Source organism: Microtus oregoni, unplaced genomic scaffold (genome assembly GCF_018167655.1).
Source record: "Microtus oregoni isolate MIOR12 unplaced genomic scaffold, Mior012 000000F_ref0000247, whole genome shotgun sequence".
Classification (NCBI taxonomy): Eukaryota; Metazoa; Chordata; class Mammalia; order Rodentia; family Cricetidae; genus Microtus; species Microtus oregoni.
Window position 1 is genome coordinate 91,755,201 of NW_024543059.1, and position 54,286 is coordinate 91,809,486.

General features: G+C 40.5%; 1 protein-coding gene and 1 pseudogene across 1 annotated transcript; both read right to left on the minus strand.

Moving 5' to 3' along the window:
* Window positions 1-524: 524 nt before the first annotated feature.
* LOC121448720 (calcium-binding mitochondrial carrier protein SCaMC-1-like) lies at window positions 525-39,773 on the minus strand. The gene is made up of 10 exons (XM_041652901.1): window positions 39,591-39,773; window positions 29,657-29,783; window positions 22,654-22,741; window positions 15,484-15,595; window positions 10,639-10,797; window positions 6,441-6,593; window positions 4,403-4,510; window positions 3,391-3,558; window positions 1,936-2,083; window positions 525-738 (listed from the first exon to the last, which is right to left on the minus strand). Exons 1-10 carry the CDS (start codon window positions 39,771-39,773, stop codon window positions 563-565), a joined length of 1,422 nt encoding a protein of 473 aa, XP_041508835.1. The 3' UTR covers window positions 525-562.
* LOC121452364 lies at window positions 36,511-39,278 on the minus strand (annotated as a pseudogene).
* Window positions 39,774-54,286: the final 14,513 nt, after the last annotated feature.

Genomic DNA, 54,286 nt, shown 5'->3' on the forward strand with positions numbered 1-54,286 from the left:
TACAAAGATGTCTAGAAGGATAAAACCATCTCCAGGGGGGTGAGTGGGATGGGATGTGCAGAAGCTGAAGGGACAAAGGGCTAGCAAGGGAAACAACAAATCGACAACAATCTAGAAGGAATTATGAAGTGGATTATCCATTCTGCTGAGGGGATTAACTCTAATGTCAAATTTAAATGCACTGATTTTTGCTTTACTGTGTAAAACATGTTCGAGCTTAACTTAAAAAGAGAATGCTAGTGAAAATTCTCATAGCTTACCAAATGTTTCCTATGTGACCGTATGATATATTAGCACCCATTCAAAACCTGGTTTTAGAATTAAGGAGAATGTAACAGGAAGTATAAAATAAGAATTCTGTGGATAATAAAGGAGTTTAAGTTATTAAAGAACTCTATCAAAGTTATTATTTAATTTGTATATTTTATAATAAATAAAGACAAAGTAATTTTACAATTAGTTAATATTTCTTTCCTTTCAGGAAAAAGTAAGGTCACCTTATAGCCCAGGATTATCTTATACCGTAGTGCTTACAGCACGGCAGCAGCTTGACCTTGCACTTCTAGGTTAGTCCAAAGAACAGTTTCACCAGTTCATTAGCCACGCAGCCGATGCCCACTGCAGGAAGCAGCTTGATGAAGTTAGGGGTGAGACCACGGAAAAATCCCCTCTTTCCTTCTTTAGTGTATATTTCTTGAATGAGCTGAAACATAGGTATTTTTTCCTTTTCCATGATAGCTATAAATTTTAAAGCACAGTATAATTCAATATTTAATATTTACATAGTAATCTAGCCCAAAGGTAATGGGAATTTATAGAAATTGCGATCATTTCAGAGGATACTCATATATAGAATGATCCAATGTTGCTCAATAGGGTAGTAACTACACATGTGGCTATTTAAGTAAACTTAAATTTCTGCTCAGTCATATTAGTACATTTCCCATGTCTGGTAGTCACTATATCTGGGCAGTAGAGATGTAGATGATTTCATCACTACAGAAGGTCCCTACAACAACTTGCAAATCTTTTATGAGACATTTCACAGATTCAATTGGAAAGGGGACTGAAGGGCAGTTTAATAGAAAAAGGCATGAGTGATACTGGACAGAGAAATTCTCCATCTCAATTGCAATATAAGTTGTACCCAAAGCCTCACTGAGAAAGATGGGGAGAAGGAAAAAGTCAAAGCATATTACCCACTGCGAGACCCCTTAATACACTCAAGAAGGTAATAGCATTGTGCTGCCTTTTCATCTTCAAAAAGTGATTTTTATTTGTTAAAATCTAAATCTCTAACATTTCACCAAGAAAAAGAAAACACACTGTGCTTAATATCAACTCCCTGAGCAGACTGAAGTACAGAGTTCAAAACCAACTTACAGCAGTGGTAGCAAACCAAGGAGAGAGACTGCCTCTGTGGACTGGACTCTGGTTTGACGTGAACAAAGAAACCTTTTCCATTGTTCCACAGGGCACTTCCTAAGTAAAGTCTTAAAGAGACCATCAGTAACTGGAGCAGATGTGGAGGGCCCCAGACAGAACTTCGAAGGGAAAAAAATAACTGAAACTTACAAAAGGTTCCAAGAGAGATGGCTCTTTCAGAGAACCCAGGTTCAGTGCCCAGGACCCACATGGCTGCACACAGCTACAACTCCAGCTCCTAGAGCTCTATTGCCCTCTTCTGGCTGCTTCAGCCACTGCACTTACGTAGTATATGTAGATACATGTAAGCAACACACTCATACACATAAAATAAAACAAATAAATCTTTAAAATAATAATAAATTCAGATCTAATCTTTTAAATAGGTTAGCTTTTCCTCTATTCGTCAATTCTATGGGTTTTCTGCCTTTAAAATCATCAACTCAAACTTATTTCAAACATATCTCTTACCTTAGTGACTTCACTAATCTAAAACAATAGAAAACTCACCTGCCTGCATGCGAGTCCTAAGAAGGTTCAGGGGGAAACTGGCTAGCTGGCCACAAGTGTGCGACAGTGTGCTGCAGCCCAGCACGATGGCTATGCCAGGGTTCACAGACTTTTCTGAGCAGTGTTCCAGCCAGTAATTCTTCAGAAGCTGGTGAAGGAGAGAGGACCTTTGACCTTGCAGCTCTGAGTAGAATAAAGTTTAGCAGCTGAGCTTGCTCTGCATTTGGATGGCTATGTTTCTTATGCGGTTTTGCCTGGCTTTGCTTTTGTTTTCCTTTGATTGTTTTGGTTTTAAAGACCAGAGCAAAAATTCTGAATATTCTCACAGGAACTAACACAATACTGTTTTTATGCCAGTGTCAGATCTGTCCTGAGACAGATGCATGGGCTTGACCATGAAATGCCCGTGACCCTGCCTGGTAATACTGTACCAGGGTCAAGGTTTCATTTCTAGGCTGGCTCTCATGTTTAACCCATGTTTATTTTCTTCCTTGATTCTAATCTTTACAACCATGCAAGAAAAGTTCTGTTTTCTCAACCTTACCTGTGCATCAGATTCTTCTGGGCAGTTAGGAAATCCAAATCCCAGGCTATTATGGATTATCTGTTTAACTATGCAAAGATGTGGTGCATTTGTTTAGCTATGGAAAGATGTGTTACATTTGTTTAAGCTGTGGAGTATTTGTTTAGTGATGTCAAGAAGATGTGTTGCGCTTGTTTAATTATGGAAAGATGTGTTGCTGTTCTACCTGCCTGCCTAAGGCACCTGATTGGTTTAATAAAAAGCTGAATAGCCAATAGCAAGGAAGGAACTATAGGTGGGACTTACAGGCAAGGAGAGTAAGTAGGAGAAGGAATTTAGGCTTGGGAAGGAAGAAAGAAAAATAGATGCCAGGGAGATGCCTAGGGCCAGACAGACAGACATGGAGCAAGCAGAAGAGCAGGGTATACAGAATGAAAGGTTAAAAAAAAAATCTCTGAGGAAAAATATAAATAAATGTAGTTAAACTAATTAAATCAACAGGTTAAATTAAGTTAAAAGATCTAGTGAGACAAGCCTAAGTTAAGGCCCAGCATTCACAATTAATAAGTCTCCATATCTTTATTTGTGAGCTGGTTGGTGGCCCAAAGTAAATTCCAACTACACCAGGCCTTCTTGCGATAATTAAATCAGAATACCTCAGGATGTGACCAAGGGGGTCTATTCTTTTAATGATCTACAAGTAAGTGATTCTGATACACACCCAAGGCTTAAAACTACCATTTTATTGGAAATAAAAAAAAGCAAAAATGACTAGATTACCAGATGTCTAAGAGAAAGGCAAATAAAAACACTCAATTTGATTCTTAATCAGAAGCTATTTCATTCAACACCATATCTATATTTCAGAATAAAAATCTTGTGTAACATTGTCAAATACAATGCATAATGACATATGTCAAAAATGAACTCACCTCAAAGATGGCAAGATCTAAGCCTGCATATGGTATGATACCTATCAGGTTGGGAACATAGCCTTTGCCAAAGGCCTGAATGCCCTCTGTCTTCAGAAGCTTCCTGCAACAATCAACAACCCCAGAATATTCGCCAGTTTTACCTAAAATCAGCCTGGTCTTTATCACCTGGGTGGGAAAGAATATAATAAAGGCGTATTGATTAGATTCGCTGGACTTGTGTAGCAATCTTGTGAGGTCTGTTATATCACACAAATTTTACAGAAATCATAGAATCCCTGGTGGCTTATGCCTGTAATCTCAACACTCAGGAGACAAGGACAAGGGAATTGCCATAAACTCCATGTTAGCCTGGGCTGAATAGTGATGTCCAGGACAATTTGGGCTATAGAGTGAGATACTGTATCAAATAACCAAACACAAACAACAATGATAAAAACACTCCAAACAAATGAACAGTCTAAGGCTAAGTGTCTGTTTATTAAAACTTCCTTTCCTTTGTTAAATGGGTTACTTTCTTCCTAACCTCATGTTCAAAGCCGATGCTGTGGTCACACTTTCTCTTCATGTCTCTCATGGAATTCTTAACTAGAAATAAATAAATTCTCCCCTTTGAGTTCCCATAGCACTATATAATGAGCTGTCTTCTACAACTTTTTTCAATTTGGATCATTGATATGAATTTATATGTTTAATTTTCCCTTATATATCATGGAATACATGATCAAAATCCCCACCTGATTCTCCCTTGGATCCTACATGGCACACAGCAGAATATCACAAGTTTAGCATGCATACAATTCATATTTACCTACCAAGTGATAAACAGATAAATGTATTTTCTTGGTCTATCTATAATACCATTTGTCTTAAAGAAAGCAAAGTATATTGAGACTGATACTTTATACAGGATTCAAATCTTACAAAGTTATTATAATGAACTGGAAGTCATTTCTGATTGTTAGTTGCAATAAAAGCATGATTTTTATTAAAATGTTATAATAATACATACCTCTATGGGATAAATACAGGTTTGGGAAGTTGCACCAGCCATGGAGCCAGCTATAAATCTTTGAAGAACTCCTAAATTAGCATCATCAAAACTAAGAAGTTTCTTATACTGTATAAATAAAAATGTTGAAATATATAGTATTACTGAAATATATGCCTTTCAAGTTTTATAACAGTATTTAAAAGTATAAAATTACATTAAAATATACATCAGGTGCTGAATATTAACACAACCTAGTACAATACTAAATTTTAGTTCCTGTTTAATAGATAAGTTAAAGCCCTCTATTCAGCTCTCTTATTTTTTCCTATGGAATAGTTCAATAGCTACATTAAATTACCTAAGTCTATTCCTGAATGTGTTATATCATAAGGAGCATGCAAATAACATAAACAGAAGTTGTGTTTCTATTTCTTTTTAGCACTCTGCTTTATACACAGAAGACAGTGTGTTTGCTGACTAGATAATTAGAACAACATAATAGGCCATTTTGTTACAAGGAGTGTAGTAAGGAAGACTAGGACAGGAAAGCTTATAAGGACTCTTGGGAGTTAGCCTACAGACCACCCGTGTTAACCAGATATAAGAATTAGGGTGGAAGTGGAGAGATGGTTCAGTGGTTAAGAGCACTTGCTGTTCTTGCAGAGGACCTGGGTTCAGTTCCCAGGAACCACTTGGGTGCTTAAGACCATTCTTAACTCTACTTCCAAGCCTTTCCTCCCCCTTTTAACCAAAGAAACTGAAGCATTGAGAAGAAAGTTACGAGAAACCCGCGTATAGTTGGACCTGCTCAGCTGTGCTTCTCCCGGGACTGCGGTTGAAGGGTCTGGCAACTCCAAGTCTTCCTGAGCACCAGCTCCAGTCTCTTACCACAGTTCTGCTCCTTCTGAGGACAATCACTTCGCATACCCGCTCTGGGCTCTGTAGTGTCCTCCTCACTGGGTCACTTTAGAAGCACCGGCTTTTTCCAGTGATAGGAACCCCCCTCTTTGGGCTCATTATCCCTCTGGTTCCCACTCCATTCCCCTTCTACTTTTCATGGCCAAACTCCTTGAAAGAGTTCCCAGCCTTGCTCCTCTATTTTCCTAGTAACCACTGATAACACCTGACGTACCATTCATTCATTCATTGTTGTTGTTTTTAAATCCACAAAGATAGATGGAATCCTTTGTGTTAGTTTTTGTTTGTTACATTTCTATCACCTAGAAAAGGTCTTTAACAGATGAGGTGTACACTAGCTGATTAAAAACAGTATCATCGGATGGATCAGCAAATCCCCACTCTAGGAAGAGCTGTGTGTTCTAACGACAAGCATCAAACCAGTCCAGTGTCCTTCTCATGTATTGCTTGCTCTTCAGCCATCCGCCCTAAGAAAGGACAGCACCAATCTTTCGTGTTTTCACACAACATTAAGGCTCTAGGACCATGAAGAAAAGGCCCTACAAAAGAAGCACTTTCATCCTATAGCTAAACATTTACTTAAAAGAGGAGAGAATTATTCTAAAATTTACAATAAAGAAAAAAAGCTTGAGAGGCATAGAAAGCATCCTTAGACTCTTATGAAACCCAAGTAAACTTCAATATCTGAAAACTGATATTGTCCTGTCTCAAAGTAAATTATTTAATGAAAAGCAAAAGTCTAAATAAGATTAAAAAATTTTGAAATTCAGTGCATGTTTCTCAACTTTGTCTTCACTAAATAGGAAGATTAATTTTTGATTCATTAACAAATGAACTGAAATCTCTGAAAAACATTCAAATTGTTCTAAGAAAAAAATTATGAGCCTCTTATGCTGTGACAATTAACTTGAAAGAACTAGTCACAGGCCTGCTAAAATAACACAATGTAGCCTACAGAGGCACTCTGATAGTAATCAGAAAGCACAAAGGTGACCAAATGGAAATAAAAATCAGTAATATTTGCACCAACAACTATTGCTTACATACACTTGTGTTCTCTTTCACAAAAGTCTAAACTTTTCAAAAACCAAATTTCAAGCATGATCATTTAAAAACCCCATAGTCAATAACACCTCACCTGTTCATAGGCCCCGATCTTGAGTGCTGTCTCCGGTGCAATTTTAAAGACGTTCACACCGTTTCCTCGCCACAGAGAGAAAAGGCCGCCTTCCTTTATCATCTGCTTGAACTCATTCACCAATCCCATTTTACTGACTTTTGAATGACGAACCTAGAAATAAGTGGCAAGGTTATTTACATTTATTTTGCTGCTAATATAAAATTACTTCATTGCTGGTGAAATAACTAAATCTACAGAATTCGTAACTTTCAAGAGCAGTTTAATTTTTCTGCAGTCACATAAAAGCAATGTTACTGTTTTTCTTGCCTCCAATCACACATCCACTGTTTTGCATCCTATGTTTTGAAGAAAGCAAAATCACAGAAACAAACATTTCACGTGTTTTAAATTGCAGGCTGCTCAGCATAGATGATGAAATCACCCACAATTTAACTCCACCTTGCCTTGCAGATACACCTGTGTGCAGTGCATCCATGGGGTATATTCGAACTAGCCAATAATCAGTTAGGAGCTATCTCCGTTATCAGACTACAGCTACAGTATTACCATAGTGCATATATTCAAGTATCCCTTACTTCACTCCATTAAGGCTCCAACTCTCAGCAGTAGTGATGCTTGCAATGTGCATATGCCAGAGGCAGCACAAAGGGCTTTCTTCAGTGAGAGGATGAAAGTCCCATAACTTGCATTAGGGTATAGTATTATGATTGTCACACTTTAGTATTGATGTTGGTAATCTCTTCTTATGCTTAATTTATAAATTAAACTTTATTATGTGTATATATGTATAGGATAACATACAGCATTCAAGGGTTTAGTGTTATCTACAGTGTAAGGTAACCGATGGGAAAACTTCCCCCAGAGACAGGAACTACTGTAATCTAAAACATCGAAGAAAAATAAAGACAATTTATGGAAGACAGAATTCTAATTCAATTATCAGAGACCCTTAGCATGAGCAAAGTATGTGCCTGTTACCAAAAATACCCTGAGATTATTACAGAGCACACTGAAATGTGCATTGAAAACAGAATTGGATGAAAAATACATCAAACTTCCAGTGATGAATACATGGAGGCTTCCGGGCATTGTGGATTGGATTGTAGCTCTCAAATATGTTGACGCCCTAACTCCTATTCCTTCAAGTTCTGGTCCTACTTGGAGGGGGCCTTTGCAGATTAATCAGGCTGATCTAATAAGACCTTTATCCTTATAAAAGGAAAATTTGGACATAGAGACATAGCACACCAAGAAGGAAGGCAATATGAAGTGACGGGGAAGATGGCCTAATCCAAGTCAAGGAGAGGCACCAGGAGCACTTCCTGAGCACCCTCCTCCAGAACTACAACAATACGTTTCTGATTTCATGCCAGGTCGTGGCACTTTGTTACTTAATTCCTAACAAAGGGAGTGGTGGAAATTACAGGTCAGAAATTGTATGTCTACCTTCAATGTTCCTGTCATTTTATGGATTAAAAAATATGTGTGCATGAGAGAGACAGAGAGTTGGAAAGACAGGGTCTGGCCTGAACTTTGCTATGTAACTGAGGGTGACCTTAGACTCCTGCCTCTCCTGCCTCCACTTCCTAAGCGCTGAGACTACAGGCACGTGTCATCACACCTGGCTTTAATTCACTTCTTACCTACTCTCCCTCCATAGTCTCTATTCTTCCTTTTTCACATCCTTTTCCTACTCTCGGCTTTATTTCTTCCCTTTTTTTATTCTTTCCATTATCCCACATTTGATCTATATTTTTAATCCGAGATTTCTTTGTTTGATAATAATGCATGCATAATGTGTCCTGATCATTTCAGCCCCTTCTCCTCCTCCCCATCCCCTGGATTACCTTCCCTCTCAACTTCCTGTGATTTCTAATCCACCATGTCCACTTGATGCTGCATGTGTGCCCATGGGTCTAGGACCACCTCCTCTCAGGGGCTCCTTCCTTGGAGAAAGCTGACTGTTCTTCTCACAGCAGCCATCAATTGCCAACGACTCCTCAGAGGTAGGAGCCTGCCCTGCCCATGCTATGGTTTTGGCTGGCTTGATCTTAGGCAGGTCTTGTGCAGCAGCCCATCATGTCCAGCAAACACTTTCACTGCAAATGCGGCTGCATGCTTTTCCACCCTCCTAACCCAATGAGCCTTAGAGATCTAATCACCCCTCCCTGGGTGTACCTACAATATTCTTTCCCATGGTGTATGAAGCAAAACCTCTCAAGTGACAACTGCTATTTTCAATATCTTATCATCACAGAGTTATAGGTCTGTAATGTTCAGAAAATAAGAACTATGCTCTTTCATCTTTGCATTTCTAGCACCTAACATGTAATAAGCACACAAGACCATTTTCTTCTTAATTTTCCCCCTTGGCCCTATTCCCATCTCTGTCACAGATCGACATGTCTCTTCTGTGTTGCACTGTGCATGTCCATATTTTTTCCTTTACACGTAATTTTTAAAATTTTCTTTCAAACCCAGGTACTGGAGAAACTGGGTTTTCTACTTTAATGTGTAACAGAACATTTTCAATTCTGTCTTTCCTAACAATTGTCCAAACTTAGCTTCCTGGCCATGGAATCAAGGATGCAGAAGGATAATGGGTTACTTGTCCTATTAACACGTACTAAACTATATTCCCCATACTTAGATGATTAAACTAAAGCCTTTATTTCTATTGGATAAATTAACCAAGATATTGTTTTAGATCTATATGAGAAATGTAGCACAAATAATAAAAACCCAGAGACAGATATTGGTGTTCCTAAGATCAGAGAAGCAAAGCAGCCAAGCCAGTAGAGAGCTCTTACCTCTATGGAATCTTCAGACTGAAAGAGAGCGAGTTCCTGTCTCATCCTGCGGTGTGCACCCCACCACCTGACCTCTAGGGTGGCTGCTGGGATTAAAGATATGTGTCACCACTGCCTGATTTGTACAGCTGAACTAGTGTGGCTGCTTTGCGTTCTGGTCTTTAGGCAAGGTTTATTTATTAAAATACAAATAAAATCTCACTACAGAGAAATAATAAGGAAAAATAAAATAGTATCTATTCCCCCTTGGTATTCCTATAGTACTAGTGTGTTTTCTGTGTTGTTATATAACGGCATTTCAGCATTTATTATCTAATTAAATATTTCCCTGATGTATTGTAATTCCTCTAATGTTAAAAAGTGTATCTAACTGTGTACAGTACTTAATGCCCATTAAAGACCCAATACATAACATAGTCTGCCTAATAGGTATGGGATGAATAAATAAAGCTCCCATAATCCAAAATAATATCCTCCTAACACATTGTACTTTCTAAAAATGGCATATAAATTTAACATTGAAGCACAGTAGTGGATTTTAAAAAATTAAAGAATAAGTTGCAAAGTTATTAATTAGATAACATTACAATTTTATGTGATTATCATAATATACTATAATAACTATCTACAACTCATCACCAAAGGTTACTAATATCACCAAAACAACAAGGGGCAATAAAATACCCAGATATATCATTTTAATTACAAATTTAAATTCACTATATTGTTTCTTGATTTTTATATTCTTATAGCAAAGAATTCAGCAAGTATTGAATTATAATTATGAATTTTAATTACTAGAGAATAGATTAGTTATACTTCTGAAAAACAGTCTAATAGGGTGGATCTATTGTTACTTTAAGTTAAAATTAATTCAAGTATTGTATTAGGTAGCGTTTTCCCATTATGAGCAAGCAGCCACACACACAGAAAGACATCTTCAGAGGTTTCATTCATGGCAGCAAAGCAGTGGAATTCCCATTCTGTGGCAGGGAGCAGAGAGAGGGAATGTCTGCTTGGCCAGCTACTCCCTTTTTCCTTCTCTTCCTCAGAGGCCCAGCCTATGCCCTGGTGCTGCCCACCATCAGGTGACTCCTCTTCCTCAGTTAATCCTGTGCAAATGCCCTGAGAGACCACCTGGGTGAGTGCTCTGCTAATCTGCTAGGCTCAGCTTAATCCAAAACTGACATTCAAGATTAATCTTTCCAAACACCATAGGAGCCTCTTGAACAAAATGAAGAGATATTTTAACAGTAAAGAGAAAATAATTTAAATTGTCAAGAAAGCATAAAATTCAATGAGAGATACCATGAAATCTGACAGACATTTAAAATTAGCATCTTAGTCATCCAGGGTTCCATGTCCCTTCAAGGCACAAGAAGTACCTGCATCAAGACCTTCAAGCGGTCCAGAGGTGCCGTGCATGTCCGTGTTATCGCACTTGCTATTCCGGCTGCCACTAGCCGCTTCCACCATACTCCAGACCTCTTCTCTTGCTCTGTGAATTCATCTGGAATACTTATACTCTCTCCCATGTCAATTATCTGATAAGTAAAAGAATTAGACAGTGAACTGTAAACACTTGAGAAATAAAAGTTTAATTTTCTACAAAGATCAAGAAAAACTTTTCATGCAGACCAAAAACTTCAACTTTGGTTTTTTAAATCAGCTCCTATACTGAAGATTGATAATTTGCTTACCACTTAATGCTTAGACTCAGATGATTTTGAATAAAATAAAATTTTATTTTAAAATAAAATTTTCATTAAATTAGCTATTAATTTAAAATAATTCTCAAACCATTTGAATAATCCCTTCCATGAAAACAATGTAAATCTGCGAGCAGGGAATGAGCCACTTACCCAGCGTCTGCCACACACTAGGTGAGGAATAAATACTGAATAGATTTGAATAAATAAGTCAGGAGACAGGACTAACATCTTACATGCTCTGATTTACTTTTCTCAGTGATCTTTTGTGGATCAATTTTCTCTTTAAATATGTGTATTACAATGAATTTATATTTAATAATTTTATCTTTAGCAACATAATTTATTTTCTGAAGACTGTTAAGTGTTAAAGCACCATGTTTCAGTGAAGAATGCCAACTAAACTTAGATTCTATCCTGTTGGTGTGACAGAGAAGATACTGTTCTTCTTAGCCTCCCCACTTGGATTTATTCATTCTATTAATGCTCTTTCAGGAACCTTCTCAAATTATCTTCCTCTGCCCCCAAAGAGTTCTTCTTTACTCAATAGCTTCCTGTCTAATACAGCACGATCTTGATTGATTAGCTTATTTCTGTTTATTACTTGGCTACTCTTTTACAAAGTAATCCAAATAAAGTCAACAATCTGGTCTCTCTTGTGTACTGCTGGAAACCTAGATCTTAGCTCCTGAAGATAAGTGTGCTCAATAAACATTGCTGAAGTAAGTGTCAACAAGCCAGGCCCTGGGCTTTGTGTTAGTGACAGTCATGGAGAAGTTGGTTTCTGCCTCTAGCATTTACGGAGCTCTGTTATTTTTATTTCTAGAATAAGAGAGATAGGAAAAGATACAATCAAGGACAATACAGAGCAATAACTACAACAACAATGGCGACAAATAAAAGTGTCCTAAGGAAATCCTGCAGAAACACTGGAGGCGCAAATTGGACTTGATCAGTTAAGAAAGCAGAGACAGAGGTGGGTGGTTAAGGAAAGCAGAGTGGGCAGAAGAGTTCAGTGAGGGGGAAATACGATCACTACACATTGCATAAAGTATCAAAGAACTAATAAAAGTTAAAAAGCATTTTAAAAATTAAAAACTATAAATTTAAGATGAAAGAAAAGAATTCCTTATAGTCAGAGTAACTAGAAGCCCCAAAGCACCAGTTTGAATCCAGGAATCCTGATCTCGGAGGCAATCACATTATACTATCTTTCTATAGATCTCAGAGGGATTCATATTATACTATCTTTCTATTTAAGAAAGGATTACCCAAAGGGATGTTGGTATGCTTGAAGATATTACTTATTCTAAGAACCAGAAGATTATAAGTAGGCATGGAAAGAGATGTTTAAAAAAAATAAAATAACTAAAAGAAAACAAAAAATAAAATTAATTAATTAAAATAAAATAAAGGGGTGACGGTCAGTGAAATGGCTCTACAGATAAAGATGATGGCCACCAAGCCTGACGATCTGAGTTCATTTTCCAGAACCTATCCAGTACAAAGAGAAAACTGTGTGAGCACACATACTTACACTAGATCTGATATCTTTTTAAAGGGTTTAGATAATTACTGATTAGAAAGCAGAAAATTATGATGGGTTCGAGAGTTTGAAATACCCATCATTTCTTAGTGAGATATACAGAAGTAAGAAAAGGAAAAATCCCAGAGGCAAAAGGTATACTGGATAATTTAAGAAAAGCTGGTTAGAAACAAGTCAAGCTATGATGCAGGATTCCCTTTTGTATGCTGTGAATACCATTGGTGAATAAAGAAACTGCCTTGATAGGACAGAACTTAGCTAGGTGGGGAAAACTAAACTGAATGCTGGGAGAAAGGATGCGGAGTCAGGGAGAAGCCATGGAGCCACTGTCAGAGACAGACGCACTGAAACTTTGCTGGTAGGCCATGACCTCGTGGTGATGCACAGATTAATGGAGATGGGTTAAATTAAGAGCAAATAAGAAGCTAGAGCTAATGGGTCAAGCAGTGATTTAAATGATATAGTTTCTGTGTGATTATTTTGGGTCTGAGCCGCCGGGCAGCCAGGAAACAAACAAGCTACCTCCTACAACAAAGCTAAGGCCAGGCACTTATAAGAAAGAATAAGACTCCGTGTGCATGTGTGATTTATTTGGGAGCTGGGTGGCAGGTCCCCCCAAAAAGCCAAAAGAATAAAAGAGTAAAATCCAACAACATTTTGGCATTCCAACATGGGGCTAGAGGAAACAACAACAATAGACTTCAAAACAAATCAGGAAATATAGGGAAGGACACCACATATTCAAAGGCTAAGTACACCAAGAGAACATTGCAATTCTTAACATCTATGCATGAAACACAAGGACACCCAAGTTCATAAAAGAAATGCTACTACAGTTTAAATCACATACTGACCCTCACATAGTGGTAGTGGGTGGATTTGATACTCCACTCTCACCAGCAGACAAGTCGTCCAGACAAAAACTAAACAGAGAAATTCTGGACTAGATGACATCATAAACCTCAAATGACTGAAAGACACTTAAGGAAATGTTCAACATCCTTAGCCATCAGGGAAATGCAAATCAAAATGACTCTGAGATACCATCTTGCACCAGTCAGAATGGCTAAGATCAAAAACACCAGTGTTAGCATATGCTGGAGAGAATGCGGAGTAAGGAGAACACTCCACCATTGCTTGTGGGAATGCAAACTTGTACACACACTCTAGAAATTAGTATGGAGGCTTCTCTGAAAACTGGGAATCAACCTACCTCAGGACCCAGCAATACCACTCTTGGGCAAATACCCAAAGGATGTTCAATCATACTACAAGGGCATTTGTTCAACTATGTTGTTCATAGTAGCATTATTTGTAATAGCTAGAACCTGAAAACAACCTAGATGCCCCTCAATGAAAGAATGGATAAAGAAAATGCGGTACATTTACACACTGTAGTACTACTCAGCAGGGGAAAACAATGACATCTTGAAATCTGCATGCAAATGGATGAAATTAGAAAAAACATCCTGAGTGAGTTAACCCAGACCCAGAGAGATGAGCATGGTATGTACTTACTCCTAAGTGGATACTAGCTGTAAAGTAAAGGATAACAAGCCAATAGTCCATGATCCTAGAGAAGCTAAGTAACAAGGTGAACCCTAAGAAAAACATATATAAATCCACCTGGAAAGGGGAAATAGACAAGATTGCCTGACAAAATTGGGAGCATGGGGTTGAGGGGAGAAGAGAGATTGGAAGGGTAAGAAGAGGGGAGAAGGGAAGAGGGTAGGAGAACTTGAGAGAATAGGATAGTCGAGATGGAGAAAGAACAGAGATGAGAGCAACTAAAGAGATATTTTGACTGAGGAGCCATTGTGGGGCTAACAAGAAACCTGACACTAAAGAAATTTCCAGGAATCCACAAGGATGATCCCAGCTAAGACCCTCAGCAATAGAAAAGAGGATGCCCAAACTGCCCTTGCCCTATAATCAGATTGATGACTATCTTAAATGTCACCATAGAACCTTTGTCCAGCAACTGATGGAAACAGAGGCAGAAACCCACAGTGGAGCACTGGGCTGAGCTCCCAAGGTCCAGTTGAAGAGTGGGAAGAGTAAGAATATGAGCAAAGAGATCAAGACCATGAAGGGATCATCCACTGGAACAGTTTGCCTGAGCTAATGGGAGCTCACCAGCTCCAGCCGGACAGGGAAGGAACCAGCATAGGACCAAGCTAGTCCCTCTGAATGTGGGTGACAGTTGTAGAGCTGGGCAGACTGTAGGACCACTAGCAGCAGCAATAGGATTTATCCCTACTGCTTGTACTTGGCTTTTTGGGAACCCATTCTCTTTGGATGGATACCTTGCTCAGCCTAGATATAGTAGGGAAGGCCTTGGACCTTCCCCAAAACAATGTGCCTTACACTCTCTGAGGAGTGGATGGGGTGGATTGGGGAGGTGGAGGGAATGGGAGGAGGGGGAGGGAGGGGGAACTGGGATTGGTATGTAAAATGAAAAAAAGATAGTTTGTTTTCTTTAAAAAAATAATTAATTAATTAAAAGAGAAGACAGTTTGTATATTTGTTCCTTTTTTATTCTAAATTCTGAAATCTTAATATGTAATTTTATATTGCCTATGCCGAATGACCCACTTGAGCATATGAATAATAGGAGAGCATAGGGATGGGGATACAGAGAGCGGTCTATATTATCCTCTCAATTCCTCTTAAAGTCGGACATTGCTCTAAAAGGCAGTCTATTTCTGTGTAAAAAAGAAAGGAAAACAGATATTTTTCCCTTTTCTAGGATGAAGCAACTACACGTATTAACACTATTGTTAACACAAGCAAATCATGGCTTCTGTGTTTGCACATAAAATATTAACATCCCTTACTAAATGAGTAGAATACCATTAAAAGTAAATAACACATCTTTAGTCATTGAGACTAAAACTATCATGGGGATTATGTAATGATATTTACAACTACAACATTTAAATGACAGTAAAAACAATAAAACAGAGTAACCTTACAGTGGAACGCTTCCAGAAACGAATGATCTCGCTGATATTTTTTGCAGGGTGGAGGAAGAAGAAGTCTCTCCATTCATCCCAGTCTATTGTCATTGACCCGTCGCTGTCCATGCTGAAACACAATTTTAAATGGGTTTAGAGGGCTTACAGCAGCACGGCTCCTCAGTACCCAAATGCTCCTGGGGTGTTTGTTATTGAAGTCATTCCTTGGGGTTCTATCAATGTCAACGTGTTTTCCTTTTCCCTTTTTAAGGAACAGACTGCCTTTTAGAGCAATGTCCGGCTTTAAGAGAAATTGAGAAGATAATCCCCACCCCTATGCTCTCCTATTAGTTACACTTACACGATTGTAGTTTATTTTAACTCATGACTAATGCCTGGCACAATATTTATAACTACATTTTATACTTCATTCAGATGCCCTTCATTTTAAACTAGTGTTCTTCTAGCCTCAGTATCACACTGAGATATAACACTCTATCAAGTTATCATTCCTCCGTAAGCTCCTCTTGATTATAGCAGTTTTCAGACTTTTCTTATTTTTGACAATTGTCTATTCCCAAAGAGCACTGATAATCAGGGGCTAGAGAGCCATCCCAGCATATAAAATGATTGCCTTGCAACCACAAGAGCTAAAGTCAGTCCCCAGAACCCATGCAAAAACAAGCCAGGTGTGCCAGCCTTGCATACCCAGAATGTTCTAGCCACTGGGAGACTCCCATCTCAACAAAAAAGTAAACAAAAACAAAAGACAAGCAAACAAACAAAAAGGTGGATGGAACTTGTGAAACATTGTGGAACAGCACCTGGCTGGCTTCCACATGCACATATACACACAAGCAGGAGAGCACACACACACACACACACACACACACGCGCGTGCAGAGGCTTCGTAGACTGTTCCTCCACTAAAATCCACTATATATTGTTTTTGTTTATTTGAATGTAATTCTCAGATTTTCCTCATATTTTTTGGATAGAAAGATTATTTTAAAGCCATATGCATATCTCTAGTACTGAGTAATCGAATGACTAAGTCAATAAATCTGACCGAATAACCTTGTATCTTTTGGATCTACTAGGATTATTTTTGCCTTTATCCCTCTTTTTCCTTGTTGGCTTTCAAATCAACTTTAAAGTAAGCTTTTCTACACAAGCTCATTTTTTATACCTAGTACTCCATTTTCACCATTTAAAACTCAGTGTTCCCTTGGCCTTCAAGCATCTCCAGAGAGGATGGCTCAGTGGGGGAAAGTGCACTTTGGAACCCACAGTGGGAGGAGAGAAGCTACTCCTGAGAGTTGTCTTCCACCCTCCACACAGGTGTCACAGCACACATATGTCTACACACACACAATAACAAAAATTAAAACTTCATCTTCAAAATGTTTTTTAAGTGTGTCTGGGCAAAATGTAGAGTGAGGGGGGGAAATTTAGTGATATTTTTCTAAATGGAAATTTTGTAAAAATAAAAAATTCATTCTCCTGACAAGTAGCTTCATCTAATGTCCAGCACCAGCGAAACCTCTGCAAGAATTCATGCTCTGACAAGATGCAGGAAATGAGTGTCCGCAGGCACTGTGGGCAGAACTGGGTCCTGTGTAGAAAAGGGAAACAGATGAGCCAAGCTCCCACCAAACTGGTTTCTGGCTGGGGATAGGTGCCAGGCAGTAGTATGCAGAGAAGTAGGAGCCTACGTAGAGAATGGATGGGTAGAACCAAACAGATGTGCAACTCAGAGCTCCCAGGGAGCAGGAACTCACAGTGTAATTCTGTATATATGTGCCCCTTTGCATCACTGGCCAAAAACTAACTCCATCGGCCTGACCATAAAATGATTGCGGTGGCTCCTACTGGCAGTTCCAGCGTTCTTGAGGCTGAGACAGAGCAATGGTGTCAAGGGCCATTCTGAGCTACAGAGTGAGTTCGGGGGCAGCCTGGCTACACAGACCTCATCTCAAACAAACAAACCAAAAGGAAAGTGCTGAGGGTTGTGTGCTTGCTGGCAAGTCTGTGGCTGTGCTATCTTAGGAAGAAGGGAGGAGTGAGAGCGTCAGTCAGCACACCAGTTCTTGCAGAACATACAAAAGGCACTTGCAATAGCACTTTTGTTCCTGGGTACAGTGCCGTGGGAGAGAGTTTGCCCAACATGTGTGAGGTCACAGGTGTAATACCCGGTGCTACCACCGAAACCGAAAACTATTCTTACCATATCAGAAATCTGGAAATTGATGAACTAATGATATAATGCAGCAATTTGTACTAACAATGAAAACCACAAATAAAAAGCACATACACTACTTAAAGCAAATTTAACTTATAATGGTAAGCAAAAAATGCATGTGACAGCTCATAAGTACAACAGAGACTCCTGCAGGTTTCCTTTGGACCTCCACATGCACAGGTGCCACGTGAGCCATACACATACATACATACACACACACATGCATACATACATACACACACATACATACACACATACATAATACATACATACACACATACATAATACACACATACATAATATACACATACATACATACACACACATACATACACACATACATACACACATACATACACACACATACATGCATACACACATACATACACACATACATACATACACACACATATATACACACATACATAATACATACATACATGCAAACATACATACACGCATATATATATACATGCATACATACATACACACACATATATACATACATACACACATACATACATACAACTAAAATAGTAAAAATCTAAAAATAAAATAAGGAAATCTTCAGTGAAACTTTTTTTAAATACACACATGAACTTTGTGGTTAAAAGAGAAGAACATAACTATCGATATGGAGAGAGCAAACGATTATAAGAATACGATAAACAGCTCCCACAGGCCGCTGTGGCAGGTCGCTGCGGTTAGAGTGGTGGCAGCTAGCAGCATAGCTCATGGCAGGCTCAGCATCACATGTGCCTCCCACCTAGTGCTGCCAGGACGGCCAAGAGGAAGTTTAGCGTAGCACACGCAGACACAGCAGCAAAGGTGGAGCCCAGGCGCCCCTCTACCAAGCTGTCAGGCAAAACCACTGGTGGACCTGAAGGAGGACCCAAAACCGAAAAAGGCTTCTGCTGGAAGATAAATCACCAGACCCAGAAAGTGCAAACAAAAGGAAGAGGCAGCAAAGAACAAACAGGCTGCAGTGGTTGGCTAGCAAACTACAGATCTGCCTGCAGAAAATGTGACAAGGAAAACCAGAGACCAGCCTCTGAAGGAGAAGAGAAAGAAGCCACGTCCGGCTGACCATCCATCGTGCCTGGCAGTGGTCCCCACCTCCCTTCTTGTTCAATCCAGAGGAATATTTTTTATCAACTATTTAGCAAATGTGAGTTTTTTAGAAGCTCTGGCAACATTTTTAAATGGGAGGGGGGAGATCCACATCAGCCCATTTTTGTAAGCATAAATGATATTTTATGAGGTGAAATCATTTCAGGGTTGTTTATTTTTTGTTACAACAGAAGATAGCAGGGTACTGAATCAGGAGAGGCTGTGACAGTCTCGGGGACAGTTAACACCCCATGGAGGGGCTAGCTTTACATCCTGCAATGCCAAGCATACTAAACTGCAATTGGGAGTTTCGGCTGTGCATTTATGTCTGAGACAGTTTCAGTTACATCCGGTCTCACGTTTCTAGCAGAACAGTTTCCTAGAAATCCTCTAGTCACTCACGGCCCAGTCAGAACCACAGCACCTCTGGTAATGGCAGTTCATTTTCCTAACTGTTGTAATAATGTGCTCTGCAAGATGGAGATTTTTTTAATATGTGCTGCATATAATATAAAACTGTGAGTTGGTGGAAATGAAGATGCTGAGCATTTGCCTTGTTATGGGAAATCTTCGTTTGAGGCTGGAACATCACTGAACTGTTCATAAAGAAACGCACATGGCTCTTCAGAGTTTGGGGCACATGAACACAGTGTATGACTTCAGAGTTGGGGCTCATGTGTTAAGAACTGAAATGTCTGTGCAATGTTCCTCAATCAATAAAATCTCAGTTGTAGAAAAAAAAGAGGACAGTGAACAAACATGTCAATATATTTTAAAACTTAGGTGATACTAATAAATTCCTGGAAATATTATTTATTTATTTATATGCTTATATATTTATTATTGTACATAATTATTCATAATAATGGGTTCATTATGAAATTTACATACATGTACATGTCTTTGGATCCTAATTCACTTCCCCTTTATACTTTCTTGTTCCCCTCCCAACTTCCTGATTTCCTCCCAATGAGGAACTTACACTTCCATGTCATGTGTGTAGTGTTCATGTGTGTGGGGGGGGGGGAGGAGAGAGAGACCTAATGTGCTTAATTAGGTTTGCTTACAGGAACATGGGTGAGGATTTGTTTAATGGAGCATGGGCACCTTACAGGGGCTGTACCACTGAAGAAAAGGTCTTCCCCTTCCCTGTCAACCAGAAATTCTGTATAAACCCTCAGGGGTGGGGCCCCAAGATCCTGATGAGCCTAAAATGGTGCAATCTTGTAGGGAATCACGGATTCTCTAAGTTAGAAGTGCAGACCACACCATGCCCTAAGTCATGTTCCACACAACTTCTCCCCATCTTCCTCTGGCTCTTACATTCTTCTTCTATCGTGATGCTACCTGGGCCTTTTAGGGGGTGATATTGATGTCCCAATTATGGCTGAGCACCCAACACTCACTTATTCCTAGCACTTTGATAGTTACCTTTGACCACTGCAAAAAGAAGCTTCTCTGACAAAAGCTGACAGAAATAGTAACCCTTTGCTAGACATAAAGGCAATCTGATAGACACATCATACCCATTTAGCAAAACAACAGCAGCTTCACCAGAGGCCCGTGATCTCACAAGCATATGTGTGCAGGTGAGCTCTTCTGTGCAGCATGTGTGGAGACCTACAGCTGACCTAGAATGCCTTTCCTCAGTCCAGCCTCCAGCTTACTTTTTAAGACAGACTCTAACCCTGAAGCTCAGTGTCTCAGCCAGATTGTGGGCAGCAAACACCCAAGAGCTGACTGTCCACCCTGCTACTAGATTACAGGCTTGAGCCATTCTGCTAGCTTTACACAAGTTCTGAGGACAGAGCTTGGGTCCCCATGCCCATGCAGCAGGCACTGTCCCCACTGAGCCATCTCCCCAACCCCACAGACAGTGTTTGATTGGGTTCTTTGTTTTATTGTTTAACGGTTTGAGCTCTATACATTTTTGAATCTTAATCAAAGATGATTGATTACTTGGTTGGAGTACAGTTGGCAAAGATTTTCTCCAATTCTCCTCTGGCTTATCTCTTCTCTTTGCCTTTTCATTACATGTGGTCTCATTTGTAGATTGCTGCCCTTACTTACTGAGCAACTGGAGTCCCATTTACAAAGTCTTTACCTACGCCTCTATCTTGGAGTGCTTTCCCTGCTTTCTCCTCCAGCAGTCTCAGAAGGTCTTTGATCCACTTGGAGTTCATTATTGTGCGGGGTGAGAGAGAAGGAACTGGTTTCATTCTCAGCACATCCAGTTTTCCCAACACCCAAACAGGCTGTCTTCTCTCTAATGTGTACTTTTGGCTTCTTTGTCAAAAAAAAAAAATGGCTGTACCTGCCTGGACTTATATCTAGGTCCCCTGTTCTATTTTGTTGATCTCCTGTGTGTTTTGGTGCCAGTGCCATGCTGTTTTTATTACTATGGCTCTGTATTATAATTTGAAATTAGGTACAGTGATACCTCCAGCACTGTTCTTTTTGCCCAGTATTGCTTTGGCTACCCAGGGTCTTTTGTGCTTCTACATAAACTTTAATATGCTTTTCTTTCTATGGAAAATGGGATTAGATATTTTTCACAGGTATTGGGCTGAATTTGTACATTGATTTTCACAGGACACACACACGAATACAGCTTTAAAAACACAACTTTTAAAATTGACTCAAGAAGGATTAGAAAGTATGAATGGTTCTATTAATGTTAATGACATTTAATTAGAATCCTCCCACACAGAAAACACAAGGCTCAACTAGTTTTGTGTAAGTTCTTTTAATCCTTTAAGAGATAAATAACTGTAATGATTAATATTAATTGTCAATTAATTGTCAACCTAGGAGACAAGCCTCCGGGCACACCTGTGAGGGACGGTCTGGGATAAGGTTAGCCTCTGAGAAGTCTGGGAGGGATTATCTTGACTATTGATGTGGGAAGACCTGCCCATTGTGAGCAGCTCCATTCTTGGGCAAGTGATCCGAGAGCTGAGTACAAGCATGAATGAATTAGTTCATGGCTCTCTGCTCCTGACTGTGGATATAATGTGATTGGTTTCTGGAATCCTTTAAGTTGCTTTTGTCAAGCTATTCTCTCACAGCAACAGGAAAGTTAACTAGGACAGTAATCCAATTCTATTTTATGCTTGACAAAAAACACCCCCAACTCATTCCAGTCAATATAACCTAAAAAGGCAAAATTAAGAGAGTCAGCAAAGAAAGACTGATCTGGACTATCTCTCTTATGAAAACAATTGCAAAAATTATGAACAAATTTTAGCAGATTTCATGCATCAAAGTGTGTGTGTAAGAGAGAGAGAGAGAGAGAGAGAGAGAGAGAGAGAGAGAGAGAATGAGCATTCAATTCATGTGCATCTGAAGGCCAGAGGCCAACCTCTGATGTCATTCCCCAGGAGTCTTCCCAGATAACTTTAGCTTTTGTCAAGTACACACACACATACACACACACACACACACACACACACACACACACACCAGGCATGGGACTTGTTGGCTAGGCTGGGCTGGCTGGCTAAGAGGTACAGGAATTAATCTGTCTCCACACTCCCAAGCATGTCACCATACCTAGACTTTATGTGGATGCTGTGATCGAACTTAAGTCCCATGCCTCACAACAAGCACTTTGCCAACTGGGGTACCCTCCACAGACCCCCATGAGAGAAAAATTCAATGTGTTTACCACAAGAATGAAAGCAGAAGAATTAATGTAGAGAAAACTAAACAATATACCACACATACAGACTAAAGAAATAGATGTTCAATCATCTCATAAAAGTAAACTCATTTGATTTTAAACTGTCCCTATAAAATGAGAGAAGGAGCTTGAAATGTCACATGTATAGCAATACCTTTTCAGGATGTCCTTTGCCTGAGAGAGAGAAATGTAGATCCCCAAAGACTGCACCGCAGCGACTATTTCTGAAGCGTCTATAACTCCTTAAAAAAGTGAGAGAGACCAGGTTAAGTATCTGAAAAGATGGCAAAAGCAAAATATCCTTAGAATGCAGCTGTTTTTGATTTAGAAGCCTGAGTTTGGTGGATCTTTACTCTCAAACCCTTAACTCGAAGCCTAAAAACTACAAAAGGTAGGCACCAAGATTACATTTGGTAGAAAAGTCTCTTTAAATTGAGACAAGATAAGTTCTACTTAGTGACTTATCTCATTAAGTGTGAACATTCATGTTTCAGGAAGAAAACATTGATAGTCATAACTGTCATACTAGCTCGTGGCACAGACATCACTTGGGACATCACATATCACAGGTGCAGTGTATTACTATAAACGCCAAACCACATCTGCCCCAAAGACTACATATCATTACACATTTGACTCTTGCACCTATTTGAACTGAAATAAAGGACAGAAAAGTTGGTGCTGAAGACCTGACTCAGGGGACAAGAATAAATAATTATTTATAAAGTAATCTTTAAAAGATCCTTATAGAACCAAGCTCTTTTAACAGAAACATGTACTGTGCTAAATAACTCAAATAAAATGTGTATGTATAAAGCCGGGCGGTGGTGGCGCACGCCTTTAATCCCAGCACTTGGGAGGCAGAGGCAGGCTGATCTTTTTGAGTTCGAGACCAGCCTGGTCTACAAGAGCTAGTTCCAGGACAGGCTCCAAAACCACAGAAAAAACCCTGTCTCAAAAAAACAGAAAAATAAAAAAGTGTATATATATAATTTAGTTATATATATGTAATTAAGTATATAAATAGGTGTATATATGTATACATATATATATAATTTAAATTGTCCCTCTTGTTAAGTAGGCCTTAAGTCCAATAAGAGAGCTGTTGGTTTTACCAAGGTATATGTATGTGTGTCATATGTGTGTGTGTATACAATATGCCTAATATGCAGTTCATTTTCACATTGCTAGTAGTTGTAAAAGGAAAATTAAAAATTCCATATTCTCCTCAAACTATAGAACACAAATATAACACATATTATTTTCCAAAGTAAAATCAGATTCTTTTACTTTTATTTTATCTTTTTCTATTTTAATATTGCAATATAATTATATCATTTCTCCCTTCCTTTTCCTCCCTCCAACCTTTCTCATATATGCTCCCCTGCTTTCTCACAAATACATGGCCTCTTTTTAATTGTTATGATAAATATATATATATATGTGTGTGTATATATATGTCTATAAATTTACATATGCATGTATTCATAAATATATAAATACAGCCTGATTAGTTCACATAGTGTTACCTGTATGTGTATGTTTTAAGGCTAAATATTTGTTCCTGAATAACCTATTGGTATGCCCTTCTCTGGGGAAGACTATTTGTCTAGCTCTCCGAATTCTTTAGTTGCCTGTTGCTCTTTGTCTAAGGTAGAAGTTTCTTGAGCTTTCCTCCTTCTACATTGGTATAAAACTGCTGTCGTCCTTGTTCAGGTCTTGTTTAGGCAGCCATGTTGAAACTTCATAGGTGTAACTTTCTGCCCCCTCTGATTCAGCAATGATCCCTGAACCTTAGGTGCAGACGTTGTTTTGTAGATGATATCACTTGGGACTTGACTCCACAGCTCTGCATTTTGATCAGTTGTGATCTTCAGTAATGGTCTCCATCTGTTGCAAAGAGAAATTTCCTTGATGAGGAATGAAGACTACACTTCTCTGTGGGTATAAGGACAAATATTTATAATGTTGTTAGGGATCATGCTGGTTTAGTAAGCAGCAGTTGCAGGTTCTCCAAGATCCATTTCACTAGCCCTGTGTAATTGGCTAGGGTCTCAGTACCAGCCATGATCTCCCTCATGTTGAGCGGGCATATGTCCAATAAGAGAGTTGTTGGTTACTGCCAAGGTCTGTGTGTCACTACTGCACCCTTAGGGCTACTGTGCCATGTTGGTCAATGTTGAGGTTCATAGGCATGTCCAAGTGCCACGGCATATATGTGGAGACCAAAAGACAATGTTCAAGAATCAGTTTTCTTCTTCTACTGTGGAATCATGGGTCAAATTCAGGTTGTCAGGTTTGCACAGCAAGCACCTTTCTCACAGAGTCATCTCACTGGCCCTAATAATTCTTGAATATATGTATCATTCTTTATAGCAACAACATCAAAATGTGCAGACACAAGTTTCTGTCCTCCCACCCCAGTCCGGCAGCCATTCAGTCCCAAAGAAACAAACAGAGGCTTATATTAATTATAAATTGTTTGGCCTATTAGCTCAGGTTTATTATTAACTAACTCTTACAACTTAAATTAACCCATAATTCTTGTTTTTGTTGTCTTGTCTATGCCATGTTGCTCAATACCTTTTTTCAGTGAGGCATTCTCATCTTGCTCCATTTGTGTCTGGCTGGTGACTGCCTCTGCCTTTCCTCTTCCCATAATTTTATTAGTCTGTTGCCCCACCTATGCTTCCTGCCTGGCTACTAGCCAATCAGCGTTTTATTAAACCAATATAAGTGACAAATTTAACAGTGTACAAGAACATTCTTGCACAGCAAAAATGCTACCAGTAATCTACTCATACTTTTCATTTGTATAATACATGAGAAACTATATACATGTGAGGTATTATTTAATCCACCAACAAAGACATTTTTCATACAGAATCACAATTTTTCTTCATATGAATCAAATTTCCCAAGACCCAAACAAGGCATTTTACTGGCATACAAACTGAAGTTTCTTCAAATGATAAACTCTAATCCTTACTTAACAAATTGCAAATACTATGCTCATCTGTTAGATTTTTTAGATTGATAATCTGCTACGTAAACCACCATCCTCACTAGGGTTACTATTGCTATAATGAAGCATCATGATCAAAAACCAACTCAGGACAGAAAGGGTTGATTCCACCCACAGTTCCCTGTAACAGTTCACCCTCAAAAGCAGTAGGGCAAATAGTAACGCTTCTAGAATGGTATCTCTGAAGGTCTTTGGGGGATAATTTGTAATATTCCAGTTTGACTTATCAAGACTTAGAGCATGATACTAATATATCAACTTGAGAATTTCTTCTTGGTGTCAAATTTATTTTACCTCAGGAGCATTTTCAATTACCAAGGTTTATTAACAGATGCATTAGTCAAGGTTCTCTAAATGAACAAAACTTATTAAATGAACATTTATTACACTGGTCTGTGCAAGATGGGCTGGGTAGTCCAACAATGGTTATCTGTATGGTGGAGAGGCTGAAAATTTCATAGGTGTTTAGTCCATGAGGCTGAATAGCTCATCAGTCTCATCTTAGGGCTAGAAAATTCCCAAAGCCTGGACTGTCTTCAGTTCAGTTTTAAGGGCTGCCTTACTTTTCTATTGCTGCAATAAAGCAGCATGACTGAGGCAACTTAGAAAAGAAAGTGTTTAATAAGGCATGTGGTCTCAGACAGTTAGTGTCCGTGACAGTGGAGCAAAAGCTGGCAGCAGGAACGTCTGAGAGCTCACAGCTTGATCCACGAGAAAGAGGCAGAAAGCCACACTGGGAACGAAGCAAGTCTTTTGAAACCTCAAGCCCACCACCAGACACCTTCTCTCACTAGGCCGCACCTCTTAATCCTTCCCAAACACTTCCACCATCTGGGGACCAGGTGTTTTACATATATGTACTTTAGAGGGGTCATTCTCATTAAAACCAAATGTTGTGTTCCAATGTCAGCAAAAGATGGTAGTAGCAGTAACAACAAGAGTAGATGAATTCACAGGCAAAAAAATAGAACTTCCTTTACTCAGACTCTTTATACTTTGAACACTGCTGAAGAGTGCTGCCCACTCTAGGGAGTGTATCCCCCCAAGCCTTCTACCATCACCAACCCAACCCATATACCACCACTTACACATCACTCCCACAGTTAATCCTTCCAAAAAGTCCCCTCACAGACTTGTCCAGAGGCATGTCTCTTAGCAGATTAAAATTCAAGTTGGTAAACAAGATTAATCATAACAGGGACAATAGAAATACTATATTTTCCTAAAAGCATTTTAACCTCACTAATTATCTGAGGGTTTTCAGCTTCACAAATGACCATGGTAGTAGTAGTCAAGAACAGAATAAAATTCCACAACAACACTAGAGTTTATCTATCTTAGGCCAGCAAATGACCAGCTGTAATTAACCAGAATATAACTAGGTCTGAAAACCTATATAGATAATGACTGCACTACTGTTTATAAATGATCAGAACTAACAATATGAGAATGACTGGATGATCCACATCCTGTTACCAGAGTTGTTAGGGTCACAGCCAGGCTAGTAAGTCACACTGGGCCACTTGTCCTCAGTAAGACAATTAAAAACAAAATGAGGTTGGAGAGATGATTCAACAATTAAGAGCGTATACAGCTCTTACAGGGGACCCAAATTTGGTTCCCAGGACCCATATCAGGCTGTTCACAATTGCCTGAAACTCTAGCTCCAGGGGATCTGAAGCATCTGCCCTCCATGGGCACCTGTACCCATGAACAGACACACATATCCACACAAGCACACATATGTACACATAAAAAGTAAAGATAAATTATAAATAATAAAACAAAAAGATACAATGGTGAAAACCAGAAAAAGGGGGGTTCTTAAGTATGACCATATTAGGAAGAACAAGAAGGCCCAGTGATCCACCACCCACTAGGTCCATCTTTACACAGGTTCAGGTTTAAACAAAGCACCAGAGGTCTGAGGAAGGAAGCAGTTCTGGTCAAGGTCACCCATCCTCAGGTCCCAGCTCCACCTCTCTTTTATAAACATGAAAGGGCTGTTGAAACTGTGTGAAGTCTCTTTCCAGGTTCCTTCTGGGGGAACCAACGAGTCAATCTTTCCTTCTCCCAGCAGAACACTCCTTTGGAAAACCCTGTGTCCTGAGATTCATTATTTCCACAATCTGATAACCAAAGGGAGTAGGGACATGGTGTCTCTAGAATATCTTCATTCCTTCCAGGACAGCCACACAACTGGAATATTTCCCAGCCACTAAAAATTATGTTTGCAAAAGAAATGAAAACACAATATAACATTAAAAGGAACACTGAACACCAAACTATACATATGTGACTGCAAGTTCATGTAAAGAAAAAAGAAACAAAGAAAGAAACAAAGTCTATTTGGAATTAAGAAACTGATCAAAATGTAAAAATTGACCTCTAAATAGCAGTGTTAACTGTCAACTTGACAGAACCTAGAATCACCCTTTAGGCATACCTGGGAGATAATCTTGACTGTATTAATTGAGACGGGAACCCTTGCCCACTGTGGGTGGCACCATTCCATAGATGGATCTTACATATACATATATGTGTGTAAGGTCTCTGTGTGTGTGTGTGTGTGTGTGTGTGTGTGTGTGTGTGTGCGTGTGTGTATAAACTAGTGAAAGCAAACTGGAATTCATTCATCTCTGTCAACCAGCTGCTTCAAGCCCCACCACTCAGGCTTCCCACCAGGATGGACTGTACCCTTCAACCGTACAACAGATAAACTTTTTCTCCCTTCTGTTGTTTTTGTCAGTTTTTTCTTCTTTGACAGTTTCATATATGTGCATAGTAAATTTTAGCAATTTTCATACCCTCTCTAACCCCCCTCTCCCAATGAAACCTTTTTTCTCTTCCCAAGAAATTCTCCACTATTTCCATGTCTTTTTCCATATGACCCACTGAGTTTAATTAGGGTTGTTTGTGAGACATGAGTAGGAGGTCATTTACTGGAGCGTGAGCAGCTTATCAAGAATTACATCACTGAAAAAAGTGACGCCTCTTCCCCTAGCCACCATAACTGCTCAACGACCCTAAGGAGGGGTGGGCCTCACTAGGAAAGGCTGACAGGCCAATCATAAGCAGCTCTTGCGCAGGTAACCAGTGATTGTGAGTTCATGAGCCTAACAGCCATGTCATTCCACACATCTCCCCATCCTCCGGCTTTTCTGCTCTTTCTGCTTTTCTCTTCCTCCATGTTCCCTTGAGTCTTGGAGGGAGTATACAGCAGACTTATCTTAATTAAAGATATAAGATATCAGATGTGGTAGGTATGGTGGAGCACACCTTTAATCCCAGTATTCAGGAGACAGAGGCGGGCAGATCTCTATCTACATAGTGAGTGCAAGGCCAGCCAGGACTACACAGTGAAACTCTGTCTTAAAGAATACATAAATTAAACTTGAAAAGAAGGGCTATAGCAATGTTCTCAACCTGTGGGCCGTGACCTCTTTGTGGTTGAACAACCCTTTGACAGCGGCTGCCTAAGAAAACAGACATTTACATTACAGTTCGTATTGGCAGTAAAATTACAGTTATGATGTAGCAACAATAAATCTTATACTGAGCAGTGGTAGCACACACCTTTAATCCCAGCATTCCTCAGGAGACAGAGGCAGGTGGCTCTCTGAGTTTGAGGTCAGCCTGGAGTCTGGTCTATAGAGCAAGTTCCAGGACAAGCTCCAAAAAAAAAAAAAAAAAAAACCAGACAAAATAATAATAATAATAATAAATTTCTGGTTGGGGGGTCAGCACAACATGAGGAATTGTTTTATATATATGAATGTGCTGGACAAGGCACTCAGCACTCAGGAAGCAAAGGCAGGAAGATCTCTGTCAGTTCAAGGCCAGCTTGGTCTATATAGCAAGTTTCAGGCCAGCAAGGGCTACACAGTGAGATTTGCAACCTCAAGAATTTCCTACAAAAAAGAAGAAATTCAAGTTGCTTTTGGTTCTGATGTTTTATCATAGCTATAGAAACCCAAAGACATCAATTACATTATTCTATGTAATATAAAAATTATTGCTAAATAATAAATTGGATCTGACAGTAGGAAGAAATTAAAAAGGCTAGTAAAATTATTCATTAGCACTAGTACTTATGCATATCAAGCTAACTGTGGGGAATACATACACACACCATCATTATTTCTGTCCAGACTCTTAAATGCCAGTTTCATTTTCTTCTCGTGGTCTTGAAGGTACTGTACAAATTCTTCAAAATCTAGTCCTGCATCAGCATTGGAATCTGCAGCCAGAAAAATGGTCTACAAGAGAAGAAATTCATTGCAACAAGTATATGTGACGCCATTATGCCATGCTAGCATTAGTTCATTTCACTCACACTATATGGTTTCCATTATAAGTGTCCAGTCCCTAGTGTTTAGTCATTAGTGTAAGCCTAAACACATTCAATTATTCAATTTTTTTTAGATTCATGCAGTACTGAAGTCAAGAGCCATCATGTCATCTCAAATCAATATGAAATTTATTAGTAAATATTTACTTCAATTACACACACCTCAAGGGCTTAAGGATACTAAGGTATAGAGCCTTTGCCTTCAGAGAAATAAAAAATCTGTCTACTAAATGTGATAAACATGAAACTCTGATGTTCCTCAGATTATGGTTTAAGACCTAGCCTTGTGAAGTAAGCATGTATGTTCGAGTCTCACTAAGTCCTTACTTTTTTTTTTTTTGAGACATGGTTTCATTGTAGCTTTGGAGTCTGTCCTGGAACTAGCTCTTGTAGACCAGGCTGGCCTCAAACTCACAGAGATCCGCCTGTCTCTGCCTCCCGAGTGCTGGGATTAAAGGTTTGTGCCACCACTGCCCAGCTTTGTCCTTAAGCTTTTTAAAATAAAAAAGTGCTGGATAGATGGCCCAGCAGTTAAGAACACGTGTTGCTCTTCCAGGGACCTGGGTTCAGTACCCAGCACCCACATGGTTACTTTCAACCACCTGTAACTCCAGTTCTAAGGGATCTAGCATCCTCTCTGGACTCCACAGGCACCAGATAAAAACACAGTACACTTAACATAAATGCACATAAAAGATTTATACATGTAAATATAAATAAATCTTTCAAAAACAATAATATGTTACAAAAACTGTATATTCCCAGAAGACTCTTACCACACTGACCATATATTATTCATCTTTGCATCATCAAATGTCTAGCATAAAGTATGAAATATTGGCCTTTAATAGATTACATATCTCAAACTTATTATTTATTGAATTTGAAAATAAATGCTATGAGCTGAAAACTAGATCACACTGCACAGCACACACTGAACACCACACGCACCTTACATTGCACACACCATATGCTGCACAGTGCAAATTTGCCACACTGCACATTGTACACCACACACTGCATGTTGAGCACACTGCACATCACACACCACACACACATACTGCACACAATACACCACTGGTAATAAAAAGACAAAAAGCTACGGTCTCTGGTCTGAAGCAAATTATAGACTAGTAAAGCTGACTCGCATAACCACGGGTAGTATGTTAGGTGAAATAATGCGAGAAATTCAAGGGTGAGACAGTAAATGAAGTGAGAGTGCTGAGCCTCTCCAGAGAGCCTTCAGAAAGGAAGACAGCTTGCGCTGAGATCCACAAGGAAAAACATTTGCTAAACAGATAAATAGGAGTAAACATTTCTATAATATGTGAAATATTTACATGGAGATAAAATAGATGTTATTTATAAAAATATAGTAATACTAATGGTGATAATAACATTCCAAATATATTGATCATTTAGTCCTAAGCAAGTTATGGCTATAAGATCATTTCATCTATATCCTGCCGTAGAATAATCTTCTGCATACTGTAAATATGTCATAGGGATTAGTTTAATAAAGGAGCTGACTGGCCAATAGCTGAACAGAATAAGCTTAGGCGGAAGAGACAAACAGAATGATGGGAGAAAGAAGGGTGTAGTCAGGAGTTACCAGCAGAGACAGAGAGGAGCAAGAAGGGCATGCTGTACTGAGAAAAGGTCACAAAGTGTAGATAAAAATATGGGTTAACTGAAAATGTAAGAGTTAGCTAGTGTCAAGCCTGAGCCATTGGCCAAGCATTTATAATTAAGACTCTGAGTGGTTATTTGAGAGCAGCTGCCAGCACAGGAAAACACCTACACTACACAATTTGCTAAAAATGAAATGAATGGAAGAAAAGATAAAGAGGGGAGAAATGCTACAAAAAATATCTCAAATTAATGCTTCAGGTTAGTGGTTTCCATTAAGCAGAATGTATATGGTGCTCACATGATATCTTGGGATTTCTACTGCTATGAAGAGACACCATGCCCACAGCAACTCTTATAAAGGAAAAACACTTAATTGGGGTGGTTTACATTTACAGAGGTTCAGTCCATTATCATCACAGTGCAACATAGCGGCACGCAGGCAGACACGGTGCTGAAGAAGGAGCTGAGATTTCTACATCTTGATTCAAAGGCAACAAGAAGATTGAGTCTACACTGAATGTAGCTTTAGCATAGACCTCAGAGCCCACCCCCATGGTGGCACACTCCCTCCAACAAGGCCATACTTCTAATAGTGCCACCCTCTGGGGGCCATTTTCTTTCAAACCACCACACATGAAAACAGTATTCAATCACAGCTTGAGAAAATTAGTCTTTGCTCCACAGAGTCACTGCATCTGGCTTGAATTTTAGAGACACACCACCTAGGCTTTGAACTACCTTTTGTTTAAAGTCAGTGATTCTTCTCTGAGTTCTTCCTGAAGAATTTCAGAGCCTTTGCAAAACTGAGTCTTGAGAGGACCTGGCAAACCAGGAGATCTGTGGCTGAGAATTGCTTAGGCAAATCATTCAAACAACTCCAGATAAAAAGTTTTGGTATGCAGAAACTGACTTGCTAGAGGAGAAATTTGTGTAACAATAAAAGGAGGCTTTTGCAAAGCTGCAAGTTTCAGTCCATCAGAAGCTGGACCTCCCTACTGCAGAGAGTCTAAATTTTATCTTGGATAACCCTTCTTGGACTTGACCCGAACAGAACACTGACGTTCACGTACCATTCCCTCTTGACTATATCATGAGAAATGTCTCTATTATTCTAACATGCCTCAAAACTTACCAATTTCTTAAAACACACAAACCAGAGTAAATGTCTCAACTTCACCAGGTAATATGGTATTTAAGCAAAATGTTAAAATACAACTTTTAAAATGTCCATTTTATGGTTATTTGTAATCTACTAGCTTTCTACGTATGGCAGAAATACAAAGTTTTACTTTCAAAATAAATCTTTGAGAGTGATATTAACAATATCACAGAATAAAGTTTTAGGCTCCTCTCCACCACATGCACACACACCAGAAAACTTAACTATTGACAATACATACCAGAACATCTTTTTGAAACCCCTAAGATTTAGAAGCAAGTCTAAAACGTAATTGGCAGAAGTGAAGGATAAGAACTAGAACAACAGTCTCACTTAAAGCATGATGTCGCTCCCAATTCACTGAAGTCAGAATAAGGCCAGATAGAATCTCTTCATGACAAGCTCCTATAGTATGAGGGCAGCAGTGGGCTGCTTCCCGTCGCCCAGCTAGCTTTACCCGAAATCATTACACGGAAACTGTATTCTTTTAAACACTGCTTGGCCCATTAGTTCTAGCCTCTTATTGGCTAATTTTCACATCTTGTTTTAACCCATATTTAATAATCTTTGTAGCATCACAAGGTATGGCTTACCAGGAAAGATCTTAACCTGTGTCTGTGTCGGGTGGGAGAATCATGGCGACTGCCTGACTCAACTTCTTTTTCCCAGCATTCTGTTTTGTTTACTCCGCCTACCTAATTTTCTGTCCTATTAAAGGGCCAACGCAGTCTCTTTATTTAACCAATGAAATTAACACAAAACAGAAGACTCTCCCCCATTAAGCTCCTATAAGACAAAAGACAACCAGAGGTAGCCACCTAGCTTCCCTAGCGTTCTAACATAGTTGCTGGAAGGCCCATCCAAGTCTAACTGCACATAGGCCACAAGGAGTAGCAATATGGCTGACTACTTGCAGTAAGACAGAAACCCAAAAAAGGGAAGTTGGGTCCAAGAGTATAAGGACTAGCACATAAATCTTGATGTTTAAATCTGTTCCTGCCAGGTTTACTAGGCAATTAGAAACATCAGTCAACCTCATGCTCACTTTTAAAACTGAGCTGGCTGCCCTCAGAAACACAGCATGAAATGTAACCTGATTCTACATAGATGCTAGTTTATACACACAGCCACAGGGCACACTCGACCAATAATTACCCCGAAAAGAAATGTTCAACTCCCTTGATTACAAAGAATCATGGAGACTGGAATTGTTCGATCCAGAAAGTCAAGGAGTAGCTCCACTCATCCAAAATGCCTGCCAATGACACCAGACAAGGAGAGTCCAATACACCTGCATTTTGAAAAAGCACAGTAACTCAATTTCCCCGACCTAACATATCAGACAAATACTAAACCAAAAGCCCAAACCTACAGCTACAATTTGACAAAGAGGCAGTACTCAATGTTACATTTCTAAGAAACACAATCTGTGGTAGTTTGATTTAAAATGACCTACATAGGTCCATAGGGAGTGGAACTATTAGGAGGTGTGGCCTTGTTGGAGAAGTGTGTTTCAGTCACTTCCTGCTGCCTGCCAGTCCAGTTTGTGGAACTGGCAGCTCCTTCTCCAGCACCATGCGTCCCTCCATGATGATAACTGACTGTCAGCCAGCCCCAGTTAAGTGGTTTCCTTTAGAAGAGTTGCCGGGCTCATGATGTCTCTTCACAGCAATAAAATCCTAACTAAGACAGAAGTTGGCACCAGAAGCGGGCTATTGCTGTGATAGACCTAGCCATGCTTTTGTTTGAAGGAATGTGGACTTTGGGACTTTGAATCAGAAAAGCAGCTAAATGCGTTAAGTGAGGGCTTAATGAGCTATCCTAGTAGGAGCATGGAAGACAGTAGTGCTGAGTTTCAAAGGAGAAGAACTTTAGCATGTAGCCTAGAGACTGTTCTTGTGATATTTTGATGAAGACGATGGCTAGTTTTTGACCTTGCCTGAAGAGTAAACTGAAGAGTTTCGGATTAGTTGTGTTGGCAGAGGAAATCTCAAAGCAGTCTAGTATGAACTCTATCGGTTGTTATTACTTTTCACTCATAATGAAAAGGTGCAAGGGAAAAGCAGAAAATGTACAATCTGAGGAGGAAAGGGGCACCAGGAAGTAGAAGAGAGCTAAATCCTGTGTTCAAGGAGATAAATAGATTTAAAAAATGAAGTGACCTCAGGATAAGAGCCAGTTAAGTTTCCAACTTTTGAAAAGGAACTAAAGACAAGTTTAGAGCTGGCGTGGTGGTGCACACCTTTAATCCCAGCACTGGAAAGGCAGAGGCTGGCAGATCCCCTAGTTTGATGCCAGTCTGGTCTGTAGCACAAGTTTCAGGACAACCAAGCTTAAGCAGTGAAAGACAGAAAGCTGGTGAAGAGTAACTGAACAAGGGGGCATGATTCAGTTTCAGCAAGTAGCAGAATTTGGCAGCTTTGGCCATGTGGTTCTGAGAGTTAAGGATAGAAGAAAGGGGTTATGGAATTTGTCCCTAAGGAAAGCCACTGAGGTCAGGCATGTGTCAGCAATGTCCCTGAATGGAAACCTAGTAGAGAAGCCATTCCATGAAGCTGTGAAGTTGAAGCCTGGATTGTCTTGGAGAATCCAAGATGTTAGAGGTGCCAGAATCATGGAGTACCTGCCGAGGAAACCTGCTAACAGGAAGTGGAACCAGACCAAAAGAAAGAAGTATATTATAGTCAACAGGCCTAGCAGCAAGCAGAAAACCACACAGTACTTGTCTAGGGTCTCCATTATGTTCTCTTCTGGTCTCTGAGTCTCAGGTCCAAAGCTACTGAGTCAGAGCTATCCAAGCATGCGAAATTATCCTGAAATGCCCTAGCACAGTGAGATACTGTAAATTAATGCCTTCACCAGACATTTAGGAATTACCAAGTAGAAGACACAACAGCTTTTAGGTTGAAGATCACATGAAGGATTCAATTTCCCTGACATAATGCAACTTTCTTGATTAAGAGCACTTAGCTTAATTTCAGATCACTGAGTAGGAAAAGCAACAGCCCAGCATGTTCTGACATGTTTGCAGGCTTGGGAATATTCCACATAGCAAACTTTAGGGCTAGGGTACAGAGACTAAGTTTTTAGAAGCTGACATCATGGTACCAAGATACTGAAACTGAAAAGTGGCCAGTTTACAAGACCTGGGGAATGTTATCCACTGCTTACAGGGTTTTCAGCTCTGCAGAACAAAGTCTTTTTTTTTTAATAGCTTTATTCTCCTTCGGAACATTACCATCACTCTTGGGGAAAGGAAGGTGGCAGAGTGGTCTGAGGCTCACTTAAAATAGGGATGAGATTAAGAAGTCCCACCCCACTGCTTGCCCTAGCTGAGATAACACATCTTAATACTGTGTATAAATATCTCCTTATATTAAAAAAAATTCAGGTCCCACTTCATTCTGCCCCCAGGTGGGAAGCTGTTATCTTCAGTCTGTGACATCCCAGATCAGAGAAAGGATGTGGGGGAGAGGCAGACATGGGGCGGGTGGAAAACAGGAAGGGTACAAGGCAATGAATGAGTAATATCTCACACACTGCCCGGCTCCCTTTTGTAGAAGAGCAAAGAGGGACCCTGTAGAACTGAGAAACCAGTGCTCACCTGTAGGCATACACTCCTGTCCCCAATCCCTGATGCCCTGTCAAATGCTCCCTGTAAGGTCAGCTCATTCAGCTCAACAAGTTTTGGGGTTACCCTCTAATAGGAGCCAGCCCCCCTTGCTCAAGCTTGAAATCGGGCCTTTTTATCATGGCCCTCTCTCCAAATGAGGGGTACAGGGAGAGCCAAAGGGTCCTTCCTGGGAAGGGGGTGTTCTGAGGACAACCAACAGTGGGGGCCCCATCAGTCCCTGACCAGGTGGTAGATGTGGTCTTGGGCTCTGTGTTCACTGTTGGAGACATCAAAGATGTAGGCAGTGCACAGCAGCAATTTCTGAGTGTCCCTGTTGGTCACCACCTGGAGGATGGTGAAGTTCTCCAAGACACTGTTCATCATGTAGCATCTGGGCAGCTGCCACAGCTTGTGCAGGAAGTTAACCAGGTACTCACACATGGGGAGCACATCAGGGGGTACACAAAGCGCCCATCCTCCAGCTGCCACACACACCCCCGCTCTGTCTCCACCTTCTCCACCACTTGCTTGCCAAAGGAACAGACCTTGGAGGAGCAGGTAAGTGTCATGAGCTCCCGGCTCTCATACTGGCTGCTTCACTCCATAGAAGCCACCGCTGCCTCCGCTGGTCCCTGCCTCTTCGCCACTTGGGCCCCAATTCAGGTCCGCCCAGAACTTGACCAGGAAGAATGCATGGGGTGGCCCTCGGTCATACAGCTCCTGGAGGCCACCCTTTTTCTCGGGGAACTTGTCATAGATCTGTTGCACGTCCACACTCTCCGGGGGCGGCGCTCTAGGACTGGGACACTGCTGAATGATAGGGACAAACAGATGACTCTGGACCGAGTCAACTGCGCCCAGTGGTTCCACAAAGGCTGAGAACTCTACCAGCTGCAGGCACACAGTGCCCAGGGCCCAAGCCTGCCAGGCTAGGGGAGATGGAGCAGGCAGGCACAGGGGTGAGAGGGCTGGGGGCGGCTCATACCCTGGTAGGTCAGTGGATGGAGGATTCAGTGACACGGAGAATGGTGTCTGGGAAGAATGGCTTCACGTCTGGAATATTCCACGGTAGCCCAGAGTTCCTGGACCAGAACTAGAAAAGCTCAGTGGTCTGAGGGCCAGAAGGACCCAGCTTGGCCTGGAGGGATGGTGCAGAGATGAGCTGTGCCGAAGACATGGTAGCCATCGTCTGGAAGGTCTTGTCCTTGGAGACTTGGTCCTTCAGCTTGGACTGAATTTCTCTTGATTTCCTTCTAGCCAAAACCTGGATGTGACTCAAGACCTGCTTGTGAGTTCTTGTCATCCCTGTCCTCAGTTTGATGTAACGGGCAATGAGTTCATTCTGGCCATACATCTTACCCTCATCTGACAAGATGATCTTGCATCAGCCACACAGAGGGTATATGGCCTGGGCCTCTTGAAAACTCTGCTCAAAGTCTGGGCTCCACACACCCTCAGCATTAGGGCCCACATCACCTCCAACACCCTCACTGCCTCTAGTGCCCTCCTTGCTGCCTTCCTCACAGCCCATCCAGGCCCCACCATCATCCAGGGGGGCCCTAGTCCGGGTTTCCCCATCTGGGCCTCCCGGCCTGGGCAGGGCCAGAACAAGGTCTTATAAACGCGGCTCTTCCCATAGACACATACATGAAGAATTTAATTTGATCCTTATCTCTCCCCCTGCACAAAAAGCCATTCCAGATGGATCAAAGAGCTCAATGTTAGACATGAAAGTGAGCCTTCTAGAGGACAGATTAGGGAGTACACTTAAGGCTAGAATAAAGACTTTCTGAATAGGACCCCTCAAGAAGGACCTAGGGTCAATGATTGACAAATGGGTCTTTGTGAAATTAAAAGGCTTCTGTAATGCAAACTGTTAAGCAACTAAAGGGGCAGGCTATTGAGTAGGAAAAAAAAATCTTTGCCAGCTATACATCTGATAGAAGATTAGTGTCTAAAATATACAAAAAACTCAAGAAACCAAACAAGTCCATTTAAAAATAGGGCAATGAACTGAACAGAGTTCTCAAAAGAAGAAATGCATATTGCTAAGAAATCATTAGTGTTAAACATCTTGAACTATCAAATTAATAGAAGTTAAAATGGCATTGAGATTTCATTGCACCCCAATCAACGTGGTTATCATCAAGAAAGCAAGTAACAACTGTTGGTGACATTGAGTGGAAAGGGGAACCCTCATTTGCTACTGGTGAGACTGGAAACTAAAGCCACCAGGATGGAAATCAGTGTCAGGGGAGAATCCTCAAAAGGCTATAAATAGATCTACCATATGAGCCAGTTATATTACTCAACAGGTATATACTCAAAGGACTTTATATCCTACCACAGAAACAATTGTTGGGCCATGTTCATCACCTCTCTGTTCAAAATAGTTAGGAAATGAAAACAGCCTAGATGTCCAGCAACGGATGGATGGATAATGAAAATGTGATGCATATATACAACTAAATTTTGTTCAGTCATAAAGAAAAATGAACTCATGAACTTTGCAGGTAAATGAACGGAACTGTCTTTTAGAATATTACTTTGTTAACCCAGACCCAGAAAGATTACTCTCTCGCAATTGGCGCCACAAATCTTTTGACTAGTGTGTTTAACTTGGAGCACCTGTAGACCAGGAGACTAGAAATGGGCCCTGGGATAGTGGACCTAGTTTTCATAAAAATCCTAGTTTATGAAAGATACTAATAAAATATAAGTCTGTTGGCTTGCCTTGGATTTGGGGACTGTTAAGTCAAAGACACCAGTTCTGGAATATTCATCTGCATACAGTTCCTAAGACAAGCTCCCATAGGCTGAAAGCCCCTTGAGAACAACAGGCTTACTTTGGACAAAAGCTAGCACAGTCCTGACCCTTCTGAACAGGAAATGTTCAGAACCCCAGAATCTCCTTCAAATGCCAGGGCGGTTTTGTCACTACAGATAACGACTATTTTGAGAATGATGACATGTTTCACTGTGGCTGTGTTATTCTGCATGAAGAATCCAACAAAAGGGCTGGAGAGATGGCTCAGTGGTTAAGAGCATTGCCTGTTCTTCCAAAGGTCCTGAGTTCAATTCCCGGCAACCACATGGTGGCTCACAACCATCTGGAATGAGGTCTGGTGCCCGCTTCTGAAATAAATATTAAAAAAAAAAAATCCAACAAAAGGGGATTCCACTCCTGCTCCACAAGCTTAGGAAAGCTCTGGAAAAATTCTGAAAGGGCCAGGGTCGCAGGTTGGGTCCGCTCAGTGCTACAATGTCTTTCCAGCATGCGCAGGGCCACATGCTCTCCCTCCGTGGCTCACCTTTTCTGAGTTGGAATCAAAGGCGGAATTCCAGTTCCTCAGCCCATCTCTGAGCTCCACAATGTCCACCACACCATCCCCATTGCGGTCCAGGTCTTCGAAGAGGATCTCATAGGCCAACTGGGTATAGACACTCTGGCAGGCCACAGAGGGCAGCACGAAGCCCCGCAACCAGCACAGCATGACCCCCGCTGCAGCGGCCACGACCGCTGGGGCCACCGCACAGGGTCGCAGGTCGGCGCCTGGGCCACGCCAGCAGCAACCGCCTGAGCCCCGAGCGCCACGGTTCTCCCCCCCACCCCACCCCCGGAACCTTGAGAACCGGGAGCGCTGCCGCTGGGAACCTGGACTCCGCGTGCAGGGTGGGAACCTGAACTCCGCGTGCGCGCGCCTCCCTCGCCGGAAGTTGGACGTTGGGGCGCCCGAGGCTGTGACCACCCAGACCTAAAGCCGCCTTGGGAAGAGGTTGTGAGTGTGGAGTCCTGCAAAATGACGCTAAGGGCAGCACGGTTCCCAGGAAGTGTGGAAAGTGAGTGTAGAAAGTGCCGAGGTGTGAGGGTCGATTCTCCCCTGTGGGCTTCTTCACGAAGAACGATACAGCCCAGCGACACAGATTGGCAACCTTTTCGAAATAACCGTTATGCGCAGTACCATAGCTGCTGCCTGGCCCTGGGAGCCATGACTGTGTTTGTGGCCATTCGTTCGCTGTTTACTGTTTCTCAGATGCGGAGACTGAGGGAAGCTGCTGTGCTTCGTGGGATTTTCTCCATTTGGAATCTAGTGCCCTAAAGCCACTCCACACTCCAAGGAAGACCGGCAGGTAGGCATCTGGACTGGGTAGAGACACACTCTACCTGGTCTGAAGAAGGAAGGGAGGAGCCTGTCCTCATATCTGTCCTCTTCTGCTCTCCCGAAGAAATGATTTCCTATTAACCCATTTCCTCTTCCTTGTTTATCACTTTATTTATTTATTTGTTTGTTTGTTTGTTTTTGGTTTTTCGAGACAGGGTTTCACTGTGTAGCTTTGGAGCCTGTCCTGGTACTAGCTCTATAGACCACGCTGGCCTTGAACTCACAGAGATCCACCTGCCCCTGCCTCCCAAATACTGGGATTAAAGGCCTGTGCCAATACCGCCTGGCACTCACTTTCTTCTTAAAAAGACTGTGGTCTTGTTCAGCCATTGCCACCACCACCTGCTTTATTGAACTTCCTCATCACAAAACTCAGTGAACACATTAAAGGCTTGGGTTTATTTACCCAGGTCTTGTGTATACGGTGCTGGCCATACTCTTCATCCTGAAACATCTCCTTTGTCTTCTGAGACACTACAGGATACTGCCTCTCCTCTTTCTCTCTCTCTTATGCCCCCTTCGCAGACTCCTTCGTGAGGTCCAGATCTTCTAAACATGAAGCCTTGAAGAATTGCCATAGATGCACTTAAGGAGAGAAAGATAGCTCAGTCATTATTTCTGTGAAGCTTTGTGCACTCTGATCACGTTCTTTGAAAGCTAGCAGCAGGGTATAATAGGTCCAGTTCTTTGTTTTAGTTTTATTTTCTTCTATGTGTCTGCATGTACGCAGCAAGAAGCCTGAGCTAATGGGCCAATCAGTTTTATAACTTATGGAGATCTCTGTGTGATTTTCTCTGGGACTAAACAGCTGGACAGAAACCCCAACAAGCAGCCCGGCCCTCGTGTTACAAATATCTTGGGGTAATGCTAACCAAAGAAGTAAAGACCTGAACGACAAGAACTTTTTAAGTCTCTAAAGAAAGAAATTGAAGAAGATACCAGAAAATGCTCTTGGATCAGTAGGATCCACATAATATCAATCTTACCAAAAACTATAGGGTCAATGCAATCCCCATCAAAATTCCAACACAATTCTTCACAGACCTTGAAAGAACTATATTCAACTTCATATGGAAAAAAAGATAGCCAAAACAATCCTGTACAAGAAAGAAACTTCTAGAGGCATCACCATTTCTGACTTCAAGCTCAACTATAGAGCTATAGAAATGGAAACAACTTGCTATTGGCATAAAAACAGACATGTGGACCAGTGGAATCAAATCAAAGACACTGATATTATTCCACACACCTAATAACACCTGATTTTTGACAAAGAAGCTAAAATTATACAATGGAAAAAAGAAAGCATTTTCAACAAGTGGTGCTGACATAACTGGCTGTCAACATGTAAAAGAATGCAAATAAATTCATTTCTCTCCCCATGCATAAAACTCAAGTCCAAATGGATCAAAGACCTCAACATAAATCCAGTCACAAAAAAAACCTCATAGAAGAGAAAGAACACAATAGCCTTGAACGCATGGTTACAGGAGACCACTTCCTAAATATAACACCAGTAGCACAGACACTGAGAGCAACAATTAATAAATGGAACCTCCTGAAACTGAGATGCTTCTAAAGGCAAAGGATAAGACAAAACAGCAGCCTACAGAATGGGAAAAGATCGGACAGAGGACTAATTTCCAAAGTATATAAAGAACTCAAAAAACTAGACATTAAAATGCTAAAAAAAAAAAAGTTTAAAAAATGGGGTAAGAACTAAACAGAAAATTCTCAACTGGAGAATCTCAAATGTCCTAAAGACACTTATGGGATTGTTCAACATCCTAGCCATCAGGGCAATACAAATCAAAATGACTTTGAGATATCATCTTACACCAGTCAGAATGGCTAAGGTTAAAAACACCAATGATAACTTATACTGTAGAGGATGCAGTGTAAGGGAACACTCCTCCATTGCTGGTGGGAATGTAAACTTGGACAACCATTTTGGAAATCAGTATGTAGGTTTCTCAGAAAATTGGGAATCAAACTACCTCAAGACCCAATAATACCAGTCTTGGGCATAAACCCAAAGGGTGCACATTCATACCACAAGGACCACATACTATGTTCATAGGAGCATTATTCATAATAGCTAGAAACTGGAAACAAACTAGATGCCCCTCAACCAAAGAATGGTAAAGAAAATGTGATACATTAATACAATGGAGTACTACTCAGTGCTTAAAAGCAATGACATCTTGAAATTTGCATGGAAATGCATGGAACTAGGAAAAAAAACATGCTCAGAGAAGTAACCTAGACCCAGAAAGACACACACGGTATGTACTCACTCATAGTGGGTATTAGACATAAACCAAAGGATAACCAGCTATATAATCCACAACTCCAGAAAAGTTAGGTAACAAGGAGAACCCTAAAAGAAACATACATGGATCCCCTAGGAAGGGAAAATAGACAAGATCTCCTGAGAAAATTGGCACCATGGGGGTGGAAAAGAAGAGAGGGCAGAAGGGAAGGGGAGAAGGGGAGTGGGGAGGAGAACATGGAGGAAACTGGATGGTTGAGATGGGGGAAGAACAGAGGTAAGAGCAAGGAAAGAGATAATCTTGATTGAGGAAGCCATTATGGGGCTAGCAAAAAACCTGACACTAGAGAAATTCCCAAGAATCCACAAGGATGACCCCAGCTAAAATCCTAAGCAAGAGTGGAGAGCCTGAACTGGCCTTCCCCTGTAATCGGGTTGATGATTACCTTAATTGTCATCACAGAACCTTCATCCAGAAACTGATGGAAGCAGATGCAGAGATCCACAGCTAAGTACTGGGTTGATCTCCCAGAGTCCAGCTGAAGACAGGGAGGAGCAAAGAGGTCATGATTTTGATGGAGATACCCACAGAAACAGCTGATACGAGCTAGTGGGAGCTCACTGACTCCAGACTGACAGCAGGGTAACCCTCTGGAGGAGTGGAGGAGAGAAGAAGTAGCATGGGGGACTGGGAGGAGTGAGGTAGGGAAAGCTGCAGTCATATGTATTGCATTAGAGAAGAACAAGTAAAATAAATAAACAAATAAATAAAAAGAAACCATGACAAGTTGCTTCTAGGATGAGAGAGCTGCAGAAAAATGTCAACTGCTAATGAAAACCCAGGTAAAACAGAAAATAAGGACTGAGTACAGTTACCTAGAATGTGGAAAAAAATGAACCCGCATTTTCTGTGAAAAGGATGGGGGCAGAAATCAGTTGTAGAAAGTCAAAGACTAAATAAACTCTAGTTCATACTATGCACAAAAGTAAATTCCAGAAGACATAAAGGATGGAATAATGAAACTTTAAAATGTTCTGAAGAAAATCTAGAATAACTTTGTGATCTCACTGTGAAAAGGGAGTTTTTAAAAAATCATAAACAAAAATGTTGTTTTAAGCAGAAAACATAAGATTTGGTGAAGTTGATAGTATCTGTACAGTAAATTAAGTCATTCTAGAAATGAAAAATAAAGGCTGGAGAAGTGGCTCAGTTGCTAGTGCTTGCCTAGCATGCGCAAAGCACTGGATTCAAACCACGCCCCATAAACTAGGTGTAATGATGCGTGCCTATGATCTCAACACTTAGAGAATGTGGGCAAGAAGATCAGAAGTTCACGATCATCCTCAGCTACACAAAGAGTTCCAGGCCAGCCTGGGCTACATGAACTGATGATGACCATGAGATGATGATGATGATGATGATGATGATGATGATGATGATGGTCACAAACATAATAAAATTACTTGCAACTAAGAAAATAGAGGGGTTCAGAAAGCATAAGGAATTCTATAGGTTAGTAAGGAAAAGACAAATGACTTATTAAATAGGCAAAGACTCTAAATAGGAACTCACATAACCTATAAATTAGTATTTATACATAGCAACAGTACTTGTCTTATTACTATGTCCTCATTTCTTCTTTGTTCCCACTTAGATAACAGGGTCCATCATCTACTTAATTGTTCTTCTTTCCTGGGACTGAACTGAGGGCCTTATGCTGAAATCCCCAACCCTCAGGTCCATTTTTTAAAATGTCATTATTTAATAAATGTTACTTTTTATACAATTATGCCTACCTATTACCTGGATATAATAATAAGTCTTACAGTTTAACAGAAAAGTAGTGAAACATGATAAATACTCTAACACTCTGGACATTTGACTTAAATTTTGCATATGGATACTGCATTTACTTCATTTCCTCCCTCCATCTCCTCCTATACCCCCTTGAGTCCTTCTCAAGCTCATTGCCTCTTCTTTATTCATTATTATTGTTGCATATATAATGAGTTATTAAATAAATACCACATGCTTGGTCCCTTTAGTGTTGCTTATACGTGCATTATTTTATGACTGAGCATGATACTGGATAGCTAATTAGGGGCTCATCATCGGGGAAAGCTGACTCTTCGTCTCGGCAGTCATTAGTTGCCTGTAGATCTTTGTCTAGGAGCTGGGCCTTAGGAGATTTCCATCGTCCATAGCAGCATGTCAACTGACAGTGTCTTTATTCAAGCCTTTTCTTAGATCACCATATTGTTGAGGGTTTATGGGTACAGCTTCCCTGTTACAGATGGAAGACACAATTTACTGCAGATGAAATACACATACACTCACACGTATGTATTTCAGGGTAAACATAATATGATTCCCTACAGCATGTTCAAATGGCTGAAGATTGGAACACACACAGACACACAGAGACACAGGTCATTCTTGAAGCCAGAATGCCCCCTTTGTTGTGGGACCGCTTATATAGGGATAGCCACGCTCCAGCCAAACGCACCAGAAACCACTCACCTGCCATCAGGAACTCCTGAGGGTCTCGTGCTCAGAGCAGCTGTAGGTACTCAGAGCAGGGGACAACAAGTTGTTCAGTATTTGGGGGTTCACTGCTCCCAACACTATAGATTTAGCAAATGAGCAACCTTTCCTAATTTTTTAACTTTATTGCCCTTTAGAAACAGCCTAGGGCCGGGCGGTGGTGGCGCACGCCTTTAATCCCAGCACTCGGGAGGCAGAGGCAGGCGGATCTCTGTGAGTTCGAGACCAGCCTGGTCTACAAGAGCTAGTTCCAGGACAGGCTCCAAAACCACAGAGAAACCCTGTCTCGAAAAACAAAAAAACAAAAAAAATAGAAAGAAACAGCCTAGGGCCGGGCAGTGGTGGCGCACGCCTTTAATTCCAGCACTTGGGAGGCAGAGGCAGGCGGATCTCTGTGAGTTCGAGGCCAGCCTGGTCTACAAGAGCTAGTTCTAGGACAGCTAGTTCCAACAAAGCTACAAGAAACCTTGTCTCAAAAAAAAATAAATAAATAAAAAAAGAAACCTTGTCTCGAAAAAACTAGAGAAAGAAAAGAGAAACAGCCTAGGATAGAGATTAGGTGTAATTTTGAAGTTTTGACAGTAGAGGGCAGCAAAGCATCAGGACAACTTAAGAGTTCCTTTGTGGCCCCCCCATGCAGACATTTTTCCGTACATAGAATTCATTCTACAAGAACTAGTTCCAGGACAGGCTCCAAAACCACAGAGAAACCCTGTCTCGAAAAACAAAACAAAAAAAAAAAAAGAATTCATTCAATGACTTTTCCCTCAGAATCAATGACATATCTTAGCTATAAATACAGAAAGTATGTAAATATGTTTCTATTAAAATTCATTCATGATTTGCCAAAACACATTTTGAATTTTTTTACTATTTTATTATTATTATTTTACATTTTCCCTCTGTGTTAAAAAGCTGATGAGCTGTTATCTGTGGTCAGCGTCTCTCTGCAGTGTGCAGTTTGATAACCCTCCCTTATAACAGATCCTTTGGATATATTTCAGATAAACAATATTCACATGGCCCTAATGTTTCAAAACGCAACTGTAGCGAAGTGTTTGTGTTAAATCATGGGGGAAGGGGGGCTTTCCCTGTCAGAGTTTGTCATTTGGAGTTGTGCAGAAGTCCCTCGTGCTTACCTTTGGTTTGGAAGGCTATTGGCTGAAGTTGTTTATGGAACACCCACTTGTTCCTGAATTTATGGACAGTCAGAGAAAGGTTTTTTTGTTTTGTTTTGTTTTGTTTTTTAATTTGAGTTAAGGCAGTTTCCTAGGTAATTTGTTACAACAAATTACCAGGAACTGGGTGATTGCACGCAACAGAAATTTACTCTAAGGGTTCAAAGAGGCCAGAAGATCAAAATGAAGGCGGTGAGAACTGCTTCCTGCTGGAGTCTCTGAGGGCGAATGCACCCCTAGACCTTTTCTGGTTTCCACAAACCTGGCTTTATTGTTTCATTGGCACTGAGGAAACTCGTTATTTAACCTAGTACGTGAAGTAAAGGTTTTTCATATTCCTTCAGAGAAATAACGAATAGGAAAACTATGCTTCCCTTGATGGAAATAATGAGGATAAATGAGTATTTTATATTCAGAATAAATGCATCCAAACATAAACTCAAATGAGTGGGTTTGTAGTTTATACATTCATATACTTATTTATTGAGACAGGGTCTTCACTGTTTATCTCCAGCTGACCTGAAGCTCGCAGTGTAGACCAGGCTGGTCCTAAATTCATCGAAATTTGCCTGTCTCTGCCTCCTAAGTGGCAGAAGGAAAGCCATGTGCCTCCACTCGCTCCGATTCTACTCTAGTTTAAATTCTTGTGCTCATAGTATTTGCTCCTGTTTTACAGAGGTTTCCAAGCATCTTACAAAATAATTAATATACATCATGCCCAATATAAAATTAATGCTATCCGTTGTCAGAAATAGTGTATATTTTCACTAAACCTGGAGGATTAGTCATGATTCTGTAAGAGGAAGAGACAGCAAAAATCCTTGCTCTAAGTAGAGTCCCACAAGTCTTTTCTGTAACAATTTACCACTACCTTACTGAAAGGGCAGCAGAGAACACCTCAAGTAGGCTTCCAGCTAATGAGTGTTTTACCTTGTCTCATAAGCTACAGAAAAAAAAAATAGAGCAAATTTATATAAAGTTAAAACCTATAGCACACACTGAACTGAAAATAACCCAAGTAACCTCAAAACAATCATTTCCTGACTCTTCATCTGTAGAAGACACCACAGTCAGTCCCCACTTAAGAATTTTATCCAAGAGTTCGAGACCAGCCTGGTCTACAGAGCTAGTTCCAGGACAGGCTTCAAAGCCACAGAGAAACCCTGTCTCGAAAAACCAAAAAAAAAAAAAAAATTAAAATTAAAAAAAAAGAATTTTATCCAAATGAAGTTTTGGGAGCCAAATTCCAATGTAATCGTGATTCATATTACCCTAGAAACATTTTCCCAATTCTTAGATAGAACTGAGTCAAGACATGAAAATACAGACGATAGAGGAAAATGCAGTCACGGGACACGCAGTGAAAGCAAAGCATTCTGAAAATGCATCATCGGGCATCGTTGCTATGGAGACATACATCAAAGTGTTCTCACAGAAACCTAGATGCTATAGTCCACTACACACTTAGTCATATTTAGTGAATGCGTTCTGTTTGCTCTTAACCAAGACATTATGCCACACATGTCTCTGAAATCAGTTGGATGTCTTATTATCATAAAAAGGAAGCAGTGCATCATTTCCTGAAGAGAGCAAAGTTTTTTACAGTAATGATTTGTTTTAAAACATACCACTGAGTGATGAAGATTGCACACAGTGTCTTTTTTAGATTCCTAAAATAACGGCAACAACAGGGAGCTGTTTGCCAACTGTTTTGTTAAAATGAGGCCCAGAATGCTTAAGCAAACTCAGTGGAGGCATTTTGGGGAACTGGAGAGAACTAAGACAACAGTCCAATTTATTCACAACAACAAATGTCTTTAGGTAGCTGAGCCATCTGTGGCCAGTGCATTGCTGTCTTCCCAGCTACTGGGGAGGCTGAGGCAAGAAGAACGGGAAAGGGGGAAGGGGGTTAAAGAAGAACAAAAGAGAAACTGAACATCCTGAATGAAAATGTGGAAGTACTGAGAACAGATGTCCCAAGTAAATTCTCTCTATTCTTGCATTCTGGAGTCCTAAAACTCTCCCCACCACCACCACCACCACCACAAACTAAAGCTCCAGTGTTCTAGCTCTGAAGTGCAGACAGCCCAGAGTTAGTCTCTGTGAAAGCAGAGGCTAGCTGTCCACCAAGAATTTGTGTTTCTCATTCCTTAGTGCTGATGCTTCTGAGAGGTGACCACCAGGGCAGGACCTTCATTCTCTGGTCTCTGTCACATGAAGCGTCTAACTACATGGAATGTGAGTAGATGTGATGTATGACATCACAAGCAAGGGTGGGGCCGGGGAAGTAACTGTAATAGAACTCATGCTTAGCACGTGAGGTACTAGGTTCGATCCCCAGTGTAAAACAAAGGAGGTAGGGAAAGAGGGGAAGAAAAGACAGAAGAGAAGAAGGAAGGAAGGGAGGGAGAGAGGGAGGGAGGGAAGGAAGGAGGGAGGGAAGGAAGGAGGGAGGGAAGGAAGGAGGGAGGGAGGATCCTTTTTATACTATGGTTTGCTTTTTGACCAGCCAAAAGCAGAAGGCACCAAGGCCCAAGGAGAAGCTAGCAGTCCCCATGGGAGAAACCTAGGTCTCTGAATGTCAGAAACCACCTGCCAAGCAGGAACACTCACATTAGACTATGATAGGAACCAGAAACAAGCGCATATATTTTAAAGCATTGAGACTTGGAGGCTTCTTTAGGTAATTAGTGTTGCATGATCACCCTTCCCATGTACACAGCTCCTAGGGATAGTAGTGTTCCTATTACCCAGTATGATCCAGAGACATCAGAAGTCATCCACAGAGTCAGAAAAAAAATTAAGCTGGGCACACACATTTAATCTCAGCACTCAGGAGGCAGAAGCAGATTAGTCTCTATTAGTTTAAGGTCAACCTTGTCGACACAGTGAGACCCTCTGTCAAAAATAAGTAAATAAATCTAAAATAAGCATTAAACACTTTTAGGTAGTGTTCATCGAGAAGGTTGTAAAGTTATTTCTGCCCATAAAACTAGAATGAGATAACACTACCCCTTATCCTGACCTCACTACACATATTAAAACAAAAATCCAAAAGAAGAAACCTTAGAGGGGCTGGAGAGATGGCTCTGTAGTTAAGAGCAATTATCTGCTCTCCCAGAGGACTCAGGTTTGATTCCCAGCACCCACATGTCAACCCACAACTGTCTAGAACTCCAGTCCCAGGAGGTGTGATGCCCTCTTCAACCTCTCCAGGAATTATATTCACGTGGTATACTAACATACATGCAAGCAAACAACCATACACATTTAAAAAAACTAAAAATTTTTTCAGCATGTGACTTGAAATTTTAAAAACCAAAGGAAGGCCTACAGTCAGTCTAGCCTGTGTTCTCCCCTAGAAATTAAAGCAAAAGATAAACAGACAAAACCCCACAGAAGAATTTTTAAAAAGCATAAGTACATAAGGTGTGCTATCTAACACTTAAAATTTTTTTATTGCTTATTCATTTATACTAAGGGTGGGTGTCACAGCGCTCATATGAAGGTCAGAGGACAACTTGCCGGAATTGGTTCTCTCCTTTCACCATGTCAGTCCTGGGGACTGAACTCGGGTATCAGGCTTGGTGGCACATGCCTTTGCTGTATCCCCAACCCATGAACTAGCTTCTTATAAAAAAAAAATATAGACAAATGATAGGCAGATGCTACATACATAGATAGACAGACAGACGAATAATCTCGAGTTACAGAATGCCATGATTTACCATTAAGGTAAACAGATCAATACTGTTTATCTTAATCTCTCCTTTGCTTGCTTGACTTCCTGAGATCTCACCGTGGATCATCTTTAATAGGATTGATCCAGACAGCTTTCAGGAGTTTCTGACTATTGTGTTTGTAGGTCTGTTTTCTCATGGGAGCAGGAAAACTATCCCAATAGCTACGTACATGGGAAGGGTGATCATGGCAACGCTAACTACCAAAGAAGCCTCCAAGTCTCAATGCTTGAAAATACACGCGTTTGTTTCTCATTCATATTGTGTCTAATGTTAGTGTTTCTGCTTGGCTGGTGGGTTTTGGCACTCAGAGACCTAGGCTAGCCATCCATTATAGTGAATAATGCCATTCATTATCATGAATAATGTCATTTAATATAAGAATAATGAATGACAATCAAGACAAATGAAAGCACATTACATGTCCTGAAATTATTTTTTTCTATCTTTATTGCGCTCTACATTTTTCTCTGCTCTTTTCCCTGCCTCTCCCTCCCCTTCAATGCTCTCCCAAGGTCCCCATGCTCCCAATTTACTCATGAGACCTTATCTTTTTCTACTTTCTACTTCCCATGTAGATTAGATCTATATATGTCTCTCTTAGAGTCCTTATTGTTGTCTAGGTTCTCTGGGATTGTGATTTGTAGGCTGGCTTTCTTTGCTTTATGTTTAAAAACCACTTATGAGTGAGTACATATAATAATTGTCTTCCTGAGTCTGGGTTACCTCACTCAAAATAATGTTTTCTAGCTCCATCCATTTGCCTGCAAAATTCAAGATGTCATTATGTTTTTCTGCTTTGTTGTACTTCATTGTGTAAATGTACCACAGTTTTCTTATCTATTTTTCAGTAGAGAAGCATTTAGGTTGTTTCCAGGTTCTGGCTATGACAAACAAAGCTGCTATGAACATTGTTGAGCACATGTCCTTGTGGCATGGTTGAGCATCCTTTGAATATATACCCAAAAGTGGTATTGCTGAGTCTTGAGGAAGGTTGTTTCCTAATTTTCTAAGAAAGCGCCACACTGATATCCAAAAGGGCTGTACCAGCTTGCATTCCCACCAGCAACGCAGGAGTGTTTCCTTTACTCCACAACCTCTCCAGCATAAGTTGTCATCAGTGTTTTTGATCTTGGCCATTGTTACAGCTGTAAGATGGAATCTCAGATTTGTTTAGATTTGCATTTCTCTGATGAATAAGGATGTTGAGCATTTCCTTAAATATCTTTTAGCCATTTTAGATTCCTCTGTTGGGAGTTCTCTGTTTAGGTCTGTACTCCATTTTTTTTAATTGGATTATGTGTTCTTTTGGTGTTCAATATCTTGAGTTCTTTGTATATTCATGTGATCATACCTCTGTCTGATGTGGGGTTAGTGATGAGCTTTTCCCATTCCATAGGCTGTTGTTTTGTCTTGTTGACTGTGTCCTTTGCTTTACAGAAGCTTTTCAGTTTCAGGAGATCCCATTTATTAATTGTTTCTCTCAGTGTCTGTGCTGCTGGGGTTCTATTTAGGAAGTGGTTCCTTGTGCCAACGTGTTCAAGTGTACTTCCCACTTTCTCTTCTATAAGGTTCAGTGTGGCTGGCTTTATGTTGAGGTCTTTGATCCATTTGGACTTGAGTTTTTTTCATGGTGATAGATATGGATCTATTCTCATTCTTCTACATATTGATATCCAGTTATGCGAGCACCACTTGTTAAATATGCTTTCTTTTTTCCATTTGATATTTTTTGCTTCTTTGTCAAAAATCAGGTGTTCGAAGGTGTGTGGATTCAATTCAGTTTCATTGGTCCTCCTATCTGTTTTTATGCCAATACCAGGCTGTTTTCAGTACTGTAGCTCTGTAGTAGAGTTTGAAGTCAGGGATTGATATGCCTCCAGAAATCCTATGAAATTATTTTTGAAGATTTATTTATTGTGTATATAGTGTGCTGCCTGCATGTTTCCCACACATGGGAAGAGGGCACCAGATCTCATTACAGATGGTTGTGAACCATCATGTGCTAGGAATTGAACTCAGGACCTCTGGAAGAGCAGCCAGTGCTCTTTACCTGTGAGCCATCTCTCCAGACCATCCTATGAAGTTTTTAATACGCAGGGCTTTGCTGGCCAGCCTTGTCCCACTTACATTTCTTGTGAGCTACTTTCTCTCCCTACATAAACGCTCACTTTCTGCTTAACTTTGCACTTTCTTCCAACCTTCTTCCAGTGGTACCGAGAATCACACCAAGGACATGTGTACTCTGCAAACAAGTCAGCTCTGAGCTCTACCCCCTACCCTCTTGAAATTTTAGAATACCAGAGACTCAGAATGTTTTGATTTTGATTTTGATTTTGGCCTTCAGCTCTGATCCTCTTTTTTCAGCTCCTCAAGTGCTGAAATTGCAGCCTGTTGTTAGCACACCCACAAGAAGCTGTATCATTAATTCTTATTACTGTGGTAAGAACATAAACATGATAGCCATCTCATTAACAAAACATTCTGTTTGTAGTACACATTTTTCATATCTAGAGCTTACTCACCTCAGAAAATGAAACTCTCTACCCAGAGAACAGCACCTGCCCATGTCCTCTTCCCCGGCCCTGGAAACTACCCTTCTACTCTCTGCACCCATGGGTTTGACTGCTTAGCTACTTCCTGTAAGTGGAAACATACGGGACTGTCATTGTGCGGTGAACTTGTTTCACTCAGCGCAGTATCACCCATATTGTCACAAATGGTAGCATTTCCTTTTTACTACTAGATAACATTCTATCGTCTGTATATACACATTTTCTTGATCTGCCACCTGTCATATCTGGGTTCTTATGCACAGTGCTGCAATGCACACAGTGTTTTTCAAAGCTTTTAGGGAGGAATTTTTTTTAATGAACTGTAACAAACTAGCATCTCACCGCAAACACTCCTAGAACTGAATGAAGCAGGCCCTTCTCAGGTCTCAAGAGGAAAGAGGTTTGACCATGCTGCCTGTGGAGGTGCATGCCTTTAATCCCATCACACAGCAGGTAGAGACAGATGGATTTCTTGATTCAGAAGCCATCCTGATCTACATGGTAAGTTCCAGGGCAGTTAGGGCTGCATAGTGAGACTCTGTCTTTAAAAGATGCAAACAAACAAAACTATTTGCATATAGAGTTTTGTATTCTGTCAAATTATACATCGATGTGAAGGACACTACAGACGTTTTCAGGTTTACAGCTACACAGACGTTTTCTCTCCCAGTAGCTTCTTCTGTTGAAATATTTGGAAATATTCCACAGGCATGAGGGGAAAAAAAGAACAAAGAGGAAAAGGAAGAACACAAGAAGAAGTGGGTGTGACTCGGGTTCACTCCAAAGCAATCCCAGGCTGTAGGTGTGCTGGTTTACAAAACAGTAGTAATTGGAATAGAAACCAGTGAGTCCCAGCATGATGCTGTCAAGAAGAGAGTAAACACACTAAAACACACAGTCTGCAGAAAAGACAAATGACTGTGGAAACGAATGATACCAGCAACCTGGTGAAGAGCATATGCTTCCTCTGAAGACAAAGGAAGGACAAATTGAAATTCTAAAAAAGACAAGCAACAAAAATTGTATCTGAAAGTCATGATAAAATTACAAATCACTTAAAACGTGTCACCATTTTAAGCAAATTTCCAAAATTATGAAAGATGGGTTTGTTTAGTTTGGAAAGAAAAACAACTTCTCTTTGACTCCATAAAAATGGGAAATGTGAGTTTTGCACGTAGTGTGCCTAAGCAGTAACCAATAATTAGTCACAGTAGTATAAGCTAGGGGAAGACGTTTTCTAGGTTCTCTCTACCAATACCTTGCACACAAGTATCTAATATCCCAAAGTGCCACCCCATCACATGGCTAACACATTAGTCCTGGACATTTTCAAAGCCAATGAAACCAGTTACCATTCCTACGGTTAGTTTTCTTGTGTTGTGACCAAATGGCCGCCAGAAACAAATTAAGGGAGGACAGTTGGTTGTAGGGTGTGGTTTGGAGGGGGCAGTCTATCACATGGAGAAGGCAAGGAGCAACTCTAGCCATGCCAACTGAAGCTTGAGGCAGGGTCCTCCACACGGAAGTAGCCAAGGATACCACTGTATCAAGAGC

What these genes read in the sequence shown, in the direction of transcription:
- LOC121448720 (XM_041652901.1), bottom strand. Translation starts at nt 39,773, where the DNA reads ATGCTGTGCTGGTTGCGGGGCTTCGTGCTGCCCTCTGTGGCCTGCCAG. An exon ending in TCTGGACAGAAATAATGATG is followed by an intron (nt 22,742 to 29,656) that starts GTGTGTGTATGT and finishes CACTTTTTTAAG; the next exon opens with GAGTTATAGACGCTTCAGAA. An exon ending in CCTGTATTTATCCCATAGAG is followed by an intron (nt 3,559 to 4,402) that starts GTATGTATTATT and finishes TTTCCCACCCAG; the next exon opens with GTGATAAAGACCAGGCTGAT.